Source organism: Indicator indicator, chromosome 13, assembly GCF_027791375.1.
Source record: "Indicator indicator isolate 239-I01 chromosome 13, UM_Iind_1.1, whole genome shotgun sequence".
NCBI lineage: Eukaryota > Metazoa > Chordata > Aves > Piciformes > Indicatoridae > Indicator > Indicator indicator.
The window spans coordinates 20582740-20644283 of record NC_072022.1 but is presented as its reverse complement, the minus strand read 5'-3'; the positions used below and the strand labels follow the sequence as shown (position 1 = coordinate 20644283).

General features: G+C 41.6%; 2 protein-coding genes across 2 annotated transcripts; both read right to left on the bottom strand.

Moving 5' to 3' along the window:
• Nucleotides 1–2274: 2274 nt before the first annotated feature.
• Nucleotides 2275–13536, bottom strand: FETUB (fetuin B). Its single transcript, XM_054386213.1, has 7 exons — nucleotides 13318–13536; nucleotides 8905–9015; nucleotides 6515–6602; nucleotides 5158–5324; nucleotides 4138–4251; nucleotides 3143–3232; nucleotides 2275–2679 (listed from the first exon to the last, which is right to left on the bottom strand). Exons 1-7 carry the CDS (start codon nucleotides 13534–13536, stop codon nucleotides 2275–2277), a joined length of 1194 nt encoding a protein of 397 aa, XP_054242188.1.
• A 5897-nt stretch (nucleotides 13537–19433) lies between these two features.
• AHSG (alpha 2-HS glycoprotein) lies at nucleotides 19434–27448 on the bottom strand. The gene is made up of 7 exons (XM_054386123.1): nucleotides 27245–27448; nucleotides 25708–25818; nucleotides 24381–24465; nucleotides 22112–22275; nucleotides 21713–21820; nucleotides 20850–20930; nucleotides 19434–20010 (listed from the first exon to the last, which is right to left on the bottom strand). Exons 1-7 carry the CDS (start codon nucleotides 27446–27448, stop codon nucleotides 19738–19740), a joined length of 1026 nt encoding a protein of 341 aa, XP_054242098.1. The 3' UTR covers nucleotides 19434–19737.
• Nucleotides 27449–61544: the final 34096 nt, after the last annotated feature.

Below are 61544 nucleotides of genomic sequence, written 5' to 3'. Positions count from 1 at the left end.
AGGGATTAACTGAAAAGAGGGGCAAAAAAAGGGCATTTTGAGAATCATTGAGGTGTGACAGGGTGTTGCCCCAATGCTTTTGTCCTCTGACTCACTGATGCCAACCACTGTGCCCTGCTTGAGGGCATGGAGTGACGCCTGGTATCCCTGATTATGGCAGTTCCTGTGCAGGGAGTTAGAACACACTGATTGTGTTAGGGCAATCTGAGCTGGCAAAGGTGAGACTTCCCAAGGGATGCTGTAATTTGATGATTTGATAAAAAGGGGAATGCTGACACAGCCTGGAGCTCATACTGCCTAGAGCTCATACTGCAATAGGAATTGGATAGAAATTGGATTTTATCATTTTTGGAGAATTACCTGATTTTGAATTGTTTTCTACTCTGATAGGAGTGAAACCCAAGTATGTTGAAATTTCTCACAATGTGGAATTGAAAAGGAAACATTTTTTTTGGCTCAGTTGATGTTTTCATACATAACTTTTTTTGGCTTATTTTAATTATATTTGTGGGTTTAAGAGTTTTGAAAATGGAAAACCCAAACATATTTGTTATGAACATTACTCCATACAATATTTCAAAGATTGTTTTGTCTCCACTCAAAAGAAAGTAATACTTTTATTTATATTTTATTTATAATAATGAAATAATACCTTTTTATCAAATTGCAGAATGTCAGAATACTTTAACCAAACCATAATTTTTTGCTGAAAAGCTTTTTGAATGGAGAAATTACCCAGCACCTCTAGGGATGATTCAGCAGCATAAAAGCTTCAGAAACAGTAATATTTTATTGATTTTGTTTTGAACAAATTATTTTACAGATTGGGTGGCAACTAGAGAAGGGCTCTGTGGTGCAAATAGCAGGGTACTCCTGGCCACAAGCAACATTTCTTTCCCATGTTCAGTCTTTTTATTCTTCTTGTCTTCTCATTTATTTATATTTGTTATTGTCAGTGCATTTGCTACGTCTGGCTACAGTGAAATTGATTTTTCTTAGCTATGGGCTGTGGCGTGTCCCTGTAGTTTTTATTATAAGGCAGTTAATATAACCTATCTCAACTAAGAATTAAGCTGATCTTGTAAATCATCGTTTTTCCTGCACAGCAGGGTCAGAAAAGCATAAGAACCTGAATAGCTTGGGCTTGATTCTCCACCAGCCAGAATTATTTGCAGAGGTTTCACAATAGCCTTTTTCACTTTCTTTAAGTGAGGGTATAAAGTATTAGAAAAAAAATAATCTGTCTGGAGATCTTCCATGGAAAATTAAAAAAAAAAAAAAAGCCTAAACTCATCACATTATAAGTAAGAAGTTAAGCCATAAAATTCCAAAACCCACCAGCTTTTAATTTTGGAACAGTCACCTTCTCTACTTGTACACCATGACACCAGGTATGGCTCTGTAAGGAGATACACCCCTGGAGGCTTGGCTGCTGGGGGCTCTCTGGGCCAACTGGCAGCACAGCTGGGGTCTGTTGCCCTTCTCCTTGGTGACTTTGGACACAGGCTCCCAGGCTACCATATGGAGAGGTCCCACCCAACTCAGGCCCAAATCCCACAGGACCTCCTGGTGTATTGCAGCTGTGCCTGTGCTGAGCCATGGACCCTGTTGATCCAGACACGGGTTCAGATCTGCAGCCTGTCTTCCTGGCCTGATCTCAGACCTGCCTCATTACTGTGCACTTGCTTGGACACCACTGGGCTGTGTGACTCTGATTTGAAAACTTACATAGCTGGCTTGATCTCAGATGTGCCTCCTTGCCCATGAACTTCTGTGGTGATCTGGGCTCCTGCTGTAACCAGCCCAGGCCTGGATCTGCCCTACTCGCCTTGCTCAGGTACCATGGGACAGGCCCCTGACCTGCCAGCCTGGCCATCATGCTTGCCCTGTCTCATCATCCCTTTGGGAGCAGCTGTCCCATACTGTGTCCTGACAGACTTTTACTACTGTGGATATTTTGTTCTGATGCCTTTGAGCAGTGTCAGCCCTTCAGGTTCTTTTACCCGCCACAGTTACCTTTCCTTCAAACTCTTACTGATGGGAAGAATTAAAATGAAATTAGAATGTAAATTAAGAGTAATTAGTAAAATTAAAAGCCAAATTATTTGGTTGGAAAATGCCCCAGTTAAATTTCTTTTGTTGTGCTTTCTTAAAAAATTGAGAGCTCTCAGAAGACTGTAATAAGCAATTTATTTATTTAAAGCTGTTGCACAAATTGCCATTTTGGCCATTATGTTGTCACACATAGTAGAGATGATTGAATGCTGACTAGACTCAAGTGGGCTTTTTAGGCATCAAAGGCTCAAGGATGGCCTTCGGCTCCTTTGCTTCTCCTGGACATGAGTCTGATAGAGAAAGTTCTTGAGGAAAAGGGAGAATAACTGGGCCAGTGAGTGGTTTGGTCAAGTTTGGTTTGTCTACCTGAGACTTTTCTTCATCAACACTGGGCTTAGATTCTACAGCCTCGGGTGGAACTGGCTTTCTATCTTTATGTGTGTTATGACTTTCTGGTAGGTGGTAGAAAGAGATGTCCTCAGTTGAAGGGGGTAACATTTTGACTGAGCCCATTGTCTTTTGTAGATGTGGGGAGAAAGGATTGGCTTCTGAAGGGGAAGATTGTTGATGAGTCTGGCTGGGTTCTCCAGATGTCTCATTAGCTTGCTCTTCAGTGGCAGGATCCTAAATAACAGACAATAAGCATTACCTGTACTGAAGCTATTCCAAATTCTTTCAGATACGAGCAAGGTCACCCTTCACACTAAGGATCTGCTGTAGTTTCAGTCTGCAAAGACCAGATGCAGAACAGAAGCTCAAAGGATAGACATATGGAACTACTTCTTATGCCAGTGGAGGTGGGTGCATGAAACTTGCTTCTTGCATTCCATTTGTTATTTACAGTATCTTTGTAAAGCTTTCTGAACACATTCTGTGTGACTGACTCTCAACTTACTCTATTGATTCACCTAGCAATAGTCTATTTTGTCACAGGAGAAATTTCTTCCCTATTCGACCTTATCACTTTCTTGAAATCCCATATCTTTGTGAATAAGAAAACTTAAGAGTGGCTGGGCTTTCAAGAGTTCAGCTCTTGTTTTGTAAAGATGTATTACTCTTGCAATATTAAGACCAGATTGAGAATTACCTGCAGACTGTAGATTTCACAGGATATTGAGACAAACTGTTGATGTTCCACACGGCTGTTGACTACAGAGCCTTTGCAGAAGCCTATTTGCTGGAAGAAGAAAATGCAAACTTGTTTTTCACATGGTAGCACTAATACTTAGCTCTTATGTTGTAAAATAAGTGATTATGAAAGGCTGAATAGCTAGAGCTTCTGTATGTAGGGATAAGCAGCTTGGGCCAACTTTTATTTTGGGATTGGCAAGCTTACAAAGACAGGCAGCATTTTGAAAAAGGCCTTATGTTAGCAAAAGAGGGTTAGGTAACATGACAGTAAAAATGAGCTGGCAACTTAAGGCCCAATTACAACAGCACACTTAAGTTCTGCTGCAGCAGAATATCCCCATGCAGTCAAGTTGCATAATAGAACCTAATATAAGTTTTTTCAGGCAAAACCAATTTAATACCATACTAGTGAAAGAAACTATGAAAAAATGTTGCTTCTAATAGTTGTAGTTTTACTGGGCTGTAGGTAACAGGGCTTGGATCTAAGTTAAGATGGGACTTGAAATGTTACCTCCTGGCAGTATGCCCAGTTTCTTTTATAATTTTTAATTTAGTTCCTAAATGTTTTCCTTACCTGACTTGATTGTAATATGAATATATTATTTATGCATTGATTGTGATTAATTGTCTATGTCTGTTTACTTGCAAGAAACCCTTAAGAATGAGTCTGTTTTGTAAGGCAATGGCAACTCCACCTTTTTCTGTGTCTTTTTTTTTTTTCTTTCTATTTTCTTTGCCCGTGGACTTCTTAGGTGAGAATTCAGGCCTTTTACTGAAATATTTATTCCAAAGCATTTTATACATTGCCAAGACAGCATAGCAGTACAATCCATAAAAAGATGCCTGTGGGCTTTGATTCTTGTCCACAGAGAATCAAAGGAATAAGCTAAGTATTCACTGAGGAACCATAGTTTCTGAAAGATAGGTGTTTATACAAGGAAAAGTCCTTACAGCTTGTTCTGGTGGAAGTGGTTTGCACTTGGAGATGTCAGCACTCTTGTCACTTTTGGAGCAGGATGTCTCCTGAATTAAAAACTCCACAAAATATGCAGGACCAATGACCCACTGTTAATGAGAGACCAATGACAATTAGACCTTGTGCATGTGTCAGAAAGAAGGAAGAATCCTACTAAGTGTGAAAGGAGCAGGCTATAGTTGCAGCATTACTGTTAGTTGCATTAAAATAGAATGATTTTTTTTTTTTTTTTGGCCAGTGCAGCTTTATTGCCTGGTTATTTTTTTATTTCTTACAAATGCATAACCTTAGGAACTCATGGATTAGATACAGTTGAAATTAGTTGGAGTTTTGTAATAAGTTAGCATCCACATAGAACTACCCATCCAAAGACCCTCATCAGGGCCTTCTCCATAGTTTTTGGCTGCTTTAATGAACAAGATCACTTTTGCCATTTCTGAAGTGCAAGTACCTCAGATTTGGAAAACGTGAGCAATGAAATATGATATTGTAACAATATCTAACAGTTCGAGGTGAAGAGTGAAAACTACCTTGTTAGCTATAGATAATGAATTTTAGAAAGACCAGATACTACTGTGGTAGACAAACAGGATTTAGCCAGTGATCATTAACTCTCTGTTAGTCTAAAACTCATTTTAAACTCATTTGGTGAATTACAGGTATATGTTGGAAAGGATGACTGTGCTTTATTAAATACTTTCTATTAGGGAATCACTAGTTCAGGATGGTGGTAGAAGAAAAGAGCTCACAGTGAAGCTCTCCTAAATTTTAGAATGTAAATCTGTATTGAGTTTTGCATAAAGCCTTTCTTTTTGCAATAAGTAGAGTCAGTCTTGGATCAATGCAGATCCTAATTTCCCAGGAGAAGTATTCTCTGTGCTATACAGATACAAATTCTAAACAATCTGTAAGATAGAACAAATCATACAAAGTTATTAACAGGTGGATCCATTACTTCTTGACGGCTAAAGCAAGTGAGATGAGCCTTGGCTTACCTGCATTGAAGCTCTTGTGACATTGAGGACAGAAAAATAATGAGTTTGTTCACTCTCTTCATTGAACTTGGCAAGGCTTTGAACAGCAGTTTCCAAATATTTGGGCTCATTTGGATTGTCATCAACTGGGCAGTCAGGACATATTTTCCAGATATATCTGGGTGGAACTTTTTATTCAAACAAAACAATGTCATTAGAGAAAGCATAACCATATGAGCAGGCTAATAGTGTAGGTCACTGTAAGTACATATATACCCCTAACCCTATCCACTTGTCCTCCAGTCCCCTGGAATAATAAGATGTGGTTCACTTCACTCAGCAGTTTTGGATCTTTATGAATTTGCAGACCCATAAAAATGTTGCAGTGGAGGCAGAAACACTGCAGAAAGAAGCTCAGCCTACTGGCAGTAGCCTTGCTGATGTTCCTCACCTTTGAAAAATGCATAGAAATGCTCTTTGGACCAGAGGGTTGTGATAGCCCAGTCCTCTATTGTCTCAAAACAATGAGTGTAGCAGGGCAGGGCTGATAGCCCTCTCTGACTGTTGTCTCAAACAAGATGTGACACACGTGGTCACGAATAGACAGGGTGATGGCCTTGATAGCTCTGGAGGAGAGCTGCTGGTTTAACAATGAAAAGAGATAATGCCTGCAGAGGTGGGAATTCCCTCTTTAAAACCCTGTGTAACAGCATCTTGTGACAGACATTGCATTGTGCGGTGCACACCTCTCTCTGTGATTTGGAGAGACACCCACCACCCCTCCACCTCACTACCAAAAAGGTATAAAAGGACTGAAACTTCCAGGGTTATCACAGAAGGCAGTTAGAATGTGCACCCACCATCAAGAACCTAGACTGTCCCTGTGAAATCATTGCTGGATCCAAGGAGTGGTGATACCTTCTTTTGTCCTCTCTCTCTCTTTCCCTCTCCTTTCTCTTCCCATTTTCCCTCTGCTCCTGTCCAACCAAGTGTCTTTACTGAGAGTTTTCCTTGGCTCTAATAAATCAAACTCATCATCTGTTTGTTGTCAGTTCCCTTTAATTTACTCCAAGGTAATTTTTTTAATCTTAGCGCCACCTCCCCTGCTGCCCAGAGCTGGCGCAGGATACTGGGTCATGACAAGGGTAAAAGCCCATATAGAGGCTCTGCTGGGTTTCTCAGAGATGAAAACAGTTATTACTGCAGTGCTTTGACCGTACTGGCCTTATGATCACTGACTTGAGAAAACTAGGGCAGCTGAAAACTAATGCACACGCTGTGGGGCCATAATGACAATTAAAATTTAAAGTAATGGTGTGTGGCAAAAGAGTATTTTTCAAGTCCTCTTTTAAAGTGAATGTGTTAAATAAAGACATACCTGGTTGTAAAGTGCAATCATAATTATTCAGATGAGCAATATTTCTTGCCTGATTAATGTAGATGATTGCTTTGCATTGACCATAAACCTAAAACAGCATAAACATTTAGAAACAATTAATATTGCACCCTTTGCATGATCAGAAGGCTGGAGCTCCTCCCCTATGAGGACAGGCTGAGAGAGTTGGGGCTGTTCATCCTGGAGAAGGTAAGGCTCTGGGGAGACCTTGTAGTGGCCTTCCAGCACCTGAAGGGGCCTACAAGAAAGTCAGGGGAGGACTTTGTATAAGGGCTTGTAGTGATAGGATGAGGAGCAATGGCTTTAAGCTGAAAGAGGGTAGATTGAGACTGGATAATAGGAAGAAGTTCTTTACAGTGAGGGTGATGAGACACTGGAACAGGTTGCCCAAAGAAGTTGTAGATGCCTCCTCCCTGGAGGTGGTCAAGGCTAGATTGGACAGAGCCTTGAGCAACTTGATCTAGTGGAAGGTGTCCCTGCCCATGGCAAGGGGTTTAGAAATAAATGATCTTTATGGTCCCTTCCAACCCAAACCATTCTATGATTCTGTGATCATCTGGTCCCAATGAGTAGCTCATTTCCTACTTGCATCACGAAATTCTTTTCAAGAAAAAAAGTTGTGTATATACTCAGATAGAAATGAAGAACATTTCTAAGTATCTCCTTTAGAAATAACAAGCCTAGATCTTCCCCTGGTGTAATTCCAAGCTACACAGAGTCAGTATTTGCATGCAGGATGGCCTATATGAGGTACTTCTGGCACCTGAGAAGTGCTCAGATGTCACAGATTGTTTTTCCTGGTCAAGCCCTTCCGCCATGAGCTGGAACTATGTCTATAACTCAGAAAGCTTAAACCTGGAGATCAGTTCAGAGTGTCTGGATCCAGTCACTTGTCTTCCATCTTCTCCCTGTGTTGATAGTAAGGAAGGAGAGTGGTAGGAAAGATCATAAATCAGTTTTGTGGCACCCTCCACACAAAGAAACTCTGACTTTATGGCAGAAAAAAATGCTGGTCTCTTACTATCCATTGTGAGTTTGTGTTAGTAAGTGGCATATACATTCCCTGAGTGCTTCTTAAACATTGGCACACGTATAATCAAGGCCTCTAGGGCATAGATGTATTGACTTCACAGAAGCTGTATCAACAATATGCTCTTTGCACCATTTTCCTGCTGAAGGCACTGTATGCAGAAATGAGCAGAATTATTTTTATTTTTTCCATTTTTTTCAATTAAAAATGATTGACCTAAGAAGCAGCAGAGAGTAATTGAATCTTTTTTTTTTTTTCTTTTTTTCCCCACAGGAAGCTTCTTTCTTATCATTCTACTTTTTATAAGGGTTTTTTCACTTGTTCAGAATCATTTTGGTCACCTGTAGCAACAGTCTTAGATCACTTTCTGTCTTTGCAGCTTATCTTGCTGATCTTTTTCTTTTTTTCTCCTCTTCCAGTGCAATTTTTGCAAAGTTGTCAGGATAAAAGTGGAATTAAACTAAACCAAAAATTGCTTGTTATATAAAATTGAGATTCTTTTTATTCTTGACAGACTGTCTTTAAAATAAACTCTTACAGGGTTGCTATAAAAAGTAAATCATTTATTCTAAATAGTGTCCTAGCATAGCTATTTAGCTATGGCTGCTTAATAGCTTTGGTCAAAAAAAATCTTTCCATTTTTCATTTTTAATATAAATCTTACCAGTCTAGAAAATGATTAGAAAGTACAGAGAAAAACTGTAGAACTTTAAAAAATGGGGTTTGATTTCTTCTAAGCTCTGCTGCCTACTAAAAATACACATGTACTCAGTATTACCTGAGTAACACATCATACTGTGTCCAGATCTGGAACCCCTATTACAGGAAAGATCTGGATGTGCTGGAGTGTGTCCAGAGAAGGACCATGAGACTGATCCAAAGGGCTGGAGCACCTCTCCTGTGGAGACAGACTGAGAGAGTTGGGGCTACTCAGTCTGGAGAAGAGAAGGCTCCAAGGAGACCTTATTGTAGCCTTCCAGTATCTTAAAGGAGACTACAAAAAAGTTGGTGAGGGACTCTTTTAGGATGTCAGGTAGTGATAGGACTAGGGGGAATGGATCCAAGCTAGCAGAGGGTAGATTCATATTGGATGTTAGGAGAAAGTTCTTCATGACAGTGGTAAGATACTGGAACATGTTGCCCAGGGAGGTGGTAGAAGCCCCATCCCTGGCAGTTTTAAGGCCAGGCTGGATGGGGCTCTCACCAACCTGATCTAGGGTGAGGTGTCCCTGCCCATGGCAGGGGGTTTGGAACTGAATGATTGTTGAGGTCCCTTCCAACCCTGACAGTTCTATGATTCTATGGTCATACTTGAGATTAAATTAGAAAATAACATCCTTACAGTCGAATGAGGTACTCTGGCCTTACAGTTCTTCCACAACTTTCTGCTGAGTACATGGCATTCGGTATCTACTACATCCAAGATGAGATAGAAGACAGAACCAGTGATCTCCTGAAAACAAATGAGAGAGAATCATACCCCAGTTTTATATAGAACAATGTGGGAACACATAAAAGGAAGAGATGGAGAAACACAGAATACATATGTATATACACAGATATCCCTGAAAACTGAACATTCTGTGGGACAAATGCTCAGTGGTCACAAACTGGGTGACGTTTAGGTGCTCTTCAGACAGGTCTGGTCATATGTCCAGCCAGCTTTAATTGTAGTCTTTTGGAGTCAGTCTTATCCTGATTCTATTACCAACTAGAACCCAAGAATAAGGACTAAATCTAGTGATGTTTTCATCAACTGTGTTTTATGGTTAGATTTGAAAGGTAGAGGGGGTTTTTGCCTTCAGTAAGAATGAGACAATAAATACCACAAGTAATAAAAAACTGCTAACACAGAATATTCCAGTAGGTATTAGAAACAGAAATACCTTCCTTCTTGGAGTAGTGTCTTCTTCAAGTATTGATGCTTTACAGTTGCCATAAAGAGGCAATGACTGCATTCATGCAGACAAATATTCTTTCATACTAGAATGTGCTGTGAGAGACCTCACATATCCACATGGATTTCTCTGATGCACTTAAAGCTTCAGACCAGTGCTTGAGTTCTGAGCCCATGCTTAAATCCAGAAACCTTTACTCAGTTCAGTGCAGCACAGGTGCATATAGCAGCTAGGGCTCAGATTTTGGGCAAACATGTTTCTATGTGAGAGGGGCAGGGAAAGAATACAAGTGTTTATATATATATGTATAAAAATACATAATTTTGTAGTGGAAGGTGAGATGCTGCTTGGTGAAGCTCCTGGTTCTGCTTCCACTGTAAATATGGGTAAGCACCCTTCCAGGATATTTATCAGGGATATAGCTTAGTAGGATCATATTTTATTTTATGTAGTGGAAAGCTGGAAAGAGAACAGCTGTCTTTTATACATCCTGAAGAATTTAGATGTTTGGACTGGGATTATGTCTTTACTGAAAAGGGAGATAAAAACCAAAACTGAATGAGAGCAGTATTCATTAATTCATTCATTCCTAGTTGATTTCACTGATTTATGGAAAAAAACCCACACTTTATGGGGCAAGGCTCTTGTAGAATTCTGGGGCCAGTATCTGTACAATTTTGGTTTCAGTTTTGATTTCTGTCTAACAGCAACTGAAGATCAGTCAATAGGGCATCTAAAGGCTAGAGTACTGCTGCCTTTTTTTTTTTTTTTTTTTGTTTTGCTTGGAAAAACACTAAGAGGTATCTTTCTTGAGGTCTGGGAAGACTCAGTGATGCAAACTATTCTGGCCACACAGTATAGAGAGATCTCTGGAAAGAGACAGAGGTGGTGATTTTAAACCCAGACCCTTTAAATATAAAAGAGAAAAATAAATAGAGAATAAAGATAAGATTATGTTGTTAGTTTTGTCTCTAAGTCATATGCAATTACGCTTTATGCCGTTTTTTTAATCTTTTCATATCCTCCTTTTTTTCCCAGAGTATTCTAAGAACTAATCTGGTAACGCCTCACACTGAGCTCTCAAGGTTTGCCTGCACTAATCCTGAGGTTTAATTCTAAGTGTTGTTTTGAAGGTTGTGAAAAGATCAAAAGCTGCTTTGACAAAGAGTGAAGCAGCACTGCATACAATGGCATAGCAGCTTCCCCACACCTGGCTGCATACTTCCTTCCGGGGAAGGAACTGATCATAATTCTGTTTACTCACAAGGTACCTAATACCATGATGATATCTCTCTTTATTATGAGAATTAATATAGATTAAATCAGTAAATAGAAAGTAAGACTGGTCAAAGAGCAATTGCCATTTGTTGAAAACTTAGTGCAGCACTTGGTACATGCTTGTAACTTTAAACATCCTCTGTGAGAAAAAAATGTTAGTAAGACTTGTCTTGCTTGAACAAGTGATATCCAAGGAAAATGTGCATCTTGAAGGAGTCCCAAAGTTGAGATTGGTGACTTGAGCTTTCAAGTCAGCTCTTCAGGTATTCTGGAAGCAAAAGCATGCTCCTGTCTCATTAAAGAAATGTTCTTATAATCAAATGTATTTGATGTTAGATGGGGTTATTCAGCTGAATCATGAAGACTGATTGTAAAGCCTGGTATCTTGAAATCCTAAATGCAGCCACGGTGGACCAGGCTCTATTTCCTGTTGCCTGTAGCTCTCTTGTATAATATCAGCTCTAATACGCAGATGAGGTTATTATAAAATCTACACATCTTTTTGTCTACCTGCTTCTGTATGTATCATCCTCCACTGGGGAAAAGGTAATTTGGGGTTTATTCAGAGCTCAGCAGATCTCTGAAGGTTTCATCATCCTTATTTTAATTTTCATTAAAAGACCATTATGCAAAGGCTTTTTGGTATCTGCTTAGGATTGAATAAGAACTTCTATCTTTTCTGCATTGCCAAAAAGATCCCTTCCTCAGCACTGCTGATCTAGGATTGCTGCTACAATGAGTACTGGGGAGCCTGGGGAGCCAGAAGAGATGTGGTGGCAATGCAGCCACATCACCTTTGTGACAGGGTGACCTGGTGCGAGGGAAAGAAATTAAATATTTTGCCACGTTTTGTAATTTTGGTTAAGTGTCTGTCAGTGAAATTAATCATGAGCATCTTGTATGAAGGAAAAGCTCTGTCCTACTTGCATGTAAGTTAATAGCAGATGGCTCATTAGTTTCAATTAGAGCAAAACTGAACCACAGGTTGCTTAAGGGCAGGTTTGAATTTGAAGTAACTTTGAAAGTGTTTTTATCCTGAGTATTGGGTAAAAAAAATGAGAGAAAGGATGACTGGCTGATTTTTAAAAAAGGCAAAAAATACTTTATTTTTTTGAAGGGAATAGAAGGTTGCAGAAGGCTGCTACTATCCGTAAACATCGCTGACATAGCTGACAGCTGCTTATGTACTTGGTCCCAGCAGCAGGAAAAATGTGGCAAGGGGCTTAGGTGGTCTGGTTTGCTATTACAGTGTCATGGAATACCTTATTACAGGAGAAACAATATTAGATAGGAAAAAATAAGAATAAAAATTAATTAGCTTCCTAAATTCACAAAAAACCCCAAACTATGTGCTAAGGCATGAAGTTAAGCATTTAGGGAATTAAGTGACAGACCGAATCACAAACAAGGACCAAAATTCTCCTGTGCTAATATATTCTTAGCACGGACGAAAAGGAGAAGCAGAAAAATACATGAAGTGGTTTACAGCATGCTGCACTCTATGGTGGTCACAGGGATGCTCTAATTATTGTCAGTAGGAAATAGCCCCAGGACAGAGGCTCTATGACTGACGATATGGGTTGTGGGCCAGCCAGAGGCATCTCGTGTAGAAAAAATTCTCAGGAGACCTGATCCAATTATTTGGTGGACACATTCTGTCACCTGAGCAAAGCCATATAGAGAACATAGTGCAAAGCCCAGCAAAGTACATCTTTGGTTGTGAAACCTCAGATTGCTGGAGGACACATGTTTGAAGAAGCTTTGTCCTTGTGAGAGCAGCAAGAAGTAGTGTCATATCTGCCAGTATGGATCTTTAAACATCTGGCAATGAGACTGATTTTCTTTAAGGGTTCAGAAACCAGCCTTTCAGGTAGGATTATGGGAAGTGAGCAATCAGGGAATGTTAGGAGTGTACTTCCACAGTGCCTTATGTGTTGTGGGCCTCAAGCACTCATTTCAGGTTGTCCCTGGCTAGTGCTAGCAGAGTCAGCTATTGTAACATGAAATAGTAATAAATTAAGCACACATAGAGAAATAAGATACTTGAGGATATGAGAGTTATATTCCGTAGATTTTTTTTCAGTGTAATTTGTGCACTTGAACTGGTTTCAGATTTCTTCTGGAGAATGAGTCATCATTTAGAGGTCTGTGAAGGAATTCCCTGGTCCCAAGCTGGATGTATTTACACCTGTTAGTGCTTACATCTTTTTGTGAGAAACACACGATAACTTAATAGCCTTTGCACTCCAACTGCTCAAGGCAGTGGGAGGAAGGTGTAAAATGAAATTAAATCAGAGTAGTGGTGTTTCATACTAAATTTGAACTGATGCCTGGAGCTATTCCAGGGGCAGGCAGCAGAGAATCATGACTGAGATTTGCTCTCTAATTGCCCACAGTGGTGATGAAACCGTTTCTAGTCATCTCTGTGTAAAGTTGACATGGCCTCTGGAGTCCTGTGAATGCAACTTTACATTTGCCTTTTGAAATATTTCTTAGGTCACACAGATAATGCTAAGGAATAGTGATGGACACAGGGCTCTTCGTGGGGGAAGCAGATACAGAACAAGCGGGTGACTTACCTGAGGATGTTCTCGGACACTGAAAATTCGGTAGAGCCTGAGTATGTAGCCCTCCTCTCGGTCAGCATTGATCTTGCGAAGAGCTAGATCGGCAGCCTCCTCTACTGCAATCTCATCACAAGTCGGGGAGAGCAATGCTGGTGGTGATTTTCTGGTAGGAGAGGCACCACAGGACCAAAGCGCCTGTATGCCAAGGAGCACTGAAACAAGTAAAACCATTCTGCTTAGAGACCAGAATGGTAAATCAGTATGGGGGGGCTGACCTGTGCGAAATAACAGACTTCAGTAATGGAGCCCTGTCTCTTTAGAAGCTGTGTCCACTCTTTATTAGATACTGACTATCACCTTTAAATCTACAGCTGCAACAGCAAACACTAAGTCAATGATTATAAAGTCTTACAAAAGTGCTGTTGCTCTCTCTGAGATCAAAGAGCACTTTCTCCTTCTGGCTTTACATCTCCAACTTGGACTTGACTGGGCAGATCATATAACTTTAACCTCATTGCAAGGGAGAAGAATAGACATAGAGCTGTTTTCTTAAGGAACAGAATTGCTTAAATAAACTCACGTGCTAGGTAGGTCTGGCTCCAGCTCTGTTCTGTCACTGATCCAGTTCTTCTTCCAAATAAGACAATGACAAAGGTCTCGGTAATTTGAAGGGGAACTGGATAAGGGCCACAAGGCTGAATGTTTTTTGTATCTATTAAATGCTGATTGTAAACAAACTAACTGACTGTCTGTTACATGCAGTGAGTTTGATTGGAGTAGAAGGCTTGGTTTGGATTCATTCTTTGAGCATTTTTACTCAGCTGGATACCTAACTCTAAGGTTAGGTAGCTAAATTGCTAAGCCAGCAAAATGCAGTCCATGTCCAGCCAGGAAGCTTCAGGATAAATGGCCTGCTCAAGATGTTAAGTACTGTTAGATAATATGATAACAAGACAATGTAAAGAAGTAATGATCTCATCATGGTGTCTGCTTTTAAGCAGAAATTCCATTGTGTTTATTTGAGACTTAAAATTCACTGTAATTGAATATAGTGGCATACATGTGGCATATATGTGAATAAGTTTTATTCTCACCCACAAAGACTTCACTTCTGTTGGTGAGGACGGTGCTGTAAGAATTGCTGTAAAATATGATGCTGTAAGAAATTAGAGGAAATAAACTGTAGAGAAATGGCCAGAAGATAAAAGGCCATGAGCTGCACAATCCAAGCCAAACTAACTATAAAGAGGCTGACATGTCCTTGAGAGGCTGATAAGAGAAAGCTTGGCAGAGCAGTAAACAGGAGATGAAGCCAGGTGTTGGAACTGCAAGGCAGAAAAACATTGCCGATAGCATATTCCAATCAGCGTACAGTAACGAGTGCATGAACAATGTATGTTAGTCAATTGCAGGCTAACCTTATCCACATGGACAGCACAGAATTCTATAAAAGCCTGTGTCTTATAATAATAAAGGAGCAAGATTCTGAACTAATATTGGGTCTATGTCTTGACTCTGGCTGAGCAGGACTTTAACTCATATTGAGTCCGTGTCCTGACTCTGGACAATCTCCTACAATAAACAATAAGTGAACCAAGGCTATCAAAATGGTCTTATGCTGTTGAAGGTTCTGTTTCAGGATTTGTTCCCTCTCAGTGTCTTGACTTCAACCCGCTTGTCTTTTGCTTCCTAAAGATTTTAATTTCTTGAGACCTACCTTGTATTTGACCCCCTGCTCTGAGCCCTGAATATTTCTTCCTGTTTCATCCTATCTTCCCCCAACTTTCTGACTTTGTTTTCACTGCCACATTGTACAAAGTACTGTGTGAACTTGCCATCACTACATGTTGCTTCTGATGGCAAAGAGCAAGCCTTGTTTCCTTTCATCTCCTGTTTGAACTTTTTGTTGCACCTGCTTTCAGCCCCTGCTGGCAAAGCCTAGCTTTATATTCCTGTGGGTTTAGAAGCAGGTATGGTTGCATGTGAACTCCACTGCTAATTGTAACATGCTGCTGCATTTTTATTGCCTGAGAACAAACTTAGTGGTGAAGTAAGAACCATCTGAAGTTATATGCTGAGAGGGGAGGGGAGAGGGAAGGTGGTTTGTAAGAAAGTTGTAGGTCTGGGGCTGTTTGCACTTGTCTCGCTGCCAAAGTTCTGAAGGGGGGAATCTGGCAGAAAGAACTTTTTAAGGAAGAGAGACCATATAGTGTAAACTGGAGAGTGAACTGCCTTCATTTGGTTTCTTGTAGCCAGTGCCTTCTTCCTTGCTCTTTTTGTCTCCTGCTCATTTTTTGACTGTGAATTACTCTTCTTGTTGTTTGAATCAGTTGTTTCTTTGCCAGTTCACATCTCCTTGCATAGCTCTCCCAGATTTAGTCCAGACTTCTCTGTAAGCTGCAGCTACTTATCCTGTAACTGGCTCTTGGCCGGAGGGTTTAGGACCTTAGTTTTCTCTTGTTCAGTGCTATTATCTCTCTTACATTGTGTGGCCAGAATAGGCTCAAGGAAAACAGTCTCCTGCTTAGTCTTTAGCTCCTTGGCTTCTCTAACCACTTCCACAATCTACCCCAGTTTAAACTGTAGGAAGTCACTGGAGAATCAAAGGCCTGTGGCTGTAGGCTGAGGAACAAAGGAAATTGGTTCAACAATGTCACTATTTTAATTATTTTAGCACTACTCAGTGCTCTGCTTTTGTTCATTTTCAGAAACAATAAATAATACAATCCTGGTGTGACTGGAGACTGTGACTCTAGGGGAAGCCATTCACTGACTTAGCTATTCCTCTCATAGTGTCACAGAGCACAAGCTAAGCTGTGCAGGTTTATTTGTACCTTTGACTTATCCTCTCACTGTGGAATTTAGAGGTTGATTTGCCAACTGAGAGACTGCTCTGTGGTCAGTATTGATTCTCAAGTGTTCTGCTGAGTATGGATTAAAAAGGGTCATGGAAAATTCTGCCTGGAGAAAGTTTAGTTTGAAATGACAGCAGTGTGCATTGTGGCCAACCTGTCAGGAAACAGAGGGAAATAGCTGTACAAATAGCTGTTATCTTAAAGATCTGGAGAAGTGACAACCACCATTACTTGGAGAAGATCCCAGTGAAAGTCATAATTTTCTACTAAGGGGCAGTTCTGCAGTATTGCACCTTGAAGGATGCCAGAAGCTGGGTAACCATTGCCCTGGCCCTCATTTTCTGTCCTGGGAGTCTTTGTGATCACAGCTATCTGCTGGATAACACTGAGGTTTGAGGGTTGTCCCTGGTTGAGTGAGGGAGGAAAAGTGCAAGTAAAAGACATACTTGTCTCTATTTAATACTACTGTAAAAATTAGGGGATTTAAAATTTTATATATTGTCATGTTTTTTTCCCTGGTGTTAAAAAGAATCTCAGCTATTTAGCCCAACAATGCTCAAGGCATGTTTTTCTGGGAGGCAGAAGAACCTGTCTAAGGGAATGTCCATAGAAAGCTGGGTATGATTATACATACAACCAGAAAGATCAGCAGTAGCACTGGGCCTGAAAGTGTTTGAACAAGAATTTGTTTAGTGGCAACCTCAGACAGCAGGACAGAAGGGGCACATGGCTGCAAGGTTGAGCCACCTGCTGTGTTGCTAGTTGCTTTGCAAACTCAAGGTGAGGGATAAAAGTCCAGACTGCATCCTGGAAGGAAGGGATACAAGGGATGAATGTTGAGAAATACTGCAGTAGCCATAGTACAGGAATGGCAAAAGCAGCAATGCAGACTTGCTCACATTGTTCCTTGTGCCTGGAGATGCTTCCTCTGCAGCTAAAGGCTAAGAACTCATTTTCCTTATGCTTACACTACGTGTCATTTCTGTGGAGATGGGTACCAATTAGTACTGCCTGTGTCACTGCCTCTTATAATGGGGAATTGTTTTATCCCTGACTCTGTTCTTTGTATTCTTTCTTCCACAGGAAGAAGGAAAGGAAAAAAATTCTCTGTTGAAGTAGCTAAACTCAAAACATGGACACAGCTGGGAAATCTGAGCATGTGTAGCCAAAGCAGAACATAAAATACATATGCTTTAGCAAAACAGGGTTTGAAAAAGCTGAAAAACATTGTCAGCTAGTGATGCAGACCTGACAAAACTATTCATGTGGCATTGCAGGGATGGAGACATATTTGTATTTTATGTATTGCCATTTCATAGCACTCATTGCCCAGGGCATCTATTACAAAATACTGACTCTGTTACTACGACCCAGGTATGTGGATACAGGGACACACTGCAGGGAGACAAAGTGACTGCTTCAAAGCAGTCATGGAAAACTTCTCCTTAAGAGGGCAAAATATGTCCTTAAGAAGAAAGGTGTTAAGGAGAAAGATGAGGTGCAGCAACTAATTGGAATGCACAGAGCAATTCTGCCTCTGTTTTTTCCCCCTCCTGTTTTAGGAAACAATGGAGTAGCAATGCCAAGGTGTAAGAGAACATCTGTGGAGTGTGGAGGCTGCAGATGTTCAGCAACATATCCTTGCTTTATGTGGTTGGAACAAGCAACAAGAAAATGCAGCAGTTAGAGAGTTCAGAGATCCCCATGGGCAGAGATCACTTTTATAAATATACTGTTTCTGCCATCAGAGAATTTTCAATGCCTGGAAGACACTGTCTCGTCTATAACTTAGTGCCCACTTCAGGATAAAAGAGACAGTTTTGTGTGGTTTAGTTAAAGCAATTCCTAGTTTAAAAAATACAAAAGCTAGGAAAAATAATTGTTCCAGCTGAGTTAAAAACTCATTCTCATGAGTATCTGATGTTACTAAATGCTGTACTTTGTCTCATGGAGTGGGATGGGAGGATCACCTACCCTACCACTTTCAGAAATTTCTGCAGCTTAGTACTAGCACTTTTGGAAGGAATGGCTGCATACAGAATGTGTTGGAGTCACTGCTTTGCAGAGAAGCAAAAAATTGCTGAGCAATGACTGGCAGTAGCTGGTGCAATTGCCTGCAACACACTTCTGTAAGAACTCAGCATATTCCTGAAACATGAGAGCTGCTGCCTTGGTGGGGAGAGCTTGTCAGCAGTGTGTTACCATCACATCAGAGTGTGGCTTATAGAGCCTGGCGTGATTTCCCTTTTTCTTTCCCTTCCCCTCCACACACCCACTTGAAGCACTGCCACAAGTACCTATGGTTTTTCCTTTCCCCCTTGACGTAGCAGAGCAGAACCTTTCTGTGCAGCAACTTCTTGTACTGTCACTAAGAACAAATGTTAGTTGTGTTGCTTACTGGATACTGGAAGGTTATAACTAGGAGAACAGGAATAGGTTCTTTGAAATGGTTCAGAAATGACATGTGTTCTGCAGCTTTTGCTGCCTGCATGATAATTATCTCTTAGCAAGTGCTGTTGCTGGTTAAAGATTCATGACTATCTTTGAGACTGCTCCCCTAGGCCTGCAGAATTCAAGTCTGGCTGGCAATAAAGATCTTTCTGGCCCCTGTCCCTTATTGTTATTATTCTCTACCTAGAATAGATGCTAACGTGTCAGAAATTCAAGGAAGATTTGACTATTAGGGCAATGGTAAATTACCATCACTGTCTGGATCCTATTATATGAGACACATGCCTGTAGTATATTTTTATTCCCTTGAATTGATATTCCCTCATATGCACACAGGCCATACAGTACCCTGTGACAGTATTGCACCTGGTGGAAGACAGAGAATACACATCTTTGTCTGGAAGGATTGATGCTTTCAGCCTGCACAGCAATAGAAATTTCCTCATTCCTTATTCTTTTCATAGACATGGATGCTTTTATGCCATGTCCAGAAGTACTGAGGTATTTCTGGTGGGTATTAAAAGTAGTTATAGTCTAGGAAATACTACAGGTGGAAGGGAAAAATACATTTTTCCCTGACACTTCCTCAGTGTTATTGGTGCCTGATCAAAAGAAAGGACTGACCTGATTTTCTGCGGCACTCAGCACCCACACATCCCAGTGAAGCTGATGAGAAGTGCAGGAGCTTACTGTTTTTGAAATCAAGCCCAGAATGTGACTCATAATGCTGTGAAGGAGATACTTGACAACTAAATGAAAATATACACAGATAAAACATGCCAGAGCATTTCTGTTCAATGTTTTATTGTGAAGTGACCTTTGGGGTGGTGTTTCTGTCACAAAGATACAACTATTGTATAGCTCTTACAACAGTTTCATTGCAACAATATTTTCTGTATTCTGAATAGAGCATCTCTGTATGTAGAGAAAACAACAGCTATGTGTTGTGAGCACCTGTATTTTGAAGCAGGCCTTTGCAAGATCCTGGCCATGGCTCTGCTCTCTGGAGAGTAAAAGTCATTTGGGCTCAAACATTCTCACCTATTTGAACTTGATGATCTGGTCCGTGTGTTGCTGCTGCACACTGATCTTTCAGTTATCTGTATTGCCATGTCTGTAACACAGCCTATATCTTGAAATGACGAATCTTCCCAGGGCATGGAGGAGGAGGCACAAAGCCAACTGGGCGAGGTACTTTGTCATGCTGAGCAACCCCTGCAACTGCTCTCCGCGCTACAGATTTTGCTGGAAGCATGGAAGCAGAAAATTCTGAAGAGAAGGATTCAGATGCAAGAGGGTTATTATGGGAAAGCCTGAGATTATGGTTTGTGAAGCCTTGCACAACTCCAGGCACCAGTCCTGATGTAGCTTGACCTGGTGGAGAGTAGGTAACTCCAGGCTGGGAAAGAAAAACAGTTTGTGTTCAGTGACTTGGGGCTTACGATACACAGGTCATCGATACCTTACTAGGTACCCTGCTCCTAACTAGATATAGGCCTCCAACCCAGGTACCAAACATTCCTGGCAGTCATAGAAGTTTGATTGCATTTGAACACATACACAGGACTCCAGGAACATATTCAGTAGATCATTAGCATCAAAGTCTGTGAACTTTCAGGGCCACCTGTGCAGCTGATGAAACATTCAAGACCAGTTGTCTTTATTCTTTCTTTCCTCTACCTCCTAGTCATCTAATTACTGTTGTGTTACCAAGAGCTCTGGTCCATGGGAAGTATTCAGCCACCACCTATCCCTTCTCAGACCTAATGGAGACTAAAGTACCTGGAGAGCACTCAAGTCCAATGCATATGTTTCCCTCCTATTGCTGTAGCAGTGCAGGTCAGGCTTGCTGAATTCAGTACAGTATTAAGAACTACAAGCAAAAAAACCCAGCTGATTTAATCTACCAAAAATGGCTCATTTATGTTTTACATCTCTCTGCCCCACCCCCTAGCTGAGCACAGTTTGGTTCCCTTTGCCCTACCAGACATGTGAAGCTGCCAGATGGCTAGGAGGACAAACTGTCAAGCTTGGATGGGAGGGGTGACATAATTCTTGGCACAGAAATCTATAGGATACCATGAGCTACTTTACCTAGGGTTTTAGGATACAAAGTTAAACTCATCATAGCTAGCTCATGTAGTCTGCTGTGGGAGAGGTAAACTCAGGGTGATTGCTTCATAGAGTACTGGTAGGCCAGAATACTCTGGAAAGGAGGGGAGTGTCTGGAGTTGGTACCTGATGTCCATAGAGCTGGCAGTTGACTTGGAGGTCCTGGGAGGGTCTTATTACCTTTGTTGCTGTGCAGAAACCAAAATCCTGGCAGAGCAGAGCACAGAAAAGAAAAATTGGTTCGAAGTAGATGAGATTTACATTACAATTTTAAATTTTGTTATATTTAGAAATAGCTACATCTTGTGTTTTATCTGAGCAGTAAAGTGCTTCCTTTTCAGGCTGTTTGACTCAAAAGCCAACCTGTTTTAATGCATAACCAGAAAATAAGTGAAATTCCTGTGTTGTTCTAGAGTAAGATCCTTTGCATGTCTAGATATAAGGGAGGGAAAAAATACGTAAGAATCTAGGGAAAAGGTTCCCACCCACTTCAACTCCCTAGGACACATTTTCATGAGAAACAAGAGAAGAATTCTGGCATGATAAAGTGTACAACAGTACAATTTTCAAGAGTCTCTGTATCAGAACAAGGCACGCTGACAGCACTTAAATGACAGGAAGGTAAAGCGATCTGCCCTTTTGTTATGTGTTTGTGCACTGCCTGGTACAAACAGCTTGATTTTCTCAGGTGTTCATGTTAAGAAGAGCTATCAATATTATATATCCTGTTGATTAAAAATACAGTGTGTTAAGGACACTTTGGTCCTCAAGCCTTTTTGAAATATATTCAGATAGACCAGGATTTAGTCCATATACCTCAGAGAGAAAAGCAAAGTGAGATTTAGCTTTAGGAATTCCCTGCTGAAAAGCATCTCGTGATGGCATACAGCTCTTGTGCTTTCATCCTCATAAAGGTGTACTACTGCTCAAGAGTGAGTGCAGCACAGTGTGCTGTTGTGAGATCAGGACTGGTGTGCTGGCATACTTACAGACTGGTCATCAGGCAGCAGGTGACAAGCCTCCACATTAGCTTCTGCTGCTGAGCAGTTTGTGGCAGCCACAGCAAACTCAACAAAGACAACGTGCGCTGGGTGATACTGATGAAACAGGAAAATTGTTTAACTGGCTTTGCACTATGAAACTGCAGAGCTGCTTGAGGAAAGATAAAAAGGAAAATGTTGTGGCTTCTAGCTCTGCATCTCCTACTGAATTGAAAGGGATTCCTGTGGCTAAAATCACACAAAATGCTTGGGAAATGAAGAGCAATTCAGCAGGGCAAATTAGAGTAAATGAAATCTGTTTGCAAACCTAACTAGTTAGCACTGCACAATTACCACAGAAGAAATACTCTGTTTACACAAGAGGCTAGACACAGTTCTAGTAATTACCTGCATTTTGGCTCTTCCAATCTCAAGGAGCTTGAGATAGGCACCAGTACTTTTGCCATTGTAGACATTGAGTGATTCTGTAACAGTTGCCAATACCTCAGTGTCATTCAAGGTAATCAACAGTGGACAGTCAGGGCAGAGCTGGAGAATATCTTCACTTGAGTCTGCAGGAGGAACGTTTTGATAAAGTTTTAGGTTGTTTTGAAATGCATTAGAAAACTATTCAGTCACATAAAACAGTGTTTCCTGGTCTGTTCCAAATTACAGTGGAAGGAATTTTTGCAGTGCAGGCTACAGATGGCACTCTTTCACATGACTTTTGCAGTTCCAGCCTTTCTGCAAACAAAAGTGCTGTGGACTTCAATAGTACATTTTAAATGTTCTTAACTTGCCTTTTAATCGATTCTCTTTCTGGCAAACTATCCACAACACCAGTTAAAAAGATGTCTCAAGGAATGGTGGAAAAATGAAGATGAAAAATTAATTGTTGTTTGCATGTGTGTTCACAAGATACAGGATATTAGGGGTTGGAAGGGACCTTTGAGTCCAGCCCCCCTGCCAGAGCAGGACCATATAATGTAGCACAGGTTGGACCAGAACACATCCAGGTGGGTCTTGAAAGTCTCTAGAGAAGGAGACTCCACAGCCTCTCTGGGTAGCTTATTCCAATGCTCTGTGACCCTCACAGTAAAGAAATTCTTCCTCATGTTGAGGTGGAACTTCCTGTGCTGTAGTTTACAGCCATTGCCCCTTGTTCTATCACAGGGGGCAAGTGAGAAGAAGCTGTCCCTGCCTTCTTGACATCCAGCCCTCATGTATTTATATGCATTTATTAGATCCCCTCTCAGTCTTCTCCTCTCCAGACTAAAAAGCCCCACTCGTTGTTCCATTCACTCACCATTACTGGAAGTAGTACAAAAGATACCTTGTATAGGGCAGAGAGCTCACACAGAGGAGGCAAAATTGAGATTCTGCTTTCCCATGGCAACTGGTCCTGGGACCAGTCTTGTTCAACATCTTTGTTGGTGACATGGACAGTGGCATTGAGTTCACCCTCAGCAAGTTTGCTGATGATACCAAGCTGTGTGGTGCAGCAGACACGCTGGAGGGAAGGGATCCATCCAGAGGGACCTGGACAGGCTGGAGAGGTGGGCACAAGCCAACCTCATGAGGTTCAACAGGACAAAGTGCAAGGTCCTGCACCTGGGTCGAGGCAATCCCAATCACAAATACAGGCTGGGCAGTGACTGGCTGGAAAGCTGCCCTGAGGAGAGGGAATTGGGGGTGCTGGTGGACGAGAAGCTCAACATGAGCTGTCAATGTGCACTTGCAGCCCAGAAAGCCAACCAGAGCCTGGGCTGCATCAAGAGAAGTGTGGCCAGCAGGTCAAGGGAGGTGATTCTCCCCCTCTGCTCAGCTCTGGTGAGACCCCACCTAGAGTACTGCGTCCAGTTCTGGAGCCCCTATTACAAGAGGGATATGGACATGCTGGAAGGTGTCCAGAGAAGGGCCACCAGGATGATCAGAGGGCTGGAGCACCTCTCCTATGAGGACAGACTGAAAGAGTTGGGGCTGTTCAGTCTGGAGAAAAGAAGGCTCTGAGGTGACCTTCTTGTGGCCTTCCAGTATCTGAAGGGGGCTCCAAGAAAGCTGGGGAGGGACTTTTTAGGATATCAGGTAGTGACAGGACTAGGGGGAATGGAATAAAGCTGGAAGTGGAGATGTTTAAGGCCAGGCTGGATGAGGCTCTGGCCAGCCTGATGTAGTGTGAGGTGTCCCTGCCGATGACAGGGGGGTTGGAACTAGATGATCCTTGTGGTCCCTTTCAACTCTGACTGATTCTATGATTCTACGATATTGAAAATTCTAGTTTAATAAATAAGCGACATCTGACAAAAGGGCTCTGAAGATCAACAAGCTCAAATTCAGACCAGCAAGCAATCAAATTCTTGAGGTTAAACTCTGAGTGAAAAGCCTCAGTACCAGCAATCTCTAAGTCAAATCTGGAAATTGCTTCTAGATTGACTTACAGTATCTTAATTGTCATAGTAAAGAGCAGCAAAGAGAAGAGGCTGCGTTTAGAGGTGAATGAAATCAGAAAAGGGGAAAAAATTACTCTTATCATCTGGGTTTAGAAAATCCATTAGCTGTCATCCTCTATGCCATATCAATACACAGTGTTTCAGAATCAGAAAAGATTGTGAACTATAACCACTGCTTTAGTAATACTCCAGCCTCTAGATTAAAACCTAAACAACAAAGTCTTTACCTGCATGTGAGTGGCATTTACTAGCAAGTACAGATAACTGTCCATTCACCTTCTGCAGTTTGACATCACAGTCACCCTCAACTGCCTAGAGAGAGACAAAAATCAAAGGGTTACATCATTCAGATGAATAGGAATTTCTGGAAAGGGCAACTATTATTAAAATCAAAAGAACAGACCCTGGCTGAATGTTCCTGGCAAAATTATCCTGATTACAAAGGCACTGCTAGGCGTGTCCTGTTTGTGATGTTGTAAAAAACAGACCAGAGCTGCACAATTTGGATCCAAATCTGGATTTCAAGCATCAGAAGTGCCAGGGTAGCCAATTTATGGATGTGTGGTTCAGGTTCCTCTCTCATAAAAAGCAAAGAATATGAATACTTATGCATTAAGGCCTTCTGCAGAGCTGTTTGATACCATTCTCACTAATCTCAGCTGGTCAGTGGCCATGGTAACAGCAGAATGTGCTGCCTTGTGTGCAACGTGTGAGATCATCCAGCAGGGGAGGAGATGGCAAAGGCAAAGCTGGACTCACTGGGAAGAGGGAACTCACTGGGAAGTTGGAGTTACCTCCCCCAGTATGGTAAACAGGATCTGAGCTCTGGTAAATACAGGGGTGGATCAAGATTCGGATTTAGTCATGAGCACTGTGAATTGGGCTCTATTCTAGGAACAGCAGGATTAACTTGTCAGCTGCTCACTCTGCTTTCTGCTTAGAAATCAGAGCTGCCTGTGTTTGGACAACACTCCCACTGCTTTGGTTAGGGAAAACTTTTCACAGCTGGATCACGCTTGCATAACAACAAAATATTTGAGGCCAGTACATTCCAGCTAAGCATGACTTTGAAGGCAGAACCCTGTCTGAAGGGAATAGCTCTCCTGCAGTCTTGACTAGGACTAGGTGGCTAGACTTGATGGAGTATCACTAATTAACACCCTCCATGTGGCCAAAGGGTTGTGTTTACACAGTTACACAGCCTGCCCTGTCTAGAGTTTGCAATGAGGCAGTGACATCTGGACTGACCACGGATGTCTGAATCTGGATCCCCTTAACAAGGCCCCATGGCATTCGTGAACTGTATGTGGGATGTTATTCTGACAGTGACCTGTCCTCTTTAGGTAACAGGACATGAAAGAAATCCAAGAGTGAAATCGTTCTTGATACAAAGGCAACTAAGTCAACAAGGAGATTGCAAGTGATGGGGTGGTTCTAGGCTTTTACAGTGTGAGAAGATTTGCTTGGAAGCCTAACTGATTATAGCTTTGCATCTAGCATCAACATACTGAACATGCACCTTTGGACTGAGCTAGTGATATTTCAAATACTCACATGGTCTGTGAAGCTCCTTACTGTGCAATTTGCAAGAGGTGTAGGGCTGAGAATGTGGCATGTGGTCTCTAGTAAATCAAGTTCAAGAAATATTATCTCTTTATTTGGCCCCTGGAAGAAACAAACAAATGAACAAACAAACCAAACAAAGTCAAAACTGTAGTAATTACTTCACAAAATATCACCAGGTTTCTTCTTTAGGGCTGTGCTGTGGACTCTTTTGCTGACTGGCACTCCATATATACACTAGAGTAACTGCATAGGACCTTACTCTTTAATTTCACAAACAACAGGGCCCGTTTTTTTAGCTGGAGTAAGTCAGGATAGTCACACCAATTTTTTTTTCCAGCTAAGGAATTGGCCCATGAATTTTGGAAAGTCAAGCCTCTATGTATTGGGTCAGATCTCTTAAGTTAACTTGATTTTATTTTTTTTAGTAGTTTTAAAATAATCAGCACCTGGCTTTGTTGCAAAATCTTAGTGTTTCTGTAACCAGATACCAAATAAACACTGGTGCACACTGGCCTGTTTCCTTTAGTCCATCAGAACTACACTGAATTGCACCAGATAACTTCCAGCCCCAATACTTATGTTGTTTATGGGCTGCAGAATCCTTTATGGTTGTGCCTGAATCTTTGCAATAATAAGATAAGACACGTGAGTGGAAAGGCAGAAGTGAGGTTCCCTAGCTGTGAGATTAACTCTGAGGTTTGACTCAGGAGTAATTCCATTTAAATGAATGAAGCTATTTTAGTGTGAAAGTATTAAATGTGAGCAAAGCAGTGTCACCAGTGTTTTTGTGTGGGTGATTGTGGGCATACTTCTAATCTCATTAATGTCTGTTTTAGTCTCTTGTAAATGACGTTGGTATCCTCTCCCTCTCTCATAATAAGTAGAAAACAACCATGGAATTTCATTCTTGTTAATATCTGGGACCATTTTCAATGTTCTGAGAGAATCAAAGCTTCTGAATGGGTGCATACATTGTATTCATGACCATTTCTACAGCCTTTCTAGATGCCTGCAATGATGACAATAGATCTTAGTGAAAATGAGACTGTAAGCTGCAGTTATTTCCATTCGGCTTCCTTGTCACCTCAATGGGATATTAGGTAAAATTAATGCCTACTACAAAATCACTAATAGCATAGAGTTATGATAGGCATGTACATAGCAAATAAATTACCTGCATCACAAAGATTATCCTAACAATTTTCCTCCAGATTAGCTACTGAGCTCATGATTCAGCATTTTGGAGGATCTGCCCTAGCAAGCATGCTGCATTTGTAAACTGAGCACTTCCTAGCATTGTACAAAAATATCTGAACATTTCTCTCTTCCTTTCTGTTCTGCTCTTTGAGAGATACATTCCAGTGACCTGGATTCTCAACTGCTACCTGGTGGCATTGCCCCATTTAAATCGACAGAGCCATGCTGCTTTAACCCATGTGAGGACGCAGCCCTTGGCAGGGCTTGTTGGTCAGTCCCAACCATCTCCAGGTTAACAAAATACTCTGCCTTCGAGCTCCTCACTTACCTGGGGTAGCACACGGATATTGTCGATTGTGTTTAAGGTAAACTTGTATCCATGATGGCTGTGGCTATTAATGTAATCCACAGCTACTTCTGCTGCTGCTTCAGATTCTGGGTCATCACAGCCTAAGGGAGCAGGGGGAGCTGCTGGTACAGCTTTGTGAATTGGAAGCTGAACAAGCAATATGAAAGCTACTAGTGCCTTCATGGCACTCGAGGAAAGCTGATCTCTTTCAGAAATAAAGATCTAAGAATGCTGTTCAGATGGCAGCTAGGTAGCTAGAAGTGAGGTCTCATTTATATAGTACATACCACAGACTTTGCATTGAGCGCATGTCTGCTGTTCGTCCCAGTTCCAAGAGGCATTGCAAACAACAAAAGAGATAAGAAAATGTTAGGACATCAAACCGACTGATTAATATTGGCCAAAGTAAATTTTATCAGGTAGGATATTGCGAAGTCTGCTAAAGCAGCTAAAGAAGAAAGGGTCAGCAAAAATGTAGCCATTTTTAGACACCAACCAAATACTGTACATGCAGGAGGAATATGATCCCTCTGTTAAACGTGCAGAGATGCTCCTACTAATTAAGCTTTCTTGTAAACAGGACACAATCTGTTAGGGCTCAGATCTCAGCAGACACCAGTCTAAATTGTGAGATCAGTAACAAGATAAATGAGAAAATGGGAGTTGAATCCATTGTAGGGATCACATTCCACAGTAAATGTAATTATATAGCAACTTCTCCTATTGAATTAATTTGGAATAGGAAATGAGATGTAGTGTTTAAATCTTTTGCATCAGCTCTTTCTTTCTCTGAATAATTTGAATACTTCCAGTGGTTCCTGGAATTCCATTTTGCAAAGCAGGCATCTTGTAGAAATTTTTCTGGAATATGTTGTACAGATTTGAGGATTTGGCAGAAGATCCTAAAGAGCACAAACATATTTTAAGGAGAATGTAGGTGAAAATAAGCTGCTTAAATGCTCAGGAGTTCTGGGCCCCAGTTTGTATTTCCATTAGCAGTGTACACATTTACAAAACACTAAATGGAAAACAGAAGTGTTCTATGGAATGGAATACGGCTTCTATGATGTGTCCAGCATTTAAGGTCTGTAAATTAAGGTATGATGACTTGAGCTAGACAAATGCTGGCTCAATAGCCTCTAGCTCAACCAGCAGAAGAGTTTTTCCTGCAGGAATTTCAGAGTAGGTGTCTATGATCCATTTTGTGGTAGTTATCAGGCTGCAGAATAATAAATATCTCTTTTGGCTTTAAAATTTCTGAATCTCTGTTATCTTTTTCAAGAATTTCAAGAATGAGCTGCAGATTTGACATGAATAGGAGGATTTCAGCATGCTTAGAAATTTTCACTTTAGATAAGTTTTTCTCAGCTTGCAAGACAGTGTGAGCATGGCTAATAATTGTGAAAAAAATAAGGCAGTGGAGTCAAGCTTCTCTCTTCTAGAATTTGGAATTAGGGAAAACAGAATAAATGGAAAATGGTTGGTTGGACAGATTAAGTGATGGAGAAGGAAAATGGGAAAGACAAAAAAGAAGATGTAATTCTTTCCTTCATCTGTGTGGGATGAGGTGAGTTTTGGATACTAGGATTTGCATATTCAAGAGATTCCTGGGGAAAAGAAGAACTCTCTTGCAGCAAAACATTGCTCCGAGCATGGTAAGTTCTTTCCTCTCATTTGAAGCAGGTGTTGTTTGGCATTTGTTCTGTTGTGTGGATGATAATTTGTCTTCTTGACTTCGGCCTGGAAGACTTAAAGGATAGTTTGGCATCCCCAAAAAACACTCTGAGTGTTCCCTTTGAAGCAAGGAAAATTTATTAAGAAAGATAGTATTTTACTCTTTACTTTTCTGCCACAGTTACTTTCTAACTGGTGAATCTTTTTCCTTTCCTAGTATTAAACATGAGGGTAAACTTCCAACAGGTTCAGACTGAAATTGCTTTTTGCTTAAGTGACATATAATTACCCCAGGGAAGGTCCTAAACCTTTATTTATAAATCTAATGTGGTCGTTACTCAGTTTCTTAGGTTACATCTTCTCCACTTCAGAGCTGCAAATGCTGTAAGATATTTGACATTTCTGCAGTGAAGCCCTAGCTATTCCAAAATATAATATATAACCCAGTTCAGTCAACTTCAGGTTCCATTTTCAAAGAAAAACTTAAACCCTCAAATACCAAACAGTATTTATTACCTTTTTTCTCCCCTCTCCATTGTCACTCACATTCAGTATTCCATCTACCATGCAGAACAAAAGAGGAAATACTTCTCAATTTCTCCATAGGCTTACTCAAGACTTTCCCCTCTTACTGACTGTATGGACTTTCTTTGCTGACATACAGCATGTTCCCACATGATTATTAATGCTCAGTGCAGTGTAGAACGTTTGCAGCTGGCACTTTTTGGGTGAGCTGTGATATGTGTGAGGAAATTGGTATTTGGTTTCTATGGCTGGGAATGGAGTTTGCAAGTTCAGTCAGGCAGTCTGGCTACAGGTAATGCAACAAGGAGGCTGTCACCTTCTCTTCTGAAAGTGAGATTACTGAGGTCAGTTCCCCACAGGCCTGTGTCACATCACGACTGGCCCTTTTTTTGGCACCCTCACTTAAGAAGCAATAATTGCAGAAATATCTTTTTATTGAGCTCAGCATAGGTCTATATTCTCTCTTTCATGTCCTGGACATAGTAAAAAAGTTATCCTTTAGTAGTGGCTGCAAATAGCTCTTACAGCACAAGAAAGTGAGCTGACTTCCACGGGCTCCTGGACAGAAGGTCACATCACAAAGCCCACTGAAGTGAACAAGGCTTTCTCAGAATCACAGGGTCACAGAATGGCTTCCATTGGAAGGGACATTCAAAGGTCATCTTATCCAACTCCACTGCACAAGCAGGGCCCCCTATAGACAGTTGCTCAGCACCATGTCCAGATGGCTTTTTCATATCTCCAAGGTGGGAGACACCTGTGCTTGGTCACTCTCATAATAAAAAAGTGCTTCCTGATGTTCAGATAGAACCTTCTATTTCAGTTTGTGCTCTGGTCTTGTCACTGGGTACCACTGCAAGGAGCCTGGCTCTGTCCTCTTCACACTCTGCCTTCAGGTATTTATAGACATTAATAATATCCCTCCAAGCCTTCTCTTCTCTATGCTAAGTAGTTTTAGCTCTCTCAGCCTTTCCTCATAGGAGAGATGCTCCTTAACTGTCTTTGTGGTGCTTTGCTGCACTCTATGTTTATGTCCCTTCTGTATTGAGAAGCCTAGAACTTGGGCACAGTACTCCAGCTGTGGCCTCACCAGTGCTGAATAAGGGGGAAGGATCACCTCCCTAAAGCTGGCAGTACTTCAGCTAGTGCAGCTCAGGATACTGCTAAGCTTCATTGTGGCAAGGCAACATTGTTGGTTCCTGTTCAACTTGGTGACCATCAGGACCCCCAGGTCCTTTTCTGCCAAGCTGCTTACCAGCTAGGTGGCCCCCAGCATATATTTGTGCATGAGGCTGTTCTTCCCCAGATGCAGGATTTCAAACTTCTTATTGAACTTCATGAGATTCCTGGCATCCCATTTCTTTAGTCTGTTGTGATCCCCCTGGATGGCAGCGTGACCTGCTGACAAATCAGCCACTCCCCCCAGTTTTGTCATCTGCAAACTTGCTGAGGATAGAGTCTGCCTCATCACCCAGATTATTAATGAAAATGTTAAACAGGACTGGACCCCAGCATTGACCCCTGGTGTACACTGCTAATTATTGGCCTCCAACTAGACTTTACACCACTGTTCACCACCCTCTGGGCCCAACCATTCAGTCAGTTTTCAGTCCTCCTCAAACCACCTTTCACATCAGTAGTGTTAGACTTTGTCCCTAGTGAACTGAGTTGCCTGAGAGATTTGACAAGGCTTCACTGTGATGGAAGCAGAACAAGCTGGGTGTAATGCCTTTGTTATATATAAAATCTAGTATTGATTCTATGCTCAAGAACTGAAGCTCCACTGAATCTCAGTTCTTAATAATTCATATAAATCATAGTGGAAAGGTGAGTTGATGGTTCTCTTTTTTGCTTTCTCTCTTTTTTTTTTCCCTGTGGTTGGATGCTTAAAACAAGTAGTGATGACTGGAAGCTTGCTGCCCCTGCTCAACCTCATCGGGGGAAAAAAAAAAGAATTGTTTCCACAAGATGTCAAGTTGACCTCTTCCTGAGCTTAAAATTCAAACAAATTAAAGAAGCAAGCAGATAAATATCATCTTTTTTAAAGCTTCAGATCAAAGTTAAACAATTGTGGGGATTTCTGAGCCTCTCTTTTCAGATTATGAAAAGGTCTTTTTTTTTGGTAAAGCAGACAGAACAGGTCCAATTCTCTACACCACATCAAAAGATGCATTTCTGAGCAGTCAAGCGTTGTACAATACTGCAAAACTTAATCACCTCTTGCTTTACACTTGATTAAATACATTACTTTTGGATCATAGAGTTCACAAGATACTGGAACATCAGGGCTGTCTTCTATACAGCCATCACCTACACAGAAACCTGCACACTAACACAGGAAGATGTCTGCAGGGAAAATGTCAGGTAGTTAAAGTGACCATTCTTGTCAGGGCAGCATATTGCTTCCTTAAATGACAGTATAATCAGCATTTAAAAATAGAGCCTGGAAAAACCCATAGAGGTCTGAGAAAAACCTCAAGACAAATTAGGCTAATTGATTTGCATAGTCTTATTGGCCCCTTAACACTACCCGGGCAAATCTTCAGCAGATCTAAATTGGATTAGATTTACTACAGTCCAAGTCCTCCAGTGTCCCCACAGCACAAATTTTAGGCCATGAGAAAACCTGTGAAGTCTGAACAGTTTTACCAGACAGCAGTAGTAGAACATTATATGATAACTGATTTATTTGGGTTTTTTTAATTATGAAAGCATTTAAGAGAAGGAAGTCTGATCATGTGCCATAGTTTGCTGTAGTATTTGGAGTTGAGAGATTTCTTTCTATGTGAAATAGAATGTGCAGATATGGCATCAAATTTGGGAGCCTCTAGTTTTGTGTGCCTACTTAAAGATTCCCTTTCACTCAACTTTGTTATCTCAATCTGTTAATCTCTTGTTTTCCATTTTACTTCTGTGACCTGAAATAACTCACTTAATTTTGTAAAAAGTTTTGATGTCAGTGGTTGAAGGATGTATTGACGGGATTAGAGGAATCAAAGAGTCAGGAAAAACAGCTGCCAGGTAGTAAAAGTTTAGAGATTTCTTCGTTTACTGGAGATGTAGCAGGATTGAGAGGGTTGAAATTAGGGCTCCCAGATTTCCTATTGATCATTTCAGATTTTTTTTTTTAAGAACATGAAAAGTTGTCAAGAATTCTGATATTTTTACTGGAATGGAAATTCCAATTTTTGACCAGCTCTCCCAGACAAAGCCAACCAAGTCTATTTCTGTTATGGTCTCTCTTTTTCTATTTTGCTTTTCTATTGTCTATGCCACTGAAATACTTGAGTGCCTTCCAGAAGTGCATCAAGTGACACAACTAGCATTTATTACATGACAGTCTATTCTCCCTCTCTTCCCAGTGGGGAGATTATATAAGATGTTTTGTCTTAGTGAAGTTTTTAATTGATTTAAATTTTCCTCTCCATTTCCTCATTTTCTTTGCTACATGTTTTGATGTTGCAGTCGGTAACAAGAGCAGTCGTCTGAGTCAAGGATTTTCAAGTCCCTGTATGACTTCCCCTGTGTTATCCTATCCTGGTGCATAAGACTCCCCTTCCTAAATTTTTATACTTTTTTTGACCTTTTATCAAGGTCAAAGTTATTTATGTTGCTATGCAACTCTTAACAGTGGGATATTTTTGCTTCAGCCCTGCAGGGATGTCATGGTTCTCTCAGTATCATGCTTGTGCAATTTGAAGGGTGTGGGAAAGCTGTGTTGGAGATGGTTAGGTGGCAACTGTGAAATCAGAGATTAGCAGCTACTGAGATTTGTCTTTTGGCTTGATGTCCTTATGCTGTATTTTGGGGTTCCATCTCATACAGGTGTTCCCCATGAGCATTACTTCATATCAGAACCTAGAACAAATAAAGCAAGATACTGGGAGGAGATTGCAGAGCTGAACAGCAGGAGCAAACAGTGGATCAGACAGCAGAAACAGAGTATTTCACACTGAGTAAACAGAGACCCTGCAGTCAAACTGACCTCTCCTTGTCACAGTGAACAGCATGTCAACCTAAGTGAATTTAAACTCCGTGTACTATGAGGACTAATGACTATCCTGGCATTGCCAGGGTGTCCACAGACACATGGCTTCAGTTTAAAAAGGCAAATCAAAACATGCCACATTAATTCCTTCTACTTACAGGAATGTCTGAAGATGTAAATTCAAAATTGGTCTGGATGCTGTCATGTCCTATGAGGCTGTTAGTCTCTTTGATGGAGAAATCCACATGATAGCTCCACATGTTATCTTCCCTTGCTGAGTTAAATCCTGAAATTTAGTAGCAAGTGTTAGGGAAACCTGCTGTGCTCTCTGGATCCCCACATGCTCAGCTGCAATGACATATTTTTGATGTGAGAAATGAACTTCACTCTTGGCACCGTAAGCAAGTGCTTTTTCCACTGAGTTTGGTGGAAAAAAAGCTACACATTCATCCTCGTGCTGCAGTAGTCTTAAGAACATGAAATTGTTACCTACTTGTACTGGGCTACTGTTTTGAAAATGGTGCATCTGTTTCCATCAGAAGGCTCATTGGCATGAGTGACAGGAAGATCCATGCTGTTACAGGCAGGGCTGAGGAATGGCAGGTGGGAGGATAGCAAACTGATATGTTTTCTCACCTTGGAGCCTTGCTTCAGGGGCATGACAAACTCAATCAATGTCCCAGTGAGATTTACATAATTCTGACAATCAAGAGGGTTTTTTAAAAATTAAAGTTATTTAGTTTTAGTGAGGGAGACGATCAAGAAAGTTTTTTTTTTTTTTTTTACTGTTACATGTCCCTAAATCATCCATTTAGTCAACTCCTGCTGCTGCTTTCCAGCCATGTGGCTAAAAAACTGGAACTAGGATGGAAACATGAGGGGGACATTTTAGTTTAATAGCATGGAGGCAATGTATTAATAACACATTTGCAATAGGGGAAGTGGATCTTTCCAAGTTAGTGCACTTTAAAAAGAATTTCTGTAGACATTCCTGCGTAAAGAGTTGAAATTTTGCATGTTAGACATAAAGTATGGATGACTTTTATGACAGCAAAGTAGCTAAACTTACAGCTTTCCTTGCTTAATTTACACAACATCAGATTCACAGCAGACAGGGACTCGAGGCTGTCAAGAGCAATAAACATGAGGCAGTCTGAACAGACACAAATGCCCAGGTGACCTTCTCCTTAGTGCCTAAAAGAAAGGGAGATATGTATGTAAGCTTCGTGGGCTGATTACAAACAACATCCAGTGTCACATTTATATAAGCAGGTGCACATCAACAGCTTTTCCTGAGATGTTTGTGAATTTGTTAAGCTTTGTAATGCCAAAGGAAAGAGAGCTTTATCTTTGTTTACATTCAGCCCAGAAATTCTGAACCTAACAGTGATATTAAATTCTGCCAGTTAGAAAGTGTACACAAAATTAGCTAGAGTGCTGCTTTTGTACTCGTGGATTTATGAATAAAACAGACAAAGGTAACTCATAGAACTGCTTTATTGAGGCTACAAGGTTTTGTAGTGGGCATCTCAGCCTTTGCCTTTGGCATATCCCCTTTGCTGTCCTGTCAAGCATCGTTGGTATCAATGGGTGTTTAATTTCTCCATTCATTATTTCCATTCTTTATTGCTGGTGGCAGCACCCTGTCCCTGACACCCAAGTATGTCTTTTGAAAGGGATCTTGGGTGTTCTTGAGTCTTGCTGTTTAACACAGTCAGCCTGCGTCTACATCATAATCTCTTCCTGACAAATATATCTGAAATCCCTTTTTTATGTCACTAGAGCTCAAAATGTTTGAATATGCTGATTTCCATATGACCTCCACAGCATCACCACTGATCCTACTCCTTATGCTAGTCTGCTAAGTATGTCATCATTTCTCCATGTGGTTCCCCATTCATGAGAATATCAACTTCAATTTTCTACTCTCATCTGCAAGACTGTCTAAGACCAGATCTTCTCTTTTACTGTTCACCTGGATCTCACCTGGTCCCTTCTGCCATCACAAACTCTTTGAGCTGTTCAGCCCTGTCACTGGCAGATATGTCTCTTTCACCCTCTTCAAAAAGAATCCCATTCCTGAGCTTGTCCTTGAGGCTATCACCTCTCTGAATTCTCACAGGGCCTGAAGAGTTGCCCCTTGTCACATTATCTATAGTAGTGTTACATGACTTTTAAACCGGTGTTTATGATACAGAGAGGCTGCACTTACACTGAAAACATTTTAGGACTCCTCAAGACAAAACATCTGAAAACCATCTAAAATGCTGAGTTTGTCTGCTGCATTTTTGTTTTGCCAGGTATTTGCTTAATCTGCCTTCAAGAACATCCATGGCAATGCTACTCTAGGGACAGCCTTATCATCTTTGCTTAACAAGTGCAGTTTGGTATGAATCATTCCTCTGAAAATGGATGTCTTAGCTGACCCTTCCTAACTGTTGCCTCTATGTTGTAGTCCACACACAAATCATGAACATGAGACTATCCTTGGGATAGCTGGAGGAAGGCCTTTCACTGATAAAATGGAATGCAGAATATTTGCTTGCTAGAGAAGCCAAAGTGAGGTCTAGTTCATACATTTTGAAACCTGCATGTTCTTAGTAGAAAAGTTGTTAATACTGGTGTTAAACATCGGTGTTTATCTTGCTATATAACTCAACTTGAACTCAGCTGCAGTTTTATGTATTAACACTGAAGCATAAGGCTTGACTAGTTTGATGATGTGGCAACTCCCAGGTACTTTCTGAAAGGAAACAAGATCTTTTATTAACTTTGCACCAATAAGAATATAGAATATATGCCATTTACCTTAAGTTTCATGACAAATTATTTGCTTCATTGTGTGAAGCTTCCATTATGCTATTGTTTAATGATTCAGTTTTTGAGAGAACTGCTGGGTGTTGGTTAGAAATCTTGCAATCTGAAATACCACTCAGGAGGTATTTCTAGAGGAAGTAAAATTTTGAGTGTAGCTGAAGTACTGTTGAAGATTATTGTGTAATGCTACGTGTATACCGTAGGAAGAGGTAGATACAGAGCTCTGAAAAGAGATTTCTTTGCTTGGCATTGTCAACTACTGTCAGTGTCATCTCTTTTTTGGCTTCCAGTATAGCCCTGCAAGTTCTTGAGCGTCAGGTTCTTGGATCAGACTCATGGAAATGCCAGTACAGATGGACAGATGCACTACATGTGCTTTGGAGGGCTAAAGCACCGTTGCACAGGACTGCTAGACACTATTTGTACACACAGAACCAAATAATTCATACTCCCTGCTCTGTAATCAAAAGCCATTCTTGGCTGGGGGATAGCCCTACAACAACATTCTTGCCTCCCCTTGAGAGAAGGAAGCCAATGATTATTCTGCTACCCTTCATTATCATTCAGTGTGGTATAAACTGGCCAGGACTTGAACTCTCAAGTGCCCAGGAGGGCCAGTACATGAATATACCTTGTGTCAGCAGAGGCCATTTCAAATAATACAGATGATGACAGATTGATGTTGGTAGCTCATTAGGCAAAGCACTGACCAAGACATCAAATTCCTTTCAGCAAGAATATGGCTGGACTGTTTGCTGTTGTGCATTAATGGAGAGACATTTTTCTTCTTTGATTTCTCTTGCTTCCTGCTTCCCATGTTTGTGTCAGACAGTGCCCGCTATCAGATCTGTCATCATGTTTGACTTTCCTAATGCAAACAGCTGTGCCAGAAGAATCAAGGTGTAAAGCTAAACCCAATCTGCAGATATAATATGTAATACATTTCAACAAAAGACCTGTGTTCACAAGCCCCCTGTGGCGTACAGATTTTAATATAACACTTGGCTTCTAGCTCAGCCAGATTCAATAGCACAGTCTTCCCACCCATGCCTGAAAAGAGGGATAACAGATTTCTGAAACAGTGTAAGGTGTATTTAGATTGCTGTCTCCATGATATGCTAACTCCTGCTCTCGTGGATTATGGTTTCACACTTTTGGGGCATTGATGGGGCCCCGAGCAACCTGATCTAGTTAAAGATGTCCCTGCTCACTGCAGCAGGGTTAGACAAGATGGCCTTCAAAGGTCCCTTCCAACCCAGTGCATTCTGTGATTCTGTGTCATTAAGCTGGTAGTCTGTGGGCCAGGTCTGTCCATCTGCCTCATCCTGAACAAGATGGGGAGCAGTTTTCCAAACAGGAAACACTGCCACAGTTCTCTACCTACCTGTCACAGTCCAACCAAGGAATTCAGGTGACTTCTTCTGCCATCAAATTCCTCTTAAGTGATCTGTCTGGGGAGGAAGACAGAGTGAACTTGGACAAAATGCTGCAGAGAAGAGAAGGAGGTCTGAGATTTAGTGGAGGAAGGAATCTTTGTGGTCTTTGTGCCCAGGAGGATAAAATTCTGTGTTGTCTGTGGGCTAAGGAATGGCAAATATGTCTGAGGCTAGTTGGCCACCATGACCACCCAAGAAGAAGGGCTGGTGCTGATACCAGAAAGAAGGAGTCCACAGATGCTGAGAACAACCACAGAGATAAGATGAACACCCAAAGGAAGAAATCAAAGCAAAGAGAGGAGAAGAGGAGTCTTCAGCAACTGAAAAGATCTGAAGGTGAGGATGGGTGCTAAATAACTGATAAACAGCTCATTAGCCCCTGTGCATACTGGACAGTTAATTCAGCCTGATTGTACAGCATCGTCCCTGGAGATTCTTTGCAGTCTTGCAGTTCTGTGGCTTTGGGATTCAGTAAGTTACCTTACAATACACTGGGTACTTTATCCTCACAGGCAATATTATACACTGTGCTTTTCATATCCAAAATGATTTTACAAACCACATGGATGATTACCCTTGGAGGTAGGAAGAGACAAACATTGCAATTATACAGAATACAATCCTGGAGTAAACACCACTGCCATTCGAGTGTGGTAAATGTCACAAATGGACCTGATTGCTGTGGGACAACAATTCATTGTTAAACTGAAGATGTATTTTGTCCCTGTTTACTGTCATTTGCTCTGATGGTTTAGGTCCTTGTCTTTTCAGCTGTGATCTAAGGTATACTCATAGAATAAATTGCAAAGGCTCATGATGAACTGCTTTAAATAGAACTGGCTTTAGAGAAAGTCAATGAGGAATGAGGCCGTGGGGCAGGAGCAGCCTGTCAGACATTTCCCACATCTCAGTGTTGTGCTAGACATCTTAATGAAAAGATTAGTGTTAACATTGTGTCTAATGTTACCAGTCTGATGATTCACATACCTTTTATTGATTTTGTTTGAATTGAGTTTGCAACTGTTGGTTTGGTCTTAATTTATATAACCAGTGGCCAAATGTACTGTTTTCTTAGTAATTCTTGCATTACAGAGAGCTAGATGCAATGACAGTAACTGCGCCTGGCAGTCTACCATCTGGGTACATGCTAATAAAATAATCATCTGCATAATTTTGGAAGTCATTGCAGATACTGGGGGGTGGGAGGAATGTATTGGGTTTGATCTGAAAATTACAGGCAGCCCAGTAGAATAATAATGATGCAAATAATTTCCCCTAAAATCCTGAAATGGTCTCTGGTGGGATTTGTTTTACATGCATCATGAAGCTGCCGATGTTAACTTTGCTTTGATATCAAAGGTAAATAGAGGGTGAATGATTAAATAATTTCTCTTCAGTTTTGCTGAAAGTAAAGTTTAAGTCAGTATGAAATGAACAATTTCTGCTCTCTATTATGACAGTTAATGAGGAAGGAAACCTCTTTTTTTCTTGTATTACTAAATAATAAACTATTAGGTCCTACGGTTTTCAGTCACAGTGGGGTCCCATTGTTCAGATCAATATGAGTTTGTAAGAAAGAGTTCACTGTCCAAGGAATATATGCTTTTGGGCTTCTTCTGCATTCTGAAATCAACTGTAACTCCCCCCCAAACTGCCCCCAAATAAATCAATCCAGAAAAAGTATTATTTCCTTAAGTATGTCTCTGTAAGGTGTGTGTGGCTCAAACACATTAGCATCATAGTTTTTTCAGGAGTAATTTCCCCTATTCCTGTCCAAAGCCCCTTCTGCAGCTAGAGATGAAGACAAAATATGTTGTTTTGGGGCAGGAGGGCCCACACATTAGGTAATTTCTGAAATAGTGCTTTCCATATTCAGTTTGCACTCTGTCTCCAGTTTATCCATCCAGTTTATCCTCATCAAAAACACTGAATAGGATGCAGCAGTTCCTGTGGAAAAACCATTGGAGCAATGAATCAGACTGGTTGGTATCTTGTGTAGAGCAGAGAGGGACACTGGAGATCTTTTGATATTATGATTTTGGATTCCACAAATTTAAACTTCCCTGCAAGCAAAGTCTTTGAAAAGAATTGTGGGAGGGAAAAGTAGGAAAGCACATTGAATTTCACTGAAACTAATCAGGTTGGAAGAGCCAGCACAGAAGTTTTGTAGATATTTTTAAAAACTGGCTGGATTTATAACCTGTCCCCTCAGAAGAGGGACAATGAGGGATAGTTTGGATGTGGTGCATGGGGGGGGATATGGTTTAGGGGTGAACCTGGCAGAGTAGGGTTATCAACTGGACTTGGTGATCCTGAGGGTCTTTTACAACCTGAATGTTTCTGTAATTCTGTGATTGTACTCAGACTTGTGGGTGATAGATATTTAAACACAGAGATTGAGCTAGGAAACCAGTTTGAAGGGAGTACAGGATGGAAAATGACTAAAAGGAAAAGAGATACCAAGACAATGTTAGAGAGAATTATAGAATACTATGTGAAGCTTGTGGTAGGAGAGAGGAACAAATGAAAAGGCTTTCCTAGAGCAGGAGTTCAAGTTTGCTTGTGTAACAAAGGTCAAAGAAATGAGACCTGAAATAAGAGTAGAGAAGTGTCCATGTTTTCCAAGAGAAGCTATTAGGGCAGAAGAGCCTGGGCCTATAAACAAGCAAACAAAATGGCTCAGAGTAGCTAGGAACTGCAGACAAATGTCTTAGAGCTTATAATTGTAGTGTTCAGAAAACTGGAAAACCTGCACCAGCCACATGTCTGAGAGGTATATTCTGGCTGCAAGGGTTTGTACCACCAGCGAGATGGTGAACATGCTGGGAGAGAACTAAGAACATGCTGCTAGTAACAGGTATTAAGTAGTGGGCTAAGGGATTGCCACTGCCAAGTGTTTTGCAGTCACTGTTCCATGCCTGTGGACCAAATGCCAGGATCCATGTCCAACCAGAGCATACTCAGGCAATCTGGCAGATGTCCATCAGAGGTACTCAACCACATCTGTGACGCTGTGAGAGGTTGTGGCAATGGGGCAGGCGTGAAGAGCAGAGCAGGCTCGATTCCCAAGTCTGCCCTTAAGGCATGGGTTGACGTTACCAGTCGGCTGATGCAGACGCTACCTGCCTTGGAAAGGGGAGGTCCCATCCCTTCTTCCTAGCCGCAGGCTCTCACCCTTCTCTGACATTCCTCCTTCGTTCATCTTACCATGCAGTGACTTGATGCAGGGAGCAGAAAATGAATCATTCATTGTGGTAAGGTTACTTCTTTGGCAGATTAACTCCATGAGTTGGGTTAACAGGGATGCAGTGAGTGGCTCTGCCGGCACAAGGGAAATAACAGCAGTCAGCGGGAAACCTGGATCATCTAGCCAGTGAAGTCACTGAGTCATAAAAATTCATTTGGAGGAAACCTCTGGAGACCATTTGGGCAAACTGCCAACACAGAACAAGACTATCATCGGCATTACAATGGTGGTTGGAAGCACCAGCTGGCTTAGCTTCGGTTTCGTTGCACATGAAATAGAGGTAACTCCACTTGGTGAAGCTGAAGAACTGTTTGATGATGCATCTGGAGATCTATAGGTGGCAAGTACTGCCTTAGCATGAGGGACTTGCAAGACCTCATAAAACTGTTGGATGCCGAAAATAGGAAATGTGTTTTTCCCAGCCTTTGTATAAGGTGTGTGATAGGGACTAATGTTATAGGTGCAAGGATGGATTTGATCAAATATTAAGACTTCTAAGCACATCCTATGGGAAAAATACAACCATATGTCACAGAAGAGGGGATGATACACAGCCCTAAATATTCATCTGTTTCTCAGTAGGTTTAAAACCCATGATTGCCTGGAAGCTATTCCTGGTGTGATAATGGCTGTCGTATTTGTCTACCTAAACACAGTGATGGCAGAAAAGAGAGACCTTCTTTTCTCCTTTATAGTAGCTGGATCAGCCATAACCAGTTCCTTTAAAACAATATTTACTTTTCATCAGAAGTTTACATAACATGTTCTCCAAAGGAACAAATACTGTGTTTCAGCACAGTTCGAAACATGGGAGATGGAAAAGAAGTTAATGAACAACGTTTAAGTCAACATCAAAGAGCTTTCTTTCTCTACTAAATACCCAGACCGTCACACTATGATGCAATAAGAAGTTCATGGTCAGTCTCTTTCAGCTTGCTCTTCAGTACTTTTTTGAGACCCCATGGAAAAATGTTACACTGGCCTTGAAAGAGTTAACTGCACCTTGGGATGAGCCTCATCTTATTAGAGAGGTCTGAGGGAGAATTATGTTAAAATATTATAAATAAATGAAAATGAGAGGAGAAAACCTAAAAGTCATCTCTAGAGGAAGGAAGAGCCTAGTGACAGATACTGTGGGGTTCAAGAGAAAAAGATCTGCCAAGCTTGCAAGAGAAGAGAAAAGAGTGGAGGAAATAAGAAATATCAGGTTAGTGACTTCAGCCCATGGCAGGGTTCTTGCCTGCAAGTCCTGTGCTGGGGAAGAAACAGAGCTTGAGTTCCTTTCTGGGGATGAGAATCTCTCTTATAACAAATCCTCATTATTTGAGTTCAGAACTGCTGGCTGGTGTGAAGATATTTCAGTAGCTGGGCAGACCTGTGCCTGAGTATGCATTAACTAGCACACTTGAGTCTTGAAACAAACTAGATCTTTGCATACCTACACAAGGAGTTTGTGGTCTATACAAGGGACTATCCCAGTCCATTTTCAGTATCTCGCAATCTGTAGCCTTGCTCCAACTGCAACAGGCATGAGCAGCAAACTGCCAGCATTCCCCCTCCCTATGGAATATAAAAGCCATTGGCAGAAGAGAGAGAACATCACAGCAAAATCTGGAGAGCTCTGTACACTTTCCTGGAAGGAAGAGGGCACTGGGGACAAGACACTTTTTGTCCTAGAACTCTGTCAGACTGGGCAAGTAGAATTGTTTGTCCCAGGTATATCTAACAAATGAGCAAACAGGACATCAGGCTTGTGACTGGAGAACAGCAAATAAAAACTTCCTGTATTTACCAGTAGTAACAACAGAGTTGCTAGGTTTGTAACAATAGCATGTAAGGTTTATGAATAGACTTTAGAGGGAAAAAATAATATGAGAGGAAGGATAGGAGGGAGAGAGAGAGGAAAATGGAATAAAATATAACAAGGTTGTACCAATTTTGGGTCATGTCGCACTATTATTTTTAAGATAATAAATTTTCACAGCCAGGGAAAATGTGGTAAATCTCCCAGGCTTTAATAAGTATCTGATAGCTGCCATATGGGGAATTACTGAAGATGTTACTTACATGTTACAATTCTGCTGGATAAAGGGGAGACAAAAATATGTACTATGCTCAAGAAATGTATCAGCTTGGAGGAAATCTGACAGTGATGTTTCCCAGATATCTGGTTAGTCTTAAAACTGTTTCTGCTTTAACATATTCATCAATGTCCTCAGCACACAGGTAGGGACTCATTTATGCAAGCTGCTGGTAGCATTTAGAGGTCACCATTAGTGAAGGTGGATCAGGATGTGCTACACAAAGGGCCAGAAGTGGAATGGAACTTAACAAAAGAAAGGAAAGTAGAGCCATGTGGTTTGGAACATAGTGCTGTAAGCTCATTGGTAGCATAACTGACAGGACTGGAAAATGTGGCCATTTAGCCTGATTTCGGGATGATTGGACTGTTAGCATGAAGCATCTGGAAAGAAATGCAGTGTCTGGTGGTGTCCTGAGGAGAGGTGGATCAGGGAAGTGTGAAAGCCTTTGTCAAGGGAAGCAGTATGGCAACTGCAGTGCCATAATCTGGTCTGATCACCCCACTCAGGAGTGAGCTTCAGTGGAGGTGGGTGTAGGAAGCAGCTTCTGCAATAAGCAGAGTCTCTTACACAAGAGCAAACTAGGGGAAAATAATGCTTTTATTCTTGGAAAATGAAGACTATGGGGACAACAGCAAAGAATGCCCTTTTTGTAACAATACAGCCTGTCAGACATTCTCAGTCAGTAGAACCTGGACAGATTGAACAGTCTGTCTGCTTGAAAAACAGTAGTTCACCCATCCGTCCACAGCCTACATTTGCATCGTGCAGTGATCTGGAAGCCCTAGGCATGGGCTAGTCCCTGCTGGCCCAGCAATGGCCCCCATTAGAGCAAAACCAACCTTAATCACATCCATCTTAATAAAAAAGGGAGAAACTGCAGAGATGAGGAACGACAATGTGGAGATAATTCCATCTCCCCTGTGTGGGAGGCCAGTGTGTGCTGACTGCAGAACTATTAGGTATTTATCTATGTATCCTATAAAAAGGAGAGCTGGAGGATGCTGATGAAACAGCTAAATCTTAAGATCTGCTGCAAAGCTTGTTCAAGATCTTCCATCACAGGTGGATAAAATAAATGGATGTAAAGTCATGTGAGTGTTGACTGTATGCAAATCCTGTGGCAAGGCAGTTTCATATAAGCATACCAGTAAGGGTATCTACCTAAATCAAATGGCCTGGAGGTGCAGGAGAGGAGGCTGGATTGCAGTCTCCATTTTGCAGACCTGAATCTGAAGTGACTCTGCAAGAGCAAGTGAGGTTATACTAGTTGGCTTTCAGCCCAGTTTGGTTCGCTTGACCAACTGTCTTTTCACCTTTGCTCACAAACAACAGTAGATAAAAGTTGGCCTTATCTGTGCTTTTCTTGGTGACTTAATCCTCAGCACAGGCTTACTTATCAGACCTCAGTACATAAGGCAGAGTTAATTGGCTCAGATCCACCCGAGTGGAGGTCCCTGGGGCTATGCTGATTTTTACCAGAAAATGTTCTGACCTAGCCACTCGATTTCCTTAAGTAAAAGAGCTACTTGGATTTTTCAGTGAGCTTAAATTAGTCATAAAAGATAAATCTTTCCTCATTTCATGAGTTTGGAACATATTTATTGTGCAGGTACTTGCTGGGGAGGTGAGAAAATTGTTCCCAAGCCATAGGGATGTACTTGCTGCTGCTTCCCTGCTCTTTAAGACCAGTGCTGTGTTTTGGCTGCAGCAATGTGTGTCCACCGGCGAGTTCCCGAGTGCTGATGTCACAGCCCTTGCCTAAGTGACTTCTGTTGTTATTAGTCTTACCTTACAAGATAAATAAACATCTAGAAAGATAAATAAGCAGAAGTATAAAATGCGTGGAGACACAGGAACGGCTTCAGGTGCAATTCTCCTAACTCACAGTAGATGGTACTAATGCCTCTCCAGTAGCATCGTCTTTCTGATGGGTTTGAAAGGCCAAAAGAGGCTTACATCTGAATCCGCTAAAAATCATACAAGCCAAAGGCTGTAGAATATCGTCTCCTCAACATCAGAGGGTGTTTAGCAGCCCAGTCACGGCCGTGTGTCAGTCTGTTGAGCTTTGCTGAGTTCTCAGCTGAAACACTACCATAGAGGAGAGTGGCAGGAAGCATAGCGGTTGTTATGAGACTTTGTGAATTTTAAATCTATTTTCAGGAGTTCATAAAAAATTCTCTCTGGCCTGCACTTGAGGAAGCACTCTGAAAAATTATTGCAAAGATATGAAAGGCCAAGGTGGAAAACTTCTGAAGTACAGCAGCATAGATTTTTACTCCTGCTCTGGCAGGGGGGTTGGACCTGATGATCTCTTGAGGTCCCTTCCAACCTCTGATATACTGTGATACTCCTTATTTTGCCCTTTCTTTCCCTACTGATGTCCCTGTTCCATATCTTAATTATCTCTGAAGGAAATACTACTCTTTCCTCCTTTTGTATATAATATCCTGCAAATGTCATTAAGTCACATTGTTTCATTGCACTGGGGTGCCCAGGGAGCATTTCTATCATCCTTATGCATGTGATTAACATAGATTTTTGTAATGGGTAGCAGTTCACCTGGACCAGTTTCCATGGTGCTGTTCAGTTGGAAGTGTGGGATCTCACACTCATTTGCTAAGAGCTGATGAGGAGTTGAAAGGGAAATTTCCCTTTGCCCTTTTTTTGGTGGAGGTCACTAGTGCTAATAATTTCCTTATTGGATTTCAAGCATTCAGGTACTCTTCATAGACATACCCTCTGAAATTTGCTGTGAGGACTGATTAAAGGGAGACAATCAGATGTGCAAAATGACAATGTCTTTCAGCAACTACTGGAAGGTCAGTCAAATACTTGCTAACCAGTATGAACCACTTGACTCCTCTGCACCTTTAGAGGTAAGCTGAACTATGCCTTGGTTTGAAGGCTGCATTGCTAGTGCAGTTCATGTACAATATAAACAGAAAGAGATTAAGATCTTTAAGGACAGATTTTTGTTTTGACCAGAAATGGTTTGGCTATAACTTGTCCCAGCCTTTGGGAAGCAGGCTTATATCAGATTCAGTCCTCTAGCCGGCTTTATAAATTTTATGGCAACCTTCAACTGTTCATTGAAATGCCTGCAAAATTAAAAATCCACTTCTCTTTATAGTGGCAGTGATAGGAACAGAAAGCATATTTTGTCTAGCTGTCTGCTACTGTAGTCTAATGGAGCTTTCTATGGTGAAAAGGTGCACAATTTATGTGTGCAGTAATTGACAAAGCTATGGTAAAAGCCAGTTTACTGATGCCTGTTGACTGAAGATTTGAGGATGTTTTTGCACTGCCCTTGAAGTTAGGATTGCTGAGCACATACAGTATTGGTTCCTAGTCATTACTTAGATCCAGGTACCTATTGCTTCAAATTGTGACAATTAAAATCAAATCCGGCAATCATTCCAGATCCCAGTGACCTTGGTGATGGAGTCCTGTAGATTGCATGACAGCAAACAGGTTGGTACAGTCTGACCAAATACCACTGAATCAGCTCGAGGATGCTTATCCACTTCAGTGGATGAACAGAGCTGGGCTCTGTCTTCTCTCCATATATGATGCACCCTCACCTTTACACCCACATGGTTGTGCGTGCAAGCACAGAACTACAGAAGACATAGCCCTGAAATCTCTTCAAAACCATTTTTGAGGTTAGGACTTGCCTTCAAGGAGTTTGGCATCATCCTAGAACAGTCAAAATTAATATTATCTTGTTTGTTTGGTTTGGTTTGTTTTGTTGTCTAAGTGTATAATCCAGGTTTCAGTTTATAAGTATCTGTCAGGAGCAAATGGAAACATTAGGAATTCAGGAGGATTTTTTTCACAGATACCTGTGAAATAAATAATGTAAATATTCTCACTTACAGACAGGCAAAGCATATTTAAGAAATGGTTAAATATACCCGTGAGAGAGCTACCAATCAACACTTTTTTTACTAGTTTTGTTTTGCATTCTTTTCTGACTGGTATGCTCATGACCAGCTGTTTTTAGAGCTAGTAAAAATTCTCAAGCTCACATTAGGAAGGTTTTCAGTTTCATGATCTGTAACTGCAGTTGTTAGAACACTTGGCATGGCATTTAAAAACAAGAAAATTGTTTTTGTTGAGTAAAGCACCAATGCTCTGAAATAGTATTTCACTGGACTTACAGAAAATGTTTTTGAACTTTGCTTTTAATGACTAAGTGATGGACAATTTGGTAGACAGGGAGCTTCCAAATGTGACTTCAAGCAATGTCCATTTAATCTGTGTGAACATTAGAAATTTCAGTGCACTTACAAGGGAAGGACTTGTACCCAATCAACCTTGACCAATAATTCTTTATCCACACTAATGTGCTGGCTCATCTCACCTAAGAGTTACCTCCACATTGGTGGTAAACTATACATGCAACAGAAGCCTCCTTTGTCTCTGTTGGTTACCTTAAATGGGGAGGCTAGCAAAGTTCAGGCAAATCCTAGCAAGTTTTGCTTTTAACTAATGTTTCTTGTTTTCTGGCCAGAAATTACCTATCCTGTGCACCACCATCAGTCTCTGCCAAGTGGCTTGTACAAACCTCTGTCTTTATTACAGAAGCGAGCACAATAAGAAGCATGTTTGGACCATGCTGATAGAGAAACTGGGGCTTATAATGGTGCAGTGGCTTGTTGCTCTCTCAGATTACTTCAGATTCCAGAGGGAAAATAAAAGCTGAGAGTTAAAGGAATGTATGAAATTCAGAAAGGCTACAGGAAAAAACTAGCCTGCCATTCTCAGAGCAGCTAAACTAATGAAATAAGGATGGATGGCTGGGTCTACCACTGAGATTCATTAGGCAGGATCATTTCAAGATTCCTGGAACAATGTGGAGGGTACAAATGCCAGTACTGCCAGTAGCACTGCTTAGCCAGGTATCCATGGGGAAAGATCATCTTGTGAGAGCACCGAGATGGGCCAGCCTTCTTTGTGCTTTCTGTATGATTTTTTAGCAGAACAGGGGAAAAGCTTTGGCCTTCTGCCAGCCCTGGTGACAGGGCAGGGAAGAAGAAAGCTAATGGCCCAACTTTGGCTAGGTCAGAAAAGCTAGCAGCAATTGAAGCCAGATTTGCCCTTGAACCCAGCTCCCACAGCTTGGTGCCTCTTGCAGTGCTTGGTATATTGTCCAGAAGGTTTTGCCCTACTCTCTGCCTTTTTGGTCCACTCTACAAGGTTTGAGGGTCCAGGAGGTGCTGGAAGCAGATGGGAGCTGGAAAACAGGGGAATGAGAAGGAGACAATGTGCTCCATGTGAACCCAGCCATGCCACCCTCCTTGCCTCTTCAGCTCTGGACTTCAGTGCTGCTTTCAGCCCTGCTGGCACTGGGCCATTTCTACCCTTCAGTTGCTCTTTAGCTTGCTACCCAAAACACTGGATGCTCCCCATGGTGGTGGCACCAGCCTACAGGGGCTTATTGCTGGTTTTACAAGCCTTATCTCCCCCTCCTTAAATCCAGCAATCTGCAGACACTGGCAAGCTCTCAGGTGGTGTTTGCCTCTTGATGGGCTTGCCAAAGCCCTATCTGCAGTGCAGCCAAGGGGCTGGAAGACACTGCCAGCATGGTGAGGGGGCACCCCTGCAGAGCTGGTGCTCCCTGGCAGAGAAGGGAAGCTTACTGGCCCATTTCAAATGCCCTGTGATTAATTTCCAGCTCTGCTACTTACTCCTTGAAAATGATTACTGGCTATATGCTGTAGTGATTGTCTTCATATACAAATTCAGGGGAAAAGACGCTGCAGAGTCAAAACAGATCAGTGTAAGTAGTGTCAAAGGATCTGGATGATGGTTTTATTTTTAGGGTAGAAGTGGCTATGGCTTTGCACATGAATGGACAGAGCATGCACATCATTCAGTTTCATGTTCAGGCATCATTCTGCATCTCCTCTTAACCAATAAGAGGGCTAAAAGGATCAAGGAAGTTAAATATCAGTGGGGCTGGTTGAGATTTTTTTGTTGTGGTTGGGTAATAAGAAATATGGCATATTCCTGCTTTTTTTTGAACTGAGAGTCAGATGGAGTGTAACTAACATTTGTCATGGTACCACTAGTCAACCTAAATATGTTGGAGTGGAACTAGCAGGAAATCAGGAAGAAGAATTTGGTCCCCCAACCATGACTGGAAGCAGGAGAGTATGGAGATGTGACAATTCCCTGACGGTTACTTTTGTCCTACCATAGCACATTGGTAACAATTACACTTACACTTAATTACTGCACTTAGACTGTGGTAGGCTAAAGCACTCAGTAGGATAGGAGGTGTTAAGAAGCAGAATGCGTTTTAAATTTAGAAAATCCCCTTGAGAAATATCCTTATTTCACACTTATTAGTAGCAAAGCCAGCTTTGGAGAGAAAATCTTTGCTTCCATGACTGGAACCAGTGTCTTCAGCTAGAAGCAAGTGTATAGAAATCTCTCATATGGGGACATCGATGTTCCATCTGCTCTGAAAATCTAGTAGCCGCTGAGTCATCTCTCGTGCCATCTCCACCTGACATCATTTTAAAGGTTATCAATACTGGGCCACTGCATGCTTAACAGATAGGGGCTTTTATCTTACTTCATTTTCCTGTGAGCCTGAAAGTAAATACCTGACTGATCCTGCTACTGTTAAATTCACTGACTGAACTCCTTGTTTGTTCCAAGGGTGGAGGATTTAATGCTGGAAATTTAAATAATTGAAAGAAGTGACCCACAGTGATACAAGTCACCCATCCAACAGGCAGAAGGTCATTTTCTTCTTAAGCTCTTTACAGGGGTGAATTGAGATGCCTATGAAAAATGCTTTACCATTTCTTCCAGATTCACCCATGTAGCAAAATACATGCAGAGCAAGCAGAGTTTATAGGGAGAGGATTGGAGCAAAAAATTACAAATAAGATATTGTGTAGCTCACAGTCTTGGCTGAAGCTGTCAGCATCCAGCAGTTTCTGGGTTGTGCTGCTTATGGGCTGAGATTTTTGGTATCCTGTGCTCCTTGTGCACCTTGTGTGTTAGGCTCCTTTGAAAATTTTGGTACTTGTTTTCCTGCCTAATTGGAAGCAGAACTCATTTGAAATTGTATTCGCTTTCCCTCCAGGGATGGTACTACACCAAATTACAGTGTGTGCTTTGGCTTAATTTAATAAGTCATAATCTCTTCTCATATTTTATTACATTTTAGTGCGAGGTGATTTTTTCCAGAGATGACTCAAAATAATACAAAAGAAACAAGCTTGTCCTGTGAACAAAACATGAATTATAGCTGATAAAATCAAGATAGTTTGAAGGCTTGCCAGCACAAAGAATGAACTCCCTCAGATTCCTAACTCAGAGAGTAATGTTAGCAACCCCAAATTTCCCTAGTAATTTTGAAGTTTAAAGAAACCTTAAGGACACTCTAAGGAAATCAACAGAAAGAAAAAATTTCCTGTTAATGCAGGGAAGAATTACTGTGAAATGAGGAAAAGAACAGGGTGATTTCTACTGTTTTGATGCAGACTTACAGCTTACAGTGCTGTGGACACAGTTAACCTGTGCTTTTTGGATGTGGATGTTGTTATGCTCATTGGGAACTGCCATCTCAAGGAAAGTATGTAATGCTGTGTGTGGAAATGGCAGCATAAGCAAAACGAGGTGTTCACTTGGCTATCTGAGTTTTCTTGCACGGTAGATATTGTGCTGAAGCTCTGTAGACTGCATTATCTCACAGCTCCTCGCCAGGTGCTGTTCAAGATGTGAGCTTTGGCTTTTAAAGCCATTTAAGGGTGGAATATAGCACGCTGCTGGCTCAGGCTGCAAGCCTTTAGGTGTGGGGGTGTGTAAATCCAGCATGCAGCTGTAACTGAGCAGTCAGAGATTTACACTGTGAATCTCAGATGAGTTGGTAGTCTGGTGGAGCTGTTGTTTGTTTACATGTTGGAGAGCATCTTTCAGTCAGACTTTTCTATAAAAGAGAGTGGAACTAATTCAAAAAAAGAATATATTGGGTTTTTTACTCTGTTGAACTCATGTTTGAAGATCCCAATAAATTCATAAAAATCCATCCTATATAAACCTGTAGAAGAGCCTCTCTTTGTCCTCAGTTTCTCTGTAGCACAATGCAAGAAATAAATAGATTTCACTGGAGATTATATCTTGTGAGCTGAAATCAGCCCCAGTTCAGTAAAGAATAAAAGAATGTGTGTAAGCAGTTTATATTAAGGTTTTGGATGCAGGCAGAGTTGTGCCTAAAGTAAACTTGATTTCACTAAGCAGGTTTAGGCATGAAAGAAACAACCACATGAAGTGCATGAGGCTCTTTAAGATGGTCTCAGGAACTTTGTCTCATACTGAAGCTTTTTCCACAGTGTACATGATGTATAGACTTGGTATTTTTAGAATGACAAATAATGCAAAAGGCTGTTCTTATTCCATCAGATCACTCGTTTTTTAGATGCATTACACCAGAGTTTTCAGCAGGTATCCACTGACTCCGAACTTCAGTGTTGTCTGCACAGTCTGAGGGATTTATAATCGTGCTTCTCTACCTCACACCTTAGAGAGATGCTCTTGAAGGTTTCCCCCAGTCTGATCTCTGTTGGTGTTTTTTGGGCCTCTCCAAAATTGTGATTCTCAGAGATTAGATACCTTAAACTACTGGCAGTATTTTAAAATGTCTGAAGATCATATTCCTGGCTTCCTTCACAGCCTTGGGCAAGTTACTTAACCTCTCTGTACCTTCAGTTTCCTCACCTGAAAAGGCAGGAGAATACCTGTTGTAAGCATGTCATCCATCTTAATTCAGAAATGTAGCAGGAGGTGCTCTGAACTCTCGGGCTGCAGCATGCAATTAAGCTACAAATTAGTATTAAATAACAATAGTTATTAATTCTGAATATATCATTCTCCTACTTCATGCAGTACCATCCAAAAGACCATTTGCATTACAGTAAGACATGCTCTGTGTGGGGTGAAATCTTGGCTTTGCCATTGGCTTTTGTGGGGCCAGAATTTCATTTTGTGGTCAGTCTTCAACCTGTGTAAATGATTGCAAGAATGAGGCTTCTCTGTTGTTAAAATGTGAGCTGTCCTTGATTTTTATAAACCCTGCAGAACCAATTATTAGGCATAAAACACATTTAAAGTGTGTGTGGGGGGGGAAGTAACCATGCATTTCAAATCAGTTAAATATTGCTGCCACTAAATATACTTAAGTTTTATGAATAATTTGGAAAGATTATTTCAGTGGAAAGATTAATCAAGGTTCAGAAATGTCCCAAGTCAATGATACTTATTGAAACTGCTGTCTGAAATCAGTATGTGCTTTCCAAACCCTTCAGAAAATTGTTCCCTACCCCGAAGAATTCAAAGACTAAGATGGCAGAAAGCCCTGAAACAACAAAAAATAGTCTTTCAGTGGTTGTCAGATACTGAGGCTGTAATTGGTCGAGGTTGATGGCAGTCTGCTAATGACTCTCTTATCCTTAAGGATTCTGTTAAAAATGAAGACTGCAACACAAATGAGATTGAAAGCATACAAATTCTGAGATGAGGAATCTGTTCCCCACTGCCATATTTTTAGCCTATGAAGTACATAGCTACAATTTCAGGCAGACTCTTCATTTCTTCATGTATAAGTGTAATAGTGGTTATTTTAAATGCAGGCATCATAGTGAAAGGATGGTGGAATGAGTGCTTTCTAGTTCAAGGTCTGCTGCTGAAAACATTTTCTGCTTTATTAGCTGTATGCATGCTGCGTTGTCTCGTAGTGTTCATTGAGAGTACTCTTGGGTGCCAGGATCTACAGGGTTGAGGGCAGAACAGAATGTAAGATTAGGCTCTGAACCAGTACAGGTGGGAAAACTGCAGGTGTGTAGAGGGTAACAAAACTACACTAGCTGCTGTTTACTTGCCACCTCCTGATGTCACTTGGAGTTTTTCCCCTTAGGCCTTTTGCTTCAACACATAGGTCTAATAAATCACTTTTTAACATCATACACACCAACTGGATCTCTCTTCAGTTTAGCTCACTGTGAGCCAACAGAGACATTCTTTCTCCAACAGAGACACTCTTTCATGGAGAAACTCTTTATCAGCCTGGCAACTTGTGAACTCCTTAGCATTTGATCTGATACAGACAGTGCTCCTGATGAAATCAATAGCTGTATTGATTGAGGAGCAACCTGAGGGACTGGGCCCTGGACAGGGCTAGCAGAGCTGAGAGATGAAGCCAGTGATTGAAATGTTTTTGGTAGAGTTAGGAGCAGTCCCCTAAGAGAGGTTTTTTTCTGCAGACTAGAGATTTTAGATGTCCTCGTGTGAACTCTGATGTATAGACAACTCACCTCTAAATCAATGTTTTCATCCTATAAACATGTCTTTCAAAGTTCCCACTGTGACTGAACTCCCAAGAAGGACCTGGAGGTGCAGCCTTTCATGCTTCCACAGTTGTGTTCTGCATTAGGTGAAATATTGGCTCCCTTCAGTACAGAACTGTGTGGATTTCTGGCTCCTTTGACAGAACAAGCCTCCTTGGAGTGACTGAGATCAGCAGGACCTCAGAACCCTTACAACCCTTTGCTCTCATGGCTATGAGAAAAGGCAGCTGTAATTGCTGCAGCTCTTCAAATCTTTTCAGTGCCTGTGTGACACTTTCACCTTCTAGTCTTTCTGAAGTAGCCCTGAAAATGAGCACTGTCAACACAGAAAAACAATGTGTTAATCTCCACGGTCATCCAAGGGGCAAACCAAACTTGGAGCACTTTAGTAACTGAGCTTTCTAACCTCTCTGCTTCCGTGCCAATATGACCATCCTCTGGAGACCTCACAGATTCATTCCTCACCTTTGTTAACCAGCTTTATCTAGCAGCATGACTGGGGTCACTAATACTTACAAAACCTCCTGACCATGAATAAAACCTCAGTGATCCCCTCAGCAGGACCATATCCTTTTTCAATACTGATAAAATGCCTGATTCTGTGCACCATTACACACTTTTCCACTGAGTTATTCTTGACTTATACCAGTATTAGAAAAACACAGCAAAGATTTCTGAAATGTTTATCTGGGATGTTATTTTGGTGGATTGGGGGAGGGTGTTGTTGTGTTTTGGGGTTTTTTTAATTGATATTAATTGATCAATACTTTTTCCATGTCATGGTGAGAATCCAAGCTAGAGCTGTATCTGCATCCGCTCCTCAGTGCTGCTTTTGTAGTGGAAGATGGATAATTTTTTGCTAAATATATATCTACAGGATAACTAAACCTTCATTTATGTGGGGAAAATACAGAGGATTAAACTGATGCATGAATTTAAGACTGGGTGAAAACTTCCATGGGCAGTCTAATTCTGGTCTATGAGAGATTTGTCAGAATTTACTTTAAAATGAAACTTGGAGACATCATCTCTGCATAGTTCTCTACCCTGGAAAAAACAAAAGCAGTAACTTAATTAACTGTGTTTTCTGTTTAGTGTGCCAACATTTTGACCTGGTGTGTGGGCCACAGGAGGTGTTCTTAGGTAAGTGCTCCAAAAAGCTTTCTTTTCCTGTGTGGGACCATTCTTGCCATATGATTCAGGTCAGCTACTGTGATAAGACAGGATCAGATATCCATCTCTTAATCCAATTGTGCCTTAAAAAGGGTTATTGTCTCCCAGTCTTTCCTTCTCTTCCAGTTGTTTGTCAGTGTCTGCCTGCCAGATGTTATCACATCCTCAGATTGTTTGCAGAGATGTTCAGAAAAGGGTCCATAAGTTGCTTCTGACAAAATCCTCTGTGTTAGCAAAGAGCTATTACTTAAGCCATTTTAAGTAAACCTGTCTTGTTTTGATTGATAGGGATTGGGGATGCTTAAAAGATCAGCCCTAAAGCAAGGATATGTCCTGTCTGCCTGCTGGTGGCGGGGCAGTGGCAGGTAGCTGGAGACAGTAACCACTCATGAATTTGCAGAGAACACATCTGCTCAACATCCCAGAGTAACTCCTCAGCCTCACTGACACCGGTGGTGGTGGGCTGGAGCTCTTGGGTTCTTTTTACTGATTTAACTGCTGGACAACTACATAGTCTTGACTACGTCACCCATCTATGTGTCAGCTTCTGTACCGAGGCATAATGGTCTTCACAGCAGAAGGACTGTGAGAGTTAATTGCAGAATCATTTCATCCTCCTGGTGCTGAGTTACAGGTGACTGTGCTACTTCTGCCCTTCATAAGAATTAACTGGTTTTTCTTCTTTCTGATACCTTGAGTAAATGAAAAGCCAAATTTGTGTTCACAATGGGAAACTCTACTTCACTTTGAAGCATGTTGTTTATTCTGATGACTCACTCTTGGGATTGTTGCTATAAGTGGCCCAGCAAGGAATCTTCCTTTTCAACCCTCATTAGAACAAGCACGCAATTCCCAGGAACAATGCATGCAACTGTTCAGCTGTCCACATGGAGGGCTAAGATCTGCTGTCTGGGTGCCCTTGAAATTCAGTTTGACTTTGTATCGCTGGGTAGGGTTAGCATGAGTGCATTCTTGTGTGTAATTAGAAGGTCAGCTTTTCAGAGAGACTAGCACAAGTAACACTGGAGTAAGCAATAGCATTGGCTGGTTCCTTAGTTGGAGTTAGTTTGACTTTATTTTTGGTCATAGGATTGTTACATGCTAGCTGGGTTGCTAAGAGTCTGATGTAGGCAAGACAAATTGTTAATAAACACTCCGTGTTGGTGGGGACAGCAGAAGGGAAGAGTACCCTTCCAATGCTAACACAAGTTAGGGACACCTTTTCTCCTCCTGAAGGCAGGCACATGCAGCCATGTTGTGTAACATCATATGACTCTAAAGCCATTGCTCTGCAGTGTGAAATACCTGTCAGCAATGCCAGCTCCAGGAGTACCCATCCCTGACTCACTGCAGTGACAGAGCATGGTCCCTCAAGGGGTCAACTCTGCTGGCAGCAAACAGAGGTAGTAATAAACAGTCAGGGGTCATAGAATCATAGAATGGTTTGGGTTGGAAGGGACTTCCAAAGGTCATCTAATCCACCACCCCCTGCAGTAAGCTGGGACATCCTCCATTAGATCAGGTTGCCCAGAGCCCTGTTGTGCCTGACCTTGAATATCCCCAAGGACGGGTCCTCAACTACCTCCCTGGGCAACCTGTTCCAGTGTTCCACTACCCTCATGATGAAGAACTTCCTCCTAATGTCCAACCTGAATCTACTCTTCTCTAGTTTGAAGCCACTGCCCCTTGTCCTATAATTACAGGCCTTTGTAAACAGTCCCTTTCCAGCCTTCCTGTAGGCCCCCTTCAGGTATTGGGAGGCTGCTATTAGGTCTCCCCAGAGTCTTCTCTCTTCCAGGCTGAACAACCCCAGCTCCCTCAGCCTGTCCTTGTAGGTTTACTGTTGAAGAAAAGAGAGTATGCAACTGTGCCTGAAAGTGTCAGCTAAGGTCATGCATGGCTGGGCTGCTCCCCAGTTTGGCTGAGGTTCCTCCTTACATCACCCTGGCTTTGTAGGGTGTATGTATTGCATATATGTGGATGTATATAATCTGTAATATGGTCTGAGTGGCTTTTCCAGTGGAATAGCTGGAGCAAGGAAGTACTCCTTATGTGGCTGGAAAAATCTAAATTAACAACTATTCCTTGGTGGCAGCAGAGGGTCAGTGTGCACAGTGAGTGGTTTTGTAATACTGCTGTAGCCCAGGAATCAAAAATCTATTTTCAAACAAGTATCCTTCCAGAAAATTCTTACTGTTCAAATTATTATAAGATGCTTTCAGCTCTCCCAAGATGATATGATGGATGGTGAGAAAAGCAAATTAAACATACTGAGTTTAAGCTGGTTTACTGCTTAACTGTATCCTCTACTGGGTTTACTGTTTTTCATTTTAAGCTGCAAAAGGGTTATTACCATCTTAAAGCTGGGAGCTCCAGTCTCCAAATCCTTATAACATCATGCAGAAGTAAATGGGACAGTTAACTGACAGACACTGTCATAACTTACCTGCTGGAAGCTCATGCAAGCTTCTGACACTAAAATCCTGCCTGTGAAGGCACAGAACCAAATCCTGTCATCACCTGATACAAGTATAGTCTGACCACAGCAGCTTCTGGTGGAGCTATATCCACACCACCAGACACAGTTAAGGGCCAGCCCTTACTTTCTCTGTATCCAAAGGGCATCTTACCCTCTTGATGTCTGTCTGAACAGCTGCAGTGCAGAGTCTCATGCTTGAAATCATTAGTCAACACCATTCACAGAAGTCCAACCTAATTCATTCCTCCATGGGTGGGTTGGGATTGTAGGAATATCCCCTAGCAGCCTCCTGCAAATAGGAACTCTTGTCCTCAGAGGCCATCTTTCCCTCCCTCATCGCCACCATGCCAAGGCTATCTTGGAGCAGCATTGCCAGACATCTCTTAGCTGCTGCTACCTCTGATCACTTCTCTGCACACCATGAGGTAAGCCCCAGGAGAGCTCAGACTGTCTCAAGCTTCTTCTCTCCTTGGCCACCATCACCCTTGCTAGTGTTTGCTGTGGCACCAGGGTTCCTTCTTCTCCACCAGGAAGGAACCAGGGGACAGGACCTGGGGCAGAGCACAGTGTGAAAAGGCTTTTCCCCTCCTACTCTTGTTTCAGTGTGTAGTCCAGGCTGCTCATCTATTTTTCTGACACATGTCCCCTTGCTCCCTACAAAGGCTCATTTTCTCAGGCTGATTTCAGAAGCAGTGGGAGATGCCGATGGGAAGCCAGCGTTGTAAAAGCACACTGAAACCTATCTTAGACTTGGAGCCTGGCCTAGCCAGATCAGCAATAAAATTTTCAAAAGGAAAGAGGAAAAAAGCTATTTCCCATTCACAGGAGCAGTGGGGTGTTTTCCATGGGAACAATGATGTTCTGGTTAAGTTCTAAGAACTTTTCTAATTATTAGGCCAAACCAATGTGAAAGCTGATGTCAGCAGGAAGAGCTGATGGGAGGAATTATAATTGTGTCTGGGGCCATATGAAAGCATTATACCATGTCTTGCTCCAGACTTTGCATGAGTCATTTTCCTCCTGGTCAGAATTTTGTATTGAAGTGCAGACTGGCAGTTGTCTGGAATCTTTCCTTGTGCCAAAACTGCTGTGAAGTTGGTTTTGTTTGACTTTTTTTTTTCCAGTGCAACTGTGAGAAGTACCATCAATAGAATTTCTTTGCTGTGGAAGGAGCATCAAGCAAAGCATCACACTGTGTGGGGCAGTAATTGCAACACTTGCTGCTGATTTATTGTCAGCAAGTTCTCTTGTGGAAAGAGTGCTTCCTCAGTTCCATCCATTGAACCTCAGTGGTTCCAGGTGGAATTATGGATGCTTGCCACTTCTGAGTATATGCCTCTGAGTGCTTAGGTCTTTACTTGTATGTGAATTTTCTGTAGAAGCATATTTGCTGCATAGACCTACCTTTAGACACCTCACTGCAGTACTCTTCCCAGATTCCACTGTAGTTTCCATCTGTAAAGATGAGATAACAGTTTTGCCCCTCCCTTGACCAAAAAAGCTCTAAAAAGCAGATACACCAAGTGATCTACCTCTTTCCTCCCCTTTAAGCTTATCCTCCCTCCTCATGGAGTCACTGGAGAAGTACTCACTCTTTTGAATAGAGCTGGACTGGATACTCCAGGATACTCTAAAGAGATAGAATCACAATTTATTGATGCTGTCAACAGGTGAAATGGGTTACAAGACTGTGTAAATCTAAATTTTGCAGGAAGCAACAAAGCAAGCAGTTATATCAAAGAAAACAGGCAAAGCCTGAAAATGATCTGACAGTTGTGTCAAGCACTTGCTGCTACAGTCTTCAAATCAGAGCGAAAAGCCCATCAGCTACCTTGTGATCCGTGTCATTGGTGTCCATGTGATGAGTTAAGCCACCACGCTGCCATCAGCTGCGTTCATTCACAGCTGTGTGGTACTTGCTGAATCCTCGCGCAGTCTTTCCGCTGCATAATCTGGAAAGCTTTGTTCTATGTCAAGCCTGTTTAAATGTTCATGCAGTTTAAATATTCGAATGTTTCCGTCACACCCACAAAGTACAGCAGAGCTCCCCTTCCTCAAACTTCTCCTAGGCTGCTCTGGGAGAGGTTTATTTTTCAGCCACTATGGGTCTTAAGCATGTGCTCTGAAGAGTTGGTGCTCAGCCCTGGTGTGAGGACTCTGTTTACAATTGAGCACAGATTTTTCCAGACTCAACCATGCAGACACTCAGAACTTTCCCAATTGTGCATGCAAGAGCATGTGCTTAAGCAGAATGCACCAGCTTTACACTATTGCTTTTTACTTAGTAGCACAAAAATACAAAAATCTACAAAATGGAACAAAGCTGGAAGTGGGTAGATTCAGGCTGGATGTAAGGAAGAAGTTCTTCACCATGAGAGTGGTGAGACCCTGGAATGGGTTGTCCAGGGAGGTGGTTGAGGTCCCATCCCTGGAGGTGTTTAAGGCCAGGCTGGATGAGGCTCTGGCCAGCCTGATCCAGTGTGAGGTGTCCCTGCCCATGGCAGGGGGGTTGGAACTAGATGATCCTTGTGGTCCCTTCCAACCCTGACTGATTCTATCATTCTAAAAATGAAGAAAAAGATTCTCTGTTTCCTGCCCCTGTTTCTTTACCTCCATCTCATAAGCCTTGCAAGTTCATCTCAGGACTTTTGAGTCCTGCAGTCTTTTCCAGCTCTGCCTTTTTGGTTGGTACCTTAGCTAAACCAGAACATGCATGCTGAAAAATATTTCCATTCTTCTGGCCCCTCTTCTGCTCCAAACCTTGTATATTTTACTGCACATGTGTTCCCATAGCCAAAAGACTGATATATCTTGATTTATGTATTTGGTTTTGACAATTTTCTCTGCTGAAAATGGCAGCAGTCCTCTGCATAAGAGCTGCAAGAAGGGACTTTGCTCCACATTCTCTTCCTTTGAGGGCAACTCCTGAAACAGATAAGCCTCCTTCCATCAGTCCTTCACTGTTTTCTGATGCAAATTCATAAAACCGGAATTAAAATTCATCCTGCTGCAGTATGTGGTGGTTTCCCTCTCAACAGTTTTCTGAGTGAGAGCAGCAAGTGTGAAGGTGTTGAAAAGCAGCCCGCGGTGCTCCATGTCAGCTGTGCTCTCTAGCAGGAAACACTGCTGTAGCAAGATCAAAAACTGATATTAGCACAGTGTCTGGGGCAAGCTGCCTATTCTTTTTGTTCTGTCAGAGAACTTGCTATTTTATTGCTCCATTGATTCATCTGTGGCACACTGGCAGTGGCAACTGTCATCATTATTATTATTATTATTATTATTATTATTATTATTATTATTATTATTATTATTATTATTAAGGGATAATCTATCTTGATTTTCTGTGGAGAATTGGATTCTTGACAAAATCGTTTGTATTTGGTGGGAAATGTCATCTTTTTGTTAAAAATCATTCCAAGAATTTATCTTTTGCCTGAAACTTCTAGAAAGTATTTCTTCGGTGCAACGTTGTTAATTTTTATGAGACCAGGGACAGATGTGTTTATATTTTCTGTCTGTTTTTATGGCTCACCATTATAGCACTGACTCTTGTGGTTCTTCAGAATAGCATTCAAGTGCCAAAGAATGAGCAGAGGGCCAGTATCTATTTCACAGTTTTATCAGGTTAAATCCATGCTAGCGCCACGGAAAGCAAGGCAGTTCCATTGCACGTAGGTCAGTCTGCCCACAGGGCTTCTTGACTGGCTGAGCACTGGAGGCAGAGCTCCCTGGTGGAGCCATGGCTTATACTGGCAGAGTAATCATAATTTTTTGCCAATATACTTCAAACTAGTTTCCCATACTACTATGTCTGTAAGAAAACTAGTTTCTGCTGACACTGCTTTTGTCAGAGGAATAAAAATATCCAGCCTCTGACCAAGACAGTCGTATGACCACACACATTACATGCAGGCAAAGGCCCAGATACAGTATCTGCTCCTGCCTGCCTCCTGGCTAGCCCTGTAAAGGGTTTCCTGCTCTACTGCTCCCTTGTAAAACCAAACCACGCTACTACAAGGACAGGCTGAGGGATCTGGGGTTATTCAGATCTGGAGTTATTCAGCCTGAGGGATCTGGGGTTATCAGGTCTCTGGGGAGACCTAATAGCAGCCTTCCAGTATCTGAAGGGGACCTACAGGAAGGATGGAGAGAAACTATTTACAAAGACCTACAGTGATAGGACAAGGGGCAATGGCTTCAAACTAGAGAAGGGCAGATTTAGACTGGATTATTAGGAGCAAGTTCTTTACTATGAGGGTGGTGGAACACTGGAACAGGTTGCCCAGGGAGGTGGTTGAGGCCCCATTCCTGGAGGTATTTAAGGTGAGACCCTGGGCAATCTGATCTTGTTGAGGATGTCCCTGCTGACTGCAGGGAGGTCAGACTAGATGACCTTTGGAGGTCCCTTCCAGCCCAGCCCATTCTATGACTCTCTGATTCTACTTCCCGCTCTCTGGATACTTGGGTCAAAATTACAAAGGTGTGAGCAAGT

Excerpts from the sequence above, each read along its gene's own strand:
- FETUB (XM_054386213.1), bottom strand. The coding sequence starts at position 13,536 with ATGGTTTTACTTGTTTCAGTGCTCCTTGGCATACAGGCGCTTTGGTCC. Across the intron at positions 9,016-13,317 it reads GTGTCCGAGAACATCCTCAG|GAGATCACTGGTTCTGTCTT; the intron begins GTAAGTCACCCG and ends ATTTGTTTTCAG. Across the intron at positions 6,603-8,904 it reads CCAGAGTACCTCATTCGACT|GTTTATGGTCAATGCAAAGC; the intron begins GTAAGGATGTTA and ends ATGCTGTTTTAG.
- AHSG (XM_054386123.1), bottom strand. The coding sequence starts at position 27,448 with ATGAAGGCACTAGTAGCTTTCATATTGCTTGTTCAGCTTCCAATTCAC. Across the intron at positions 24,466-25,707 it reads TAAGGAGCTTCACAGACCAT|GCAGTTGAGGGTGACTGTGA; the intron begins GTGAGTATTTGA and ends GTCTCTCTCTAG. Across the intron at positions 20,931-21,712 it reads TGCTGCCTGATGACCAGTCT|GATTTTGGTTTCTGCACAGC; the intron begins GTAAGTATGCCA and ends CTGCTCTGCCAG.